Genomic DNA, 72,089 nt, shown 5'->3' on the forward strand with positions numbered 1-72,089 from the left:
GTAATGTATTTGAGTATTTTAGTTGCGCAATAGTACTACGACTGCGGCACTCCACAATTTCCTTAAGCATTGAAAATTTACTGGTACAGCCGTTGGCATAGAAATGTGCGTATTACCTAAACGTGCTTGAGGACCGCCTTACCTATATTCAATTGAATTGGTTTATTTTCCAGAACGATACAAACACAAACTCTGAATGGTCCCCTGGACTAAACATTGCACTAAGCAACATCACGACGGCCAAGGGGCCACCTTACAAGAAAGCAGTCGACGCAGATTATCAACAAATGAAAGAAAACCGCACTCATTAAAGGTCACATTGAAAATATATGGGCAATAAAGCGGGTCTCAAAAGCGTATATATACACGAAACAAACAGTGAGACAAAAAAATCATTAGATGATATGGAAGCACACGGTCAAAGGAAAATTAGCCAGTTTAGAATTAAGGCAAGATACATCAAATAAGGGTGACACGTAAGAGTTCATTTGAGGTTATAGAAATAATTTTTACAATCTTCCTTAGATGGAAAAATTGCTTTGGATATTTGTTTAGAAGTGATGGAACATTATGCTTCAATGACTGAAATCTGCTCTGAGTGCGGAAATAGGGAACTAGCCAGTGTTGGGGGTTTCTAGTGAAGACAACTGTTGTTCGCTGTTGTAATGTTGCAACAGTTTTAAGAAAATTTGCAGATTCAATGGACAAAAAATAACGCCGATTTGAGAGTTGATATTCCGTACTATGCAGAAAACGAATGATCCCATACTTCGGAAATAGGTTTATGTAGAAGTGTTCGTTCCAAAATTTGCCACATACCGCAAGACTTACTTCTGGAGCACATTAATTTTATCCATATTTCTTTTTGTTGTCGAGCTCCAGACAAGACTGCAATAATTTATGTGGGGTGCAAATAACGCTTGGTACAACTAGAGTTTAACTCGTTTGGGAATGAGGTTTCTGCAGCAGGACAGAGTGCCTGCAACAGTAGACTGCTTCTAGTAGACGTGATTAATGTGGTGATCCCAGTTTAGGTGACAATTAAAAGTAACGCCAAGAACCTCATGCTCATCTACTATCGTTATATCTTTATTCTTATATTTGATCTTATTTTGCAGTGTGAAAATTATTTCTTGGCCTAAATAGTAAAACCTGAGTCTTAGTGGGATTGATTACTTGCAATCAGAGTGGGACCGCACCAATAGTGATTCAAGAGTTCGGTTGCACTGCAGAGCTAAATCGTTTGGATCTTCACCCTTAAAAAGAATGCTATTGTCATCAGCATGTATAAACCATTTAGCTGATTAATTAATAAGAACTATATCATTATATATAGAATAAATAATAGCGGGCCTAAAACACTACATTGTGGTACTCCGGTTTGTTTAGAAGAACTGTTCAGAAGAACTCGGGTTTGTAGGGGCAGTAGAGACGACTCAACATTATGTATAGGGACGCAGTGGACTGTCTTTTAGGTATGACATAATTAAATTGAGGGGTCCACCCGTATTTCATACTGTGATAACTTGCCTAGCAAGATATTGTGGTCGAAGGAGTCAATGGCTTTACTGAAGTCAATGAACAGACCAAGAGTAAAAAGACCAGAATCTATGTTTTGAACTACCTGTTCCTTTAGTAGAAGTAAAGTCACTTCTGCCCATCGTTCTTCCTTAAATCCACATTGGGAGTCAGTTACTATGTTGTTTTTCTCAAGAAAGATATTAAATCTTTCAAATATAACTTTTTCAAGCCCTTTTGAGAAAATCGAGAGAATGGATATTGGCCTATAATTATTCACGACATTTATATCACCTCCTCTTTGAACTAGAGTAATTATAACCTTTTTCGGCCACCGCATTGACTCAGTGGTTATGGCGCTCGGCTGCTGGCCCGAAAGACCCGGGTTCGATTCCGGTCGCGGCGGTCGAATTTCGATGGAGGCGAAATTCTAGAGGTCCGTGTACTGTGCGATGTCAGTGCACGCTAAAGAACCCCAGGTGGTCGAAATTTCCGGAGCCCTTCGCTACGGCATCCCTCCTAGCCTGAGTCGCTTTGGGACGTTAAACCCCCATAAACCAGTAAACCATCTAACCTTTTTCATGTCATCAAGGCAAATGCTGGATTCGAGGGCTCAGAGAACATGAAAGGTCGCTTTCCACAGATGACGGGGCGAATTTGCCTAAACATTGCAGGAAGCACAAATGCACTCCACTCTTCAAGAAGGCTTCAATTTTTGGAAGCGGTAAAACTAAGAGTCAACGCGAAATTTTAGAGGCGTACCATATCGTTAAACAAGCAGATGGATGTGTAGGCGACACGACGGTTAGTCTATTAGATAAAGAAGTCAGATTTTTGTACTCATTAACGTAACGTGTCGCACAATGATTGCGGTCCTGATGTTTGTCAGTGATGCTGCAATCTACCTTTTCTTGTAAATCTGTCATGTGTGCGCAAGCGTGGTTTGATACTGAATGGGTATAAATGTGACCGTTTCTGAAATAAATGCAGTCGATAGTCCAGCGTCGTCCTGTGTTCGTGTTCTGCGTCTCCGTCTTTTGCGCTGGTTTTCTTTCTGCAATCATGTACCGACTCGCCCAGCACACCACTCTTCTGAATCGAGGGCTAAATTGAAAATGTGGGCTAAAACAGGAGCAATAAATTCTATTACGAATTTTAATGGCCTCTTCTGAATATTATTTGGATCCAGCGATTTACTATTTTTCATGCTAATCAATGTGTGGTAGATTTCCTCAGTATCCATGGGCTCAAGAAACAAACTGTGAGGGGGACTAAGGGTTACTGTGCTTATCATTGGTGGGCATAAATTAGTGGCCTGGAAAATATTAGCAAAATGCCGGTTGAAAGGAACTGAAAGTTTAACCCCCACCAATCTACGCCATTAAGAAGTATCGTTTTGGGAGGAGCAATCTTCCTTCTTCTGCCAAGAATATCATTTACAATGTTCCATACGGCAGGTGGGTTCCTAGTTATAGTTTCAGTGAAAAGGTTTTTGTGGTATATAATTTTTGCCTCTTTAAGCGCAGCATTTAGTCTGTTTCGCACATTCTTAAATTACCTTAGCTTGTCTTGACATCGCGAACGTAAAAAGGTGTGATAAAGTCTGTTCTTATATTTGATACGTTTAATATGTTCTGAGGTCACCCAGGGTTTCTTACTTTTCCGGGATCGCTTTGCAGTTTTAAGCGGGAAATGTTTATTATAGATTAAAAGGAAAGTTTCAAGAAAGGCTGAATAAGCTTTGTTAGCATCTCTCTGATCGAATACAAATTTACAGTTATGGCAGTAACATCGCGCTGGCCGGTTTGATCCGTGTATCGGCGACACTATTATTGTGATATTTTCTCTGGGCGTTGCTTTCACAGAAAAGTTGAGTTTTCTGCTGTTTTTTTCGTCTATAGCGGAGTGGTGCGTCCCCCCTTCGCGCGGCGTGCCGTATATTCTAAAAAATTAACGCACGCTCGGTGAGCCCTTCATGGACATAAGGCGCTCATAGTCTCAGTGATGCAACTACCAGCTAAAAGGGATTTGATGCATAATGACGAAGCTTCGTTGTGGCAAGATAACCATTCAACACAAACTATGAACGGAACGACGCCTCTTAGGCTAGGCATGGTGACATCACGTTTCACAAGTTGTTGTCATGGCCCGGTAGCTCACTGTGGAACATGCCACCGGAGGAAAATTATACTAATTTGAAGCGCAGTTCCACTTCGTCGACTTTTTCTTTACATTTATTGAGAACCAAGCTTTGGAGAACCGGCCCTGACAAGAGCGTGGCAGTAGCCACAGCGTATACTGTAATTACACCTACCCAATAGCTTTAAGACACAACTCACTTCGGCAACCAGTGCCTGGATGTCCGATGTGGTGACATTGTGGCCAATGGGGCCGCTGAGAGCTTGAAGGCTCCGCCTCAGGAAGATGTCGTTGTCCACCCCCGGAATGTAGACCTCGCGAGGATCGAGCGCTTTAACCACCATCAGAGCATGCTTGGCAGCCGGGTCGATGGTGATTCTGTGGGCCATGCCCAGCGCCATTGCGTACCTGCAGGTCATGTCATCGAGGCTGTTGTTCTGTGACGCTTATAGAAGGCGCTGCACGACCAGCTGCAAAGCCATTATGCTTGCGGCAGTTGATACATTTAAGCAATAGCACTGCTGAATACCCAGCTGACGCGAACTTTATTGACTGCCTGCGTGTGGCGGTCATTGTCGGGCTTCCATTTCCCCCCTTACAATTCATAGCATAGAGAAAATGATTCGCTTTGGATTATATTGCTGCGGTGCGTTGCATTTCTTAATGACAATGCATAGCATAGATTACCGGCAACGACACCTGGAAATTTTTGGCAAGAGCGACAGTGCTCCCGAGAATTAAAGATGACGTCTCAATGGCATAAAATAAAAATGAAAATTCTTCCGAAGGTGTGGGAAATTGAACCCTGGACTTTCGGATCGCGAGGAGAGCACACAAGCCATAGGCCACAACATCGGACTTAGTAAGTGACCGACTAGCCATAGTACATGGTGAACTTAGTGCGTTCCCTTACAACTGTATGCTATTCAGTACGTGTGTCATTAAAAAAGGAAGTGAAGAAATTTATAAATATAAGCATAAAAATGAACAATAATTAAAACGTTTTCGCATTCAAAGCACGAAAGTATTCCCAAGTGCCCTCCGTAATTTCCTGCACCACATGAATGTGGAACAAGGCGGCATATCTAACATCAGCCATTTCATTTCTAAGAAACCTCACTGCCCTTTTCTAGGGGTCCCACTGCTGTGTACGCACCTGCCACTCTAAAGCTTTCGAAGCAAGATATGCGGCTCCACCTCGTAACAGCCTCGCGAACGGTATCGCTTAGAGCTCGGGCTTCGTGAAGCACAAAACTTCCGGTCAAGCGAAGATCATACAGAGGACTTCCCAAACATACTCCTCAATTTTCAGAGTTCTTCCAGCAGGGTTACCGTGAAGATATGCTAGAAGCTCGTACCTAATTCCCAAAGCGGAATCTGGGCTGTTGTCTGCCACTTTTGTCTCGCTATGGCGTTCAGCCGCTCAGGTCAGCGTCTAGGTCGTCGGTTCGATTCAGAACAGGGGACTGCATTTTGATAGAGGAGATATTCAATAACACAGCCTTTGGTGCATGTTACAGACGCCCAGGAGGTCGAAATTATTCCCGTGCCCTCCACTCACGGCTTGCCTAGAAGGCTCGTGGGCATGCACCGATCAATCATTTCACCCACTCGTGCGAGGCCGTTTCCCCACGGCCTTGTTCGGTCTCCGCACTGCTCTGCTCCAAACAGCTCGGCTCCCGACGGCTCTTCAACAGGCATTTGCCCAACGCACGCCGACTGCTCACCGGCGCTCATCGTCCATACACGATGCATCGGTGGCGGCCGCTGCCCAGACGGGCTCCTGTTACGTAGGCGGCCGCGCCGGCGCAGTGTGTGTGCGCCGTGAGTGATCGCGTTACGCATACGATGTGCAATTCGTTGACCTGAGCCTGGTTCCCACGCACACTTGTGCCGCTACCGCGGCGGAGAGAGCCGAGATGTGGCAGCCACTAAGGCAGTGTATTTGCATCGTATTTTATTGCGAAAAGACACATACGCTCACCAACCCCAATCACGAGTCTTGTCAACCGATCTTGCGGTTTAGAGTAGCTGCCTAGGAACAGTGACGCCATGTTACGTTTTCTGTGTGTAATGTATATTGCCACAGTTCCAATCAATCCAGTGGCGCCATACTGCGGCCGAACTGTTTTAGATGGGACTTGCCGTGTCTTGCGCACTCTAGGGGCTAGAGGTTTTTATCTTCTTCCTCGCTCGAGCTCCCTGCTGTCTTGCACGCCCAGCACGTGTGTAATGCATATAAAGAAATGACAACTAAAATAAACATTGCCGCGCCTGAGATTCGAACCCGCAGGGGGGGGGGGGGGGGGGAACAAGTCAGCTTGGCTGTCCAGCGCACCAGTACATTATGCCATCGCCGCAGCCGATGACGCCTCGTGTTAACCTGCAACTCTCTCTCGTGCTGTGCATTGCACATCGTTGACTTTAACAACTTCCATCTATGGCGCTAACAGACTCAGGTCTGCTTAACCTCGATCAGAGCTTAACCTGAGTCTTAACCCACCAAAGCAAAACCACGAGAAAATCAGGCTTAACACATGTTTCGCACGCCTACTCGGTTTCACTACGTTAAAACCCTACCATTTTTCTAAATAACTTCAATATCGTAACCCGCATAAAGTATTTCGTCTGGTTGCTTGGAGCGTCTCTTGTTACACGTTGTCTGCACTCTTCATTGGTGTGTGATGATGTGGCCGAAACCTCCCGCGTTCATTGGCTGATCACTGAGGATTTGATTCAGCTGCGTCTGGGTCCCGTTGACAGTTGAGTGTATCGAAGTTAGGGGCGCCAGGGGGAAGTCATGCGTTCCTGCGTGCGAAATCCTCTGAGCAATTTCCTTAACTTTAATGCGCTAGATGTCCTTCATTTAAGTGCAACCGCATTTTTACATTGAATACAGAAACTGCTGGGGTACAGACGAAGCTATACGCAACGCAGGCGCCATGGCTTTAACATGAAGTTTCCTAAAAAATATTTGATCTACATTAGAAGTGTCACGAATTACAAGCCTCAGCGGCATCAACTTTCAAACTTTCAACCTTTCAGAATTTGTTAAAGATCATGCGAAAAATGCGATGACAAAATTGGCACCTCTAGAGGTGTATACTTGTGGAATTTCTGGGGGGTCATCTAGGTCTAACATTATTGGAGAAAAATTTTGAATATTAGAAAATTGCAAGACCCTGTTATTGAAATCTTGAAAGCATTGGTCTATTCTTCCATTGTTTTGCAAAATCATTCAAAACTTTTCCATCGCTCGCATGAAGCAGTTAAGTCTACCATAGATTAACCAAAGTGGAACGCTTTTGACGAAAACAAAATCATTAATAGCAAAAAAATTCAAGCCTGCCGACTAGAGATCTGCAAATATATTGATTGGTACAGTTAAATCTTACAATATATGAAAACATTGCATCAATAAACTCATTTTCGTTAAAAATACTTCCGTCCAGAATTGTTGAGTATGATATGGCCACACCAACACTGCTTTTTGGGCCCTTAGTTAGACCTCAATTGCACATTTCTAACTAATTCCTCTGTTAAGTTGTTACGTAAGCAGATCAGAGTGTTGACGGTCGCAAAAAATAATACAATTCGCACTGATTAAAGTTGTCATAATCTGTCATGTCATAGTAGTATCTATATCTGTGATAGTATGCTGCATATCGCAGATGGTTCCAAACACACTCTGTTTCCAATAGGAGCATGTCAGAGCCCAGTAAGAACCTGAATTCAGGCCAAACAGAACATATTGACGCTGCTTCCGAAATGTCAAATACTGCTTGCGAGGAATATTGCGTGTATCTCAATGACACCAGGTGCTTTTGTCGCAATTCGTTTAGTGATGCATTTTTTGGACTCAAAAACCATTATTCGCCACAGCATCTGAAATCATGACTCGTTACTTAATAACCAACATGTATCAACTGCTTTGCTATCAACGGCGAAAGTGCTTAATGAAAAAAAAGTGGTGTTAAAAGAAACAACCTCTATTTTTCTTTCTTCCTTCTTTGTCGTGCACATATCGTACTCGCAAACAAACTTCATTTCTTTCGCCACAAGTATCAGCGAGAGCCGCCGCGGTGGCTGAGTGGTTATGGCGCTCGGCTGCTGGCCTGAAAGACGCGGGTTCGATTCCGGCCGTGGCGGTCGAATTTCGATGGAGGCGAAATTCTAGAGGCCCGTGTACTGTGCGATGTCAGTGCACGTTAAAGAACCCCAGGTGGTCGAAATTCCCGAAGCCCTTCACTACGGCGTCTCTCATAGCCTGAGTCGCTTTGGGACGTTAAACCCCCATAAACCATAAACCACAAACAAGTATCAGCGCTGTTACGCGTCCTGTCAGAGCACCGCTAAAAAATGGTTGGCATGACACGAGCAACTGTAATTAACTTCGCCAGTTTGTCATACTTAGCACTGATTTCGCTTGAAATCCGCCCCGGTTGCACAGCGGTTATGGTGCTGCGCTGCTGACCCGAAAGACGCGGGTTCGATCCCAGCCACGGTGGTCGAATTTGTATGGAAGCGAAATGCTAGATACCCGTGTACTGTGCGATGTCAGTGCACGCTAAATAACCCCAGCAAGTCGAAATTAGCCGGAGATCTGCACTACGGCGTACCTTAAAACCGGAATAACTTTATAACGTTAAGCCCCATAAACCATAAGCCAAACCACTGTAATGCCCCAAGTATCACGTCCGACAAGTAATTCTCAATAATCTGATTTCCTGCACGTAAAGTGGTAACAAATCACTAACAGACCCGTCGAATAAAACGAGAGAATCGTCCTCGAAATACGACAAAATGGTTTGTCGTTCCGTCGAAATGACAGGTATTCCTCTGGTATTCCAGTATTTTTCAGAAGTACTGTGGCGTGTTTTGTAGTATTTTTATGTATTTCTATCATTACGACCACGAACAGCGCAGCACTACAAAAAATAGAGACGACAGAAAAATCTGTCGTGTTTTTCAGCTGAGACTGAACCCACCTCTTCATCGCTTTTCTCAAGGCATTTGTCAAAGCAAGATGAAAGTGTCACTTGCCAAAGTTGAACGAGACTTGTTTCTGTGTCACCCGGGGGAAAACCTACTCATACCGCCGAAGCAGCACAAACTTTAAACAGACAAACTGCTACATCAGTTGGTGATAAAATTATTTCGAATTTAACAATCGGCTGAATGCATGCGTCCAACTAAGCTGGCGCTGTTTTGAAAGGTTTTGTTACAGGTTCAGAGATTAGTTTAATTTGGGGACGTAACTGCGTTGAAAATATTCTTCCTTGAAAACCTACGCCTTTTGCATATTTCTGCAACGTCGAAGCGAATACCAACGAAATGCTAGAACGTGAGGAAACGAGAAAACAAGCATTAAAACATTATATGTTGGAACAACTTAATTTCATGCCTTTTTTTTGTATTTTTGAAACAGGGTTAAAACCCAATTTCGTTCCCAAACATACCGAAATTTGTATCTAACTACGGCTTCAGGCCCAGCCCTTTGCATCTCAAGCAACAACTAAGGCTCGATGTCGAAGTTGTTCAAGAGCTGTTCAAAGATATTGCATCTACGATGCCTTGCGTTCAACCTTAAGTTAGGAATGCCGTTAGCAGACGCAATTACTTTTTGTATTGTGCTGCTGCTGCTGCTGTAGCTGACAGGAAGAATGAAAAGGAAAATGCACCGACCTGGCCACTGGCTAACGCTGAGCCACAATCGCTGCCACGTGCTGAAAGTACGAGAGTTGAAAGATAGGATAGAAAGGACGCGCGCTATAGTGTCCCAGGCCGATCCCGGAGGCAGTGCAATACCAGGCCAACCTGTGGCGGGGATGGAGCATGCTTCAAGCACTCCACCATATTTCCAAAAATAAGTTTATTATCTTGGGTCCAAATGAGATCCGTAGCAGATATTAAACCGGCGCGCTCGCATATTACCTGATGTCCATGGTGGCAACTATGCTGACAACACTGAGACTGCCGTTGGCACCGTCAAGGATTCCCCACGAGCGGAGAGCTGCGAACGTTGCGTTCGACACCTCTTCAGGGGTGATGGGGTTGTTGGCCATCCGCTTCATGCATCTCGTGTAGAGCGAGCCCATTAGTATGCTCGCGTTGCTTTTCAGTGTGCCCTGCGAGTAGCAAGGAGCCATTCTGTCCGTGCATACTCCAGACTCTGCCAATCGCTCAAAGCAGTGCTACAGGAGATAGTAAACTTTGCCTATAGGTGCAGCTTCCTAGAGATAACCGGACAGAAACCAAACATTCACATAATCAAAAAGTAACCGGTGGCTGGAAAGGGAGGGCGGTTAGAAAGTGGATTCCAAGCGAATGAATAGAACAGAAAGCAGCACAAAATCAGGACTAACTGAAATTATTTTTGAGAGGCTGTCGTCCTGCTTTGCACGTAGTCAGTCTGATGATGATCACGCTTATGACGTGCAGCTTAATGTCGCACGTATTAGCATTTCATATCCTTCGTTTATAACAAGCCATCAGCGTCAAATATGGCAGTATGTGCTTCAGCTATGGAGACTTAAAAGGCAATGTAGCGCAGAACACAAGGACAAGACGGCGGAGTTGGTTGTACAGACTCAAAATCCCGCGCGACAGACTAAGATAGATAGGACGGGAGTTGAGTTTTCTGGTTATCGTCTATGTCGTGCTAGTGCTTGAGCACGTAAGTTTCTTCCGACATAAGGCTCTTCAAGGGTGGATGTTAGTAATACTTAATTTTTTAATTGGAAATGTAGCCACCCGTAGTGGAACTCTCCTCATTATTCCCATATTGCCGTATGTCTTCATTCAGTTATATAAAGTGCCGCAGACATTCTGAGCACAATCTGTATGATTGACGAAAAACATACGTAAATATAAGGGCAACAGATGTGGAAAGGTTCGAACATATACGAACAGAAAGGTTAGAGCCCATGAAGTTTGCTTCTAAGCTGTACAGTTAAGCTCTTGCAGGATCCGCGGAAGTCGCTTTTTTTTTAGGGGGGGGGGGGAGGCAGAGACCAGAGTCCTCTTTACGTTCAAGAAATTTCGAACATTTCTTTTGATAAAAGGTTTAGGTCATAAGAAAATCCTGAGGGCACCACGCGGAAAGAACGAGGAAACCACACCAAGGACGTAGATAATGCGCACAGATTTGTGGAGTAAGGAAAAGGCGCGACATCAATTTAGGGACAAGGCAGCGATTTAAGGGACGAAATATTTTCGGGATATATTGTTTTAATATCATTTGAAGGTAGTAAGAGTAAAGCGTGGGTATGAGAAAGCAAACTTGAATCAATGGAATCGTAGTGAAGATCAGGAAGAAAAAATGGACACCGACGGGACATACAGTGCGATCGAAAAAGAGCCTGAGGTCCGTAAGGGTGGCAAAGCGCATTCCTAGACAAAAGCGCACCAAACACCGCAATAAGTCAGTGTAATGAAGAGAACTGCTGCGCCAGTTGGTTCGGGCCTCACACTGGGCGAACCAGCGGAGAACAAAAGCCACACAAAGGAAAAATGGTGGATACACATCACTGAAGGAGCAGCATGCTGCTACTTCAGCGTCCTCCAAGTGAGTGTATTGATTGGGGAAATACGTGCGGAAAGGGTGGCTGTCGCTTCCGCATGGTTGGTATGATTGCAGATCAGTGGCAGAGACCTTTTTCGCGCAGCGGACGTAAACAGTCCACAACTGATTATGATGCTGATGGTATATTCCGCATCTTCGTAATTGCATTCGCTCTGTTCACACCGCACGTTTCAAATATTTTCACCGCTTATCTCCAAGCTGCAACGAGTAATGAGCGCTGGCTGGTTTGCCAAATGATAATCTCAATGACGACGCTATGCACGACGGCCGCTACATCTGAATTTCCGCCAAACGCGCAAATATCTGTAGAAGCCCATGATGGGTATGATGGATCCGTGACGGAGAAGTATACTCCGCAGCATGCGTTGTGGGTCAGAGCTTCCGGCTCAAAATCACATGCCCTTGTTAGCCTTCGCTGCAGGGAGTATATATGGGCAGAGAGGTTTTATGGTGCCTGTACGCGAGCTCGCAGCTTTGCAGATCCGTATATATTCGTGGGCCAGACGACACCTACGATGGCCAGGACGCCAACCTGGAGGAAATAGGCTAATACAGCGAGGTTTATAAGATGGCTAGAAGACAAGCGTGCCTGTAAGGTGGGGTTGACGACGGCTTTGATGTACTGGTCCCGTTGCACGTCGCGGCTGGCCATGGCGGCTCGGTCGTAGCAGGCGAAATGGCCGAAGTCGAGGCAAGGGTCCATCGAGAAGTTGCCGTAGGCGGCAAGCTCATGCACCACGGCAGTGGCGCAGTTGGCCTGGTCGCTACGGTTGGACCGGAACGATGGCGTGGGCATGAGTAGCGCGGTCACGAGCCACAAAACCAGCGGCGCGACCAGCACCAGGACGACGGCGAATGTCATTACGGCCGCGCTAGTCAGCGCCGGTGGGTACGGGGCGGACTTGGTTACGTCCGCCATGGCGTTGGTCTACCTCCTCTTCTTCTTGGATTCCTCAGGCACGGCGTGGGATCTCCGAGAGGTGTTGGCTTCTTCATCTTTTAGTTTGTACGCACTTACCGCCGCAATTCACCGGCTGTGCATTTGCCACTCTCGCCGTAGTGGGTATGTGCCATCTTTATTTGAGGTCCACCAACCAACCACTAACCCAGTGGGTACGACCCCGGGAAAAATTGTCCGTCGTCTGTTTGCGTTGTTCTTTGCCTCATACAAATGGCACATATCCTTAAGGGGGAATGGCCATGACCAGGCGGTGACTACCAACTTTGTAGATTGATTGCGGCAGAAACGAGATGGTATCCACAATCTGAGGAGCTCAATTTCCGTGACAGAGATGGTTGAGGGTGATAATGGGGCCTCTATTCGTATTGCCTGTCCGACTAGCACAAGCGCTCTGTCTAGCGGTACTGCTCGCCCTTCGTCGTCTTCTACGTGGTACAAGTCCGAAGGTTCTGACGCGAGCAGAATACTTTCTTTCGTGTCCGCAGCTGGCCTAGCGCAAGCGCTCCGTCTCGCCGCACTTCGGGGGTGAGGGGGGCAGTGCTGTCCCCTTTGCTTTTCAACATTGCCCTATTCGGACTACCGAGTAGGCTGGACAGCATACAGGGTGTCAAACACGCGCTGTATGCTGACGACATTACGCTCTGGACCTCCGGAGGGTGAACTGGGAGCATGCAGGAAAGACTACAATATGCGGCGGATATCGTGCAACAATACGCTTATAGTTGTGGCCTCTGATGCGCACCCAACAATTCGGAGGTACTAATATTTAGGAACAATGGAGACTCTTACCTTGTTATAGTATTTGTGGGGGGAGTGCAAACTCAAGAGGCAACACTTGCGAAAATCTTCGAACTGTTAATAGAGGGCAAGGGCGACAACGTGGAAGTGATTAAGTGACTGCAGGCAACAACTGAGCATGCGGCGAGAATTATTAGTAGGGTATCAAACCACAAGCATAAAAGCATGCACTTAAAGAAAAAGAAACCCTAAAGTTAACTCAGGCTTTTACTGTGAACAGGAGCGCTTACGTACAGCACCACATCTGAAATTGAAGAAAAGGGAATTGAACAAGTTGGACGTAATAATACGCAAAGTAGTATATAAAAGAGCACTTGGTATCCGGGTCAACGCAAAAACATACTACGCATTGAAATTCACAATACCGTGAACGAAGTTACTGAAGACCATTCGATATCGCAGAGGATACGCCTATCAGGAAGCACGACAGGAAGGCACGTATTCGATAGACTTGGGCTCCCATGCATTTGGTATGCGGAGGACCAAGAGTACTTGTAAGACCAACTTATAGAAGCAAGATTGAGCTGCACCCAATTCGAAAAAAAATGTACCCAGAATTTCAAAAGAAAAGAAGAAATACTAGGGCGATTGCCTTCAGGAGAACATGGGACGGATGGAAGAGGCAATTTACGCGGACGTGGCACGACCGGTCAACGTGATGTCAACCATACCACGCACGGATACGCCAGAGAAATTATTTAACGGGGCACCAATTACATGCCAGGGAATTTCCCAAGCAGAGGAAGCGGTGATTGCTTTGGCGATGGTCTCCAGGGAGGTCTCGTGTGTAATTATGGACTCAGGGACTGCACGTCGTACTACACCAAAGGGAGGATTGGAAAACAAGCGCACAGAATAATCAGAACTAAAACAGGTACAGAATATAAATGCACAGTCATATGACCTCCAAGACATTCTGCGGATGTTAGAGACGAAGGCGCTCACGCCGCTGATGGCGCAATTACCCCGAGTCCGCCCATGTTCGTAGCAACATAATTATTCAGAGCCGCTCTTAGGCTATAGGAATTTACTCCAACGTTTGAGATAAAAGAGGAAAGTATACGCCAAACAGCACAAAAATATAAACAAAGAGCAAGGGGTCATTCTGAAGGAACTGCAATCGAATATTCATATAAATTCGGTGAAATTCACCTATATGTTTCCACATTCATGCGATCCGCATTGCGCTTTCTGCAGTGAAGTGACTTATCTATAGCATATGGTATGGTCATGCCTGAAAAACCCAGCTATACCAAGAATCAGTGCCCCAGCAACTGAGGACTGGGAGGCGGCGCTGTCCAGCTCACATTCGGAAGACGAGATTTTGCTGGCGAACCCGGCAAGAGCTGCGGGAAAAACAAATGGGCTCCTGGAATGAGGGCCCACCTAATCATTCTATGCATTAAACGTTTTTCTCTCTCTTTCTCTGCCCGCTCGTCATCATCTCTTACGTGGCAAAAATCCATATTTTCACATTGATTCAAATATAGTAAACATTCTCTGTAGTCTTTTTTTTTTTTGTTCAGGTTAACAAAGCGTTGTGGTGTGCCATTCTCCCAGTTGTTTCCCCTGCTTCAGCGCACCTTTGAAGCTCAGGCACTTAAAAAATAGTATTCATGTTACCCTCACCTAAAAGGAATGCCCACAATAGTGATCAAGTCGTGTGCTTTCGAAGACGTGGCAACAGTGGTCGGTCTGACCAGAGAGGGCCTTGGAATTGGCCTAGTTAGAAGGGTGGGGATGGAGTTATCCTCTATTACCGCTTCACCCTGCCAGACGAAGTAAAGATAAGGGAGTCGCTTTTATGCTTTTCGTTGCTGAAGGATCAATAATTTACTTTTGTTGACAGTAGGTCTTCAAACTTATTTTACTGGCTTTACGCCGTGCTCTATAGCCAGTTCCTCTCTGAAGTACGTACCACGACAGCTCTAGCACTGCTGATAAATACGAGTCGCCTCTTATAGAAAACCGACTTAAACGGTGGGTTCTCTCGAGTGATCATGATTTATCAACTGCCTTCTTGCTGTTTGCTTTCGTAAGCAACATATGCATGACAGCACCTAAAAAACATATTTAATTGCAGTGATAGAGCGGATTACACCAGACGGTACGTCTAGCCGGGTGTGTTTCCATAACCTCGTTATATTTTACTAGAGACCTGTAGGTCGATAACAGTGAGATGAAACCTTGAACCAGAACAAAAAAAAAGGATTCTTTTTCCACCCTATTCTCCTTGTATCAGAAATTTCCTTGAGTGTCTGAACCAACAATCCATGTCCTGTGGAGAGTTCTGCAGTTATGTTCAGGGTAAGTGAGTGGATTCTAGTTCAGGCTGTGCTTTATTGCAATACTTGCACGAAAAGGAAAAGCATAATGTTTAGTTTTTTGTTCGTCGTTCATAGTCTGTCCTTCTTCCTTTCTTCATATTAGCGCCGCGACAACTCTGCAGAGAATACTGCCCAAGCTGAATACTTCAGTATGTTGTGCGCATAAATCCACGAATGATACGCATAACACGAGATTGAAAATGAGCCTATTCTGTGAACCTTTCGTGTAGTTTACTCAAAGAGCAGAGGTTCCCATAAACATATTCACAAGGAGTCTACAAAAGAGCGCCAGATTGCCTTTGTTTGCCAACGACGGACACTGCTGGGTCTCCTATGCAGCAAGACGCGCAACCCGGATATGCTTCAAACAGGTCGAGGAATCGAAATCGGCAGGAGATGTTTGGATAGCCTACACGACCATTAAAAAATTATGCAACTTGAAAAGACCCGGATTCTCTTTTTTTTAGAATTTTGTCAGATTTTGGCTTTCCTGCTTGAGTTAATACAAGCGAAGTGTTCAATTCGACTTCGAACTTATCCGCAGGCTTTATTTTCTTTATACAGAAAAGAGAACTTCACTGTAACCAAACGTTTGGGCCCTGTAGTATTTCTACTACCACTCCCAGTCTGTTTCCTTAATGGTGGTACCTGGTCCACCGAAGAAGTCAGCTACTAAAAGGTGAGAACACAGCCACCGAAAAAGAAGGCAAAGGGAAGGCTGAAGACTAGCTCTTTATTCTGCTTGACCATGTCGACTCTACATTGAAACTCAGACTGCCGCTCAAAGTACTACCCAAAGAAGCCGTGGCCGTAGCCGTATCCACCGTATCCTCCATAACCACCGTAACCACCATATCCACCATATCCTCCGTATCCGCCGTAACCGCCGTAGCCCCCGTAGCCTCCATAGCCACCGTATCCTCCATAGCCGCCGTAGCCGTGACCGTAGCCTCCATAGCCTCCGTAGCCACCGTATCCTCCGTAGCCGCCGTATCCGCCGTATCCATAATGCGCCCTCTGGTTATCGTAGTGGTGCGTGATGGCGTGGCTGTAGCCCCCGTGACCATAACCGTGACCGTACCCGTGGTAGCCAGCATTGGCGGCGGCCAAGACTGTCAGGACGACCAGGATGCAGAACTGCAGGCAAGGCGACACAGATAGTCATCCCGCGCCTGGGACCCGCTTGATAACGTCAAGCGAAAGTAATTCCTAGCAGAGCAAAACACGCCTTGGTCGTTGTACACAAGATACTAAATTTCCAGGTAAGGTCCTGTATCTTAACCTTGGAAAGATCGTATAGCTTTTGTGACATCGGAATACCACAACAAGCCAGCATACTCCAGGCCAGCAATCATCAGTTGACATAAGAACCACAACAAGCCAGCATACTCCAGGCCAGCAATCATCAGTTGACATAGGAACCACAACAAGCCAGCATACTCCAGGCCAGCAATCATCAGTTGACATAGGAAGCGAAGAGCTACCTTTAAGGCGTCAAGAAACATAACTTTAGATAATTCTGCAACCGAGCGATTGCAGCCTACCACCAGAGAGTTTTTGATTTCTGAACAATAAAAGTACCTCAGAGCTTCGTTTTTTGAGGCGCTCCAAATGGCTCCGAAAATCACGGTATCTCTGTATACACAACAACCCGTAGCCAGACTGTCAGTTTTGTGTTGGTTAGAAACAAGTGCAAATTGCTTCAAAATGCTGTTCATGAAGCCGTAGCTGTAGTGCGTGATAAAATATGCCAATTATTTTACCGTCATTTATTAGTATCGAAACATTAGGTGTGGCACTTTGTTAGAGAAGATGAAAAGCAGTGTATTTTTGAATGACTTTTTTTTTTAAAAAAAAAAAAAAGTCATTCAAAAATACACTGCTTTTCATCTTCTCTAACAAAGTGCCACACCTAATGTTTCGATACTAATAAAGCTAGCAGATCTCGGTACGCTTTAAAATGTAGAACAAAAACACCGGCTGCAAGTATCTTGCCACTCAGGTAACTTCGGTAGATTGAGACCATATACACCTAGAACAACTCAAGTAGAGACATAGTTTTACATTTCAGCCCCTCTGGCACAAACGACGCGAGTAGAAAGAACGACATCAATGCGACTAAACGCAGACTGTCTAACACAAGAAACGTTGCTTTAGACGTTACTGGCGCTAACCTCTAAAAAGTTGATCAAACACCCCCCGCATACTATCTAGCGTTCTTAGATTCGTCTCCTGCCAGCACAATTCAGCTCGAATCATATGAATGGAAACCTACTGAAAGTTTCCATATGACGAGTTCCTAGTTCAATACGCTTCAATAAAAAATTATGGAGTCAATATAGAGCATATATAGTGGGTATGAACTATGAAGCTGACATGGAAACCTACGGACTCCTAATGACGTCATGTACACTGTATGGAAATCGTATAGAAATTATATGGGATGCTTATATACTCCGTACAGACAAGGTATGGATTTCCACATATATTTCCATATCTTATGGGCTCAGTATTCCAATAATTTCATAAAAGTGGCTCATGTGGAACGTTTCAGTAGGGAACGGCTGACCCATTACACTGTACTAGAAACTGTTGCCTAGAAATGTGCAGGCGTATTTTCCTCTGGAGACACGACGAATCCGACATTATTCCTATCTCCAGCCAACAACACTTGCATACTAAACGCGAAATCAATGGTTGTTCGCAACACTGGAGTAGAAGACACTTCTCCGCAGATGTTTAGGTTTTAATCCAGCGTCGATATCCAAGCAGGCGTAGATCCGAGTGGCAATACTCACAAAAGTCTTCATGGCGAACTGCTGCCGAGTTGCTCAATGTGTGGAACTGTCCTTCTGAAGCTAGCCACTGCGTTTTATATACCGTCGTCCCTAAGCGAGTGATTTCAGCGAGAATGAAAGGTCACCGTGGGGAGTGCGGTTGGATGTTGAAAGAATGCGGTCGCTTACCAGTTTTTCGAGAATCAAAGGACCACGCGTCGCTGGGGTGGCCGACACGGTTCGGTTGATATACGTCTGGCGTACCACAGTCTCAATAAAACGAACACAAAAGAACCAAATTCGGGTCAGCGGCTGCCGGATTTCGATTAATGTGTTCGGCTCTCACGTTCATTTTGTGCGAAGGCGTAAATGTCTGAAACTGTCGCTTCTTTATTGCCAGAGTGCGTAAGTCAAAATTCTCATGTTTCAGTGTCAGGTAATGTTGCCCCCTCCGAGAGCGCCTTCCCATGAACGCCCGCAGACGGACACCTAGCTTGGGCAGCAAAAAATCGCACCCACGTTTCGACAAACCTGCACAGTATATGGATGGCCATATTTTATGTGCGTCGCATACCCAGCCGGGCTCATGCATAATATTTCACCAATGCTTAAACGGATAAAGTTGGCAGAATAAGAGGGCAGAGTACGTAGTAGTCGAAGAAAAGCATGGTCGCTGTAGAATCGGCGAGATTCCGTGGAGGTCAAATGCTGTACGGAGCATGTACGGAACTAGCCTACTGAAAGATTTCTTTCAGTAGACTAGTCCTGCGTTAACAAGGAGACCTCCATTCTCTTGTTTTCGTTGAAAGCTGCACCACATATTTCACTAGGCAACCGAAAGAGATGACAATAAAAGTTATTAAAAGGGCACCAAGTCGGATTCGAATGCACACCCGTGTGAAGAATTAATTTGCTGAAATCAGATCTTACACCACCGCGGGGGTGAAGTTGTAACTCTTTTAACAGGTCACTGCGCTTTGACACGTCAGACACCGGTTTACGGAGCTAAACCCCGGCTAATATTTAGTATTAAAATTGTGACTCAACCGCTCATCGCAAACCGTTGCGGATGATGTCATACTATCTCTCGTTCCATATAGCATAAGCCTCTAAGTCAGGCTGTAGGCTAACTCGCGACAGGTATTCGAACCGCGGTCGTCTCGTTTTCTTTAGGGGGGAGGGGGAAGGTGTTATGGCTCTTTCTTTGTTGCCCTCTGTAGGGGTAATTCGAACCGAGTGTCCGAGTAAATTGCTCGCACCTGTGTAGAATGCGCGTTCAGAGGCGCACCTTCGTCTCATTTCTCAATGCGCAACCTGCGTCGTGGCGAACGCTCACGATTACACACTAATGCTTTCGCCTTCACAACACATAAGCGGTCTTAATTAAGTGCCCTCTGAATATTTCTCGTATCGGGACTAGTAATACCGTAGCATATAAAAAAATTGGGAGACGCTTAAGCTCCGCCTTAAGAGTGAAAAGCGACAGCGTTCCCTCGTGGTCGATCACCCGTTGATTTAGATGGGACATCAGCATTCAGGGAAGGCTTAGACTCAGAATAACTGGGATAGATGGATGGAAGGTAGGAGAATCCCCTTTGAAACGGCGCAGTGGTTGTTGCCACTATGCTCAGTTTTTTTTCTTTATTTTTGTTTACTCTGCTGTACGTTGTTAACACAATTCGCCATTTCCTTTAAAGAAACGTCTTCCTGCACTTTAAAACTTATGTCACCTCTCTGCTTTTTTACCACCAATCCTCCAATCGCTTTTTGCTAATTTCCACCGCAGATTTATTTACATGACTATTGTTATCTCTAAACCCAAAAGCCTCAGGAAGAGTGACTGTGCCTGCATCGACATCGGGATGGATACCATCGCATTTTAGGATGAGGTGTTCTATTGTTTCTACAGATTTACCACACACAGCACATGTGTCATCTTCTGCGTTAATTTTTTTTCTGTAGCTGTGCGTTCTAAGACACCCTGACCTAGCTTCAAAGAGTAGGGCACTGCCTCTTGAGTTATCATAAAAACCTTTCCTTCCTGATCTGCCTTTTCCAGCATCGATATAGTTCTACACTATGCTTCTTTTTTATTGAATCTATCCAATTTTTACCTTCGACGTTTTTAACCTGTCGTTTAATGCTCTTTCTTTCTCCTTCCTCGTCTCTGGCAAACTTACTGGCCAGCTTTCTAGTTCGTTTCCGCCACTGTGTGTCAACGCTCTTTCTGTACAGGTATTTAAATACCTCAGCTGCCCACCGGTTATCATCAAATTTCCTCAGGCGTTCTTCGTATAATACTTTACTCTGAGCTTCTCGTGCTTCGAACGTTGCCCAGCCCATATCCCCCTGTACTGCCTCGTTTGTGGTTTTCCCGTGGGCACCTAGTGCTAATCTTCCGACAGTTCACTGATTTACTTCTAATCGCGACTGAACTTCAGCCCTTAAGCATAGAACCGCATTCCCGAAAGTAAGCCCCGGTACCATTATTCCTTTCAAAATGCCTCTGAGGACTTCAAACCTGTCGTACCCCCACAATGCCCTATGTTTCATTATCCAGGCATCTCTTCGCCCTTTTGCTATGAGAGACTTTTCGTGCTTTTCCGTGTACATATGCCCGTTGTTTACTCATACCCCGAGATATTTGTATTCGGCCACTCGGGGTATTTCATGGCCTTGTATTGTAAGCTCCTGATCAGTTGTGCCGCTGAAAACCATCACACCTGACTTGGTTGCGCTAAAACTGAAACCTAGACTGTCTCCTTCGTCTCCACAGCAATTCACCAAAGTTTGCAAATCTTCCTGGCTATCTGCTAACAGTACAATATCGTCCGCATACATTAAACCCGGTAGTCGTTGCTCAACAACCTTTCCGCCTAATGTGTATGACAGATCATAACCTAGATTGCTGCCTCAGAAGACACGCGCGCGCGCACCTTCTGCCGGGCCAGCGGCTTGCATGACGAAGGGGGGTTTCAGTGGGCCCCACACGATGGCGCTACGACTGCATGCCAAACACGGAGGAAATTTACCGGAAACGCATAGTACTCGCTAAATTCCGACATCAGTAATTTACATGCTCATAATTTCTTATCTACACCTCAGCACAAATCCTGAAGATACGTTTCTAAGAAACCCGTGAATTCACCACAGGCGCCTTTATTCATGTCCAAAATTCGATCCGTTCACGAAAAAAAATTCTTTCTTCTATTAATTGTCGCCTCTGTGATGTCCCTGAAACCACCGAACACCGCTTTATTGACTACAAAGACGTGACATTATATTGGGATATTCTACAAAGGACACTGAAGAAACATTTTGTTTTGAATTCTCGCCGTGTGCGTCACCTAAGGCCACCCAACATGACCACAAGCTCTTTCACATGATTTTCCTGCTCAGACTTCACAGCCTTTGGAAAACGCGCATGTTGGACCCGAATGCTGAGCCCCTCAGCACACATTTTGGCCAGATGCTGCACCAGCTGAAAGACTTATGTTGACAGTGACTATTAACCGGACTGGTTCCCGTTATTGATGTCTTGTCTTTTCTTGCCACCGTTTTCGCGAAGTTGAATTAAGACGTGTGTTTTAGTTGTTTCGTGTTGTGTTTTCATTTAACTTGATTGGCTTCTGCCTGATTCCTCTGTAAAAATGTATATAGCACTCTCCTACATATAAATGCGTGTAATAAATACCATGCTGGAAAAAAGCCGTTCTGGCGGCTTTCTTTTTCAGCATTGTATGTATTCCACGCTGTATTACACATTGTATTTATTACACATTTATTTATTACACATTATTTATATGTAGGAGAGTGCTACATCCGTTTTGGTGGGGTTCTGAACGGCGGAGTGTTGAAATGCTTCTAGCTGGAAACAGCGCATCGGCTGCTGGCCGAGGTCTCCCGACACCTGAAGTTGCAACGGACTCGTAAAAACCGGTGCTCCCTCGACTACCTACAGGTAATGTTGTCCCCAACACCGTCTTTCTGCATGCTGACCTCAAGGGTCGCCCATACCGTGCTTCCGACTTCCCAGATGCGCTCGCGCTGATTGTGGACCTCCGTGAGATTCTGTTTATTGGCCAGTACCAAATGAGCCACGTTTGAATGGTTACATGCAAAAGCAGTTCCTCAAAACAGAAGCTTATTGACAAAGCAGAGTTCCACGTCAAAGGTCTAAAATGTACGTGTGTGACCCGGACACCAATAACGTGACGCTTAAGTTTCTTTGCCTCCCACGCTATATGGAGCATAGCGCCCGTCCTGTGTTTCGTGTTTCTTCTTCTCGTCCTCGTTCCGTTGCGTTGTGTCAATCTGTGTCGTAGAAAATGGAGCAGCGGAGGACTGTGGAAGCTTTGGAGCCTTTTGGAACTGTACACACTATCAAGCGTTAGAAGTGGCGGTGCCTCGGGATGGAGCACATGGAAACAGCGAACCATGAAATCTCGCTTACGCTTAAGGACGTGGTGTCAGGAAGTAAAATTCTGCACACGCTCAATGTTTTCGGGGTACAAGCTTTAGTTGTGATCCCAGGCAGGACTCCGCTGTGTCTTCATTGTAACCGTGTGGGCCATGTACGGCGTCAGTGTCGTACGCCTCGGTGCACCCAGTGCCGACGCTTTGAGCACACAGTCGGCAACTGTGTTATGAGTTATGCTGACAGGTTACGCCAGGGCAACTAGACACATCGGGATGAAGTGGTGTCAGAACACATTATGGATGTGTCGGATGTTGTGGAAGCGTCGGATGAAGTTAGTCATAAGGTCCCAACAGCAGATGGACCAAAGGCGTCTGCACCGAATAACAGCAAGGGTCCGCCTGCAAGTACGGACCAACAAAATCCCCATCTCCAGACCCACAGCCATCCAACCCGGTTCTGCCCGAGTCTGCTACTTTGTGTCCTGTGCTTGCTGCTCAGGAGCCACCTGTCACCCAGGGATCACGAGAGCAGAACACCCCTTCTGTATAATCAGTGGAAGCGCTTCAGCCAGTGAATATGCGACATGCCTTCTGCGCCGGCGATGCCCCTTCGTCGCCGGAGTGCAGCAATGTGTCGCCATAAGTGTCAGCTTCTAGAATGTTCGGTGCCCCGTCGGCTGCCAGCGTGGTTGCGAACGGTGTGGTCCACTCGGCTTCATGGACCGAAGACTTGGCTGTCTCAGAAGAGGCGATAGACAGCAGCGCACCTTTGAAACGTCCTGCAGATGATGAGGTATGTGTCGATGGCGATGAGCAGAAGGCACCTGCAGGGTGTGGTGGCATTGGGAAGGGCTACCTCAAAACGAAGGGCGATGTCTGCCCTACAGGCCGCCGATTTGCAGGCCGGCCGCCCCAGTACAGGGGATGGCCTTTAATAAGACAAGCACCAATAATGGCAGGCGTCGCAACATTTCAGGTCGCTACCCTTAACATTAGGGGCTTGTGTAACCGTCGAAGGCAACATCAGTTACGCAATCTTTTCAACAAATGGGGGGCTAGTGTGGCAGCCATCCAGGAAACCAAGCTGTCCTCTGATGAGGAGACTGAAGCTGCTGTCGAACTTCTTTTGTCAAAATTCGATGTTATCGTTAGTCACTCGAGAGGCTTATCAGGTGGGTGCATGCATTTCGGGCCAACACACTGGGGATTACTGTCGTGTCGCATTGCACAGGTGGTGACGGGCGACTTATCTGCAGTGACCTCGCAATTTCGGGTCTACAGCGGCGAATTGTTTGTTTTTATGCCCCTGTAAAGCAGCGTGATAGAAAGGTATTTTTCCTGTCACTATCGACCATTTGTCCACGGATTGTAAAAATATGCTATTGGGTGATTTCAGTTGTCTTTGTAGGGATGAAGACCGAGCAGTGTTAAGTAAGCATTATGACCATAGCGCTGCTTTATTTACTGATTTGGCATGCGAATACAACCTGGTGGATGTTTGGCAAGATAAGAGACATAACACTCATTTCATTCATTTTAAGTGCTCCTCTAGTGATCGGCTCGACAAGATTAATGTCTCAGCAGACTTGTTATCCAGCGTTTTTCGTTACTGGGTGCGGCCCATATTCTTCAGTGATCACTGCATGGTGTCTTTTTATACAGGGAGGTACAATCGGCGCATACGCCATCCTCGATGGGAACTATGGAAGCTGAATAGCTGCCTGCTCTCAGATGAAGTGTTCAAACCTACTGTATCTGATTGCTTGAAGGACACATGGTCACGCGTTGATCTCCCGGTTTTGCAAAAATGGGACTTATTTAAACAAGGAACAAAAAATATTGCTATGGAAGCCTCAGCAAGAATCCCATATTTGAAGAGACATCACCTTCGAGAGCTCGGCCGTACTTTGGATAAGCTACAAGAGTTGGGATTAGTTCAAGTGCCTATGTAGAAGATATCACTCCTGTAAAAGCAGAGCTTCAGCAGTTTGAAATCGAAAAATAAAAAGGGGCCTTGATAATATCTAGGACCCGTAGGTTACTAGATCAGCAACCATCTCGTCGAGCTCTAAGTGATGAATGGCAGACTGCTCTTGCTTAAGAAACATTGGAAATTCAGTACGGTGGATGCAAATAGAGCATTGGTCCTGGTATTATTGAGGCTTTCTTTGAGTATTATCGGAAGCAGTTTGGGGGTTGTGCGGGCACAAATGTGAGATCAGACTACAGTCGCTTATTCGAAGCCTTGCCCCGACTTGACGATGAGCAGCGTGCTGCACCGGAGGGGCCTATCACTTTGGACGAAATTAAATCTGCCATTTCTGATCTGACGGCTAAGAAATCTCCTAGGCCACATGGCATTACTAGGGAGTTCTATAAAACATTTTCCACTTTCATAGCGCCTGTGTTGATGCAGGTTTTCCTAGCTTCTTACGATGTTGGTTTCTGCCACCCCACTTTCTATTCTGGGCATACTATATTAATTCCAAAAACCACAGATACAAATAGGTTGAAAACACTTAATGGATATCGCTAAATTTCCCTCTGTAATGAATATTACAAACTTTTTAAGTTTTTGCAAAGGTTATTTGCAATCGTCTGCAACTAGTTGTCGCTCACTTGATAGGCACGCATCAGTTCTGCGGTATCAGAAGCCACAGCATCCAAACCCATATTCATATTGCGCGTACAGTAGTGAATACAGTCACAGATGATACCGGACAAGTATCTCTAATTCAGATTGGCTTTGCCAAGGCCTTTGATAAAGTTCATCTCGGTTTCTTGTTTGAGGTCTTAGAGCATGCAAATATTTGAGATGTTTTGCTTAGGCGCATAAGACTGTGTTATAAAGAGTCATATACAAGGCTAATTGTTAACCAAGAACTAACCAAACCTATTCCATTGAAATTATCTGTTTCCAAGACTGTCCACAATCACCTTTGTTCTTTGCCCTAAATCTTGAACCCCTTTTCCTCAGTATTATTAACTGCGCAACTATCCGTGGTTTCTCAATGGCGCAATGTGAAATTTAGATCTTAGCCTATGCAGATGATGTCGCCCTCTTTTGTTCTGACAAAAACAGTGTGTTTGGGGCATTGCATTCGACTGAACAGTTTTGTGAGGTATCAGGCGCAGCTCTTAATCTAGATAAATCTAAGGGGTTTTGGTTGGGCCATTGGGGTACAACGCCAAGTGATTATGGTGGAATAAGCTGAGACTGCGGGACCCTTGACTCTCTAGGGGTTCCTATTCACCAAATTCGCAACAGTGGCGCCTATTGGGATTTTCAGATAGTCTCCATGAGGCGGCAAACCTAGGCTTGGATGGGTAGTAAACTGTCAGTGTTTGCTCGGGCTCAAGTCTGCAACATTTTTTTATTTGCAAAACTTGCCTATGTACTGCAGGTTCTCCAGTGTGCGAGGAAGAAAGTGCAGGTGATGCACAGAATATTTGCTACATTCGTGTCGCGTTCTAACGTATGCGTCGCGATAGCCTATTTATTTCTCAAGAGTCTGGTGGAATTCGGCATTCGTCCTCATGGTTCAGCCCCGCCGCGGTGGCTCAGTGGTTAGGGCGCTCGACTACTGATCCGGAGTTCCCGGGTTCGAACCCGACCGCGGCGGCTGCGTTTTTATGGAGGAAAAACGCTAAGGCGCCCGTGTGCTGTGCGATGTCAGTGCACGTTAAAGATCCCCAGGTGGTCGAAATTATTCCGGAGCCCTCCACTACGGCACCGCTTCCTTCCTTTCTTCTTTCACTCCCTCCTTTACCCTTAACTTACGGTGCGGTTCAGGTGTCCAACGATATATGAGACAGATACTGCGCCATTTCCTTTCCCCCCAAAACCAATTATTATTATTACTCACGGTTCAGTGGTGATTAAGCGCTGCATGACTACCGTCCGTGGCATCCACGTAGCTGGCGTCGAGGTGGAGTTCGAAGTGCTCAGGCTGGCGTCGCTGGCGGCGTCGTAAGAGCTCTCGGTCCAAGTGCCCTTGGAGGTGATGCTGGTAATGTTGGCGTGGTGGGCACCACCCGGATAAGTGGTAACAGCGCTGGAGGCACCCTTGGTCGTAGCAGGTGATGGCATCAGACGTGCCCCCCCCCCCTCCCGTGGCACGCTATCCCTCGATGTTTTATAACCTTGGCGTTGGTACACGTCATCCTTGTCGTCGTCGTCGTCGTCTTCGTCTTTTCTTCTCCACCAAACATGTCTTCCCACCTCACCGAATCCTTCTTCATCTTCTTTATTCTTGGGTTAATGCACGTCATGCTTATCGTCATCCTCGTCGTCTTCTCCAAACTTTTTAGTTCATACTTCTATTCCAAACTTCCTATCACATGCGACACAAACCACCTTTTTAGTAGCTGTGATTATTAGACGTCTCAGTGCTCATTTGCTTTCCTATTCGCACCAACTGGACACAGTCGTGAGGGGCCTTTATGGGGATTCCTTAAGGAAGTTGCTGACACCTTCAATTTCCTCATTGTGCGCTTTTCTTTAGACTACCTGTATAGCCTCTCCAGAAGGCAGATGACTCAGACACTGACAGAGTATTTGTTCCTTGTATCATTGTGTCGGCAACGTTTTCTCGAGTTCCTTGACACCAGTGTTTTAAAACGTGTTAGGCGAACGTGCATTTCTTTCTGCTGCAAAAACATTCTTCTTTAAACTGCACACGTCTACGCTGCCCGGAAGACATGGCTGCATGCTAACGAGATGCTTGTGCCATGGCCGGTGAACTGCCACCAGTGCAGTACATCAGAGACAATTGACCATTGTTTTATTCTGTGCGTTGATGCTGTGTTCGTCTGGGATATATTACAACGGACAATTAAGAAGGGCATTGACATCACACCCTACAGTATCTGTTTTTTGCCAGTGGAGAAAAAGTGTGTTGTGCGATATGATCTATTTATGTTGCTGGGACTATTTAGTCTCTGGAAGAGCCACATGATGGACCGCCATGCCGAATCACCACGGTCGTAGAAATGTTTGTTTTGTAAACAATGTGGTTTAGTGCGGGGAGCATATGCTGCCCTTCAAGAGACGCCTAGTTGGCTCCCCTATCTGGATGCATGAGTGTGCCATGTTTTGGAAGGAGGGGTCATGCAGGGGTATGGTAGCCTGTTGTCTTTTGGCGTAAGCTTGCTTAGACTTTTCTTTTAGGCACTATTTGCATGGAATAAAGAAAAAATGTTGTTGTGGTGGAGCGGAAGCGCCCGTTTCTCGAACGCCAAAGGCCCTGGTTTGGTTACCCGGCCTATACCCCGGTTTTTTTTTTATTCATTGTGTGTGCGTGCCCTCTGACTTTTATGCCGCCCCGAATGTTGAAATTGTTTCTTTAATGACAGGAAACGGCGGTGCAGTGACTGTCTTACATATCTCGGTGGACACGCGATCCGTGCCATAAAGGAAGGAATAAAGGGTGGAGTGAAACAAGGAAACAAGAAAGAGGTGCCGTAGTGATCGTGGTGGTGAAAAGCATTTATTTAGCTATATATACAGAGAGGTGCTCGAGTAGAGGCCCCTAGTTGGTCTCGCCCCTTACAATACAAGGCGGAGTCCCTCATTTCGGGACGCCGTTGGTCCTGACCGCTGCGCAGGTCCTCCGAACCAGGGCCTGTTGGGCCGATAGTTCCTGGCAGCCGAGCATAGTGACCTCCCAGTCCTCTCGGGTAGGGGAAGGAGTGATTGATGGGGGGGGGGGGGAGAAGTATTTTGCCTGCATGCCCAAACCATGTGAAAGGTGTCGGCCACCTCCCCACAGAATGAGCAGCGACCGTCAAAAGAAAACCAAATTGCTTGAGAACCGCGGGGCTACAGCAGGGTGTTTGGAAAGAGCCTAAGGAGACTTCGTTCACCAGCTGTACCCAGTCCCTTCATAGCAACCGTGTAGCGCCGGTGTTCGGGACGATATTGCTCAGTAATATCTTTAAAAGAAGGAATACACCTGTGATGAGGGTTAACGTCCTCCCAAGGCACGCCTGGCGAAGGTAAGTGAGTGCGCGGGCAGCCTCATGGGCGCCTTCGTTGCCTGGCATGCCTTTCGCACAGGTCACGGGCGCGCCATCCAACCAAGCCAAGCCACCAAGCCTTTTGCATTTCGTCTCCATCGAAACGCAGTCGCCGCGGTCGGGTTCCTACGCGCGATGCGGACAACTACAGCTACTATGACGCCGATTGCTTTTCGACCGAACGAGCAGTATACGCTATAGAGTTACACTCCTGTCACAAGGGCATTTCGAAGGCCCTCGAGCCGATAGCCTATCGACTCAAATGTGATCGCGCGCTGCTACACGGGCAGTTTCAAAGGCCATCGACTCAATTGTCTATCGAGTCAACGGAGCAGCGGGGAACTCCATTCAGATTTTGAGAGCCTTCGAGCGCTGCGCAAGGTTGCTAGGGTTGCCTGGAGCGGCGCCAAGAGCACTTTCGTACACGACACATTCACGGTACAAAAACATGAACAAACGTTCTTCACCTAAACTTTAATACAAGCAGTCTATACAATAATTTTAAAATTGTATCAGACTGGTTTTAAGCGCATTAGGCGAATTAATTTTCCGGTGCGGTCTTTGCGTTGCTTGCGTACTTAGTGTTGACAACATGGTGGCGCACTGCCCATCCGCTTCAAGCGATAACAGTTTCGTCGCTAGTCCCTCAAAGCAATCTCGCGTTCTAAACTGTTGTATTCGCCTTCGATATGCCCCTTCTTACTGTCGCATAAATTTTCAAGAGACAAATATCGTTTGTTTTTTAGACATCAAGGCGATTTCCCAGGTGTTAAAGCCTGACGAAGCAGCGCTCCGGCGCCGTTGGACTGGCTTGGTTTTGACTCGCCTTTTATTAGAGTGGCTACAGCCACAGAGTTTCTTACTATTATAGTAAGAAACTATGACTACAGCAGTGCCTGAATCTGTCAGTAGATGGCGCTAGGAGCAACGCGCGGCGTCCGTCGCGTACGTGCAATTAAATGGTTTTGAACGACATGTGCGTATGCGTGTATTTCAGCATTTAGTATATATCTATCATATTTTTGTTATTTGTGCAACATCCAAAGTAGCCATTGGGGCGCCACACAAGCCTGGCGTAAGACATGAGTACCCTTTCAATGGCCATTGAGATTTGCCGTGTAGCAGCAACACAACCCCTTCGAGTTCTATGTCGATTGAGAATTTCGAAGGCCCTCGACTTGATGGCCATTGAAACTGGCCGTGTGACAGGAGTATTAGACAGGCTGTCCCATTTGGTTTTTCGCTTATCTGCGTTCGCCCCGCCAAGCGAACGCCAATAATACGCAACGCAGATACTAATGGCATTAATGTTTCTAGGGGCGGGTTACCCTCGAATCCCCAGAGTTTGTGTCTCTGACTGGCGAACACTCTGTGCATGCAATTAGAAAAAACGGGGTCGTATTCTCCGTCATGGATGAGAAAGTTGGAAGTTTGTTTTCTGAGTAGAAGAAATGGCGCCGTAATTGTCTCACGTCCGTGGACACCGAAACCACGCCGTAAGGGAAGAGAGGAAGGTAGGTCTGAAAGAAGGGAGAAAAAGGTGCCTTACTGGAGGTCTCCGAAATATAATTGGCCAGCCCAGGATCTTTAAGGCACGCCCACATCACACAGCACACGGGCACATTTTGCGTTTTGCCTCCGTCGAAACGCGGCCGCCGCGGTCAGGTTCGAACCCGGGTACTCCGGCTCAGTATACGAGCGCCTTATCCACTAAGCCACCGCGGCGGGTAAGGATGGGACAGTCTAGAAAATTCTGAAAGCAATTACGTCTGCTTACGTGATTGTGATTTTACAGGAAAGGAAAGGCGCAGTAATTGTCTCACATATCAGTGAACACCTCAACCACGCCCAGAGGGAAGGGAGTAAGTTTGTAGTGAAAGCGAAAAGATAAAGATGTCTGCTTACGTGGCCCCTGCCGCAGTGGCTCAGTGCTTGGGGCGCTCGGCTACTGATCTGGAGTTCCCGGGTTTGAACCCGACAGCGGCGGCTGCGTTTTTATGGAGGAAAAACGCTAAGGCGCCCGTGTGCTTTGGTGGTGGTGGAAACTTTATTAGACATAGGAGAGTTTAGGACGCGTTGGTCCTTGGGCCGCCGCACAGCCCCACTGCACTCAAACGTTCATGTTCTGGAGGCTCATGATACTGGCAGCCCGGCCTGTGGCGATGGCTTGCTTGGCCGGGTCCTCGGAGCGCAGTAGGGTCTCCCAAGCATCCCAAGTGGTAAGGTGTTCCAGGCCCCGCGGGGTAGGATCCGCCGGGCAGAGGAAAAGGACATGATCGAGAGTGGCTTTGGGGTGGTGGCAGAGGGTACAGGCGGGGTTTGTGTGGACTTGGTGATAGCGCGAGTGTATATAGGGGGAGGGTAAGGTGCGTGTTTGGAGCGGCCTCCATAGTGTCTGGTGATAATTGTCTAGGGAGGGATGGGGTGGGGGTACAGCCGACGCTCGGCTTTGCAGGTCTGTGTCAGTTCAGTGAATAAATGCATGCGCTCCCTTTAGAACCAGATCGGAGGCCGCCGGTGCCCGGTTGAGGGAACCTCAAGCTAAAGCGTTGGCAGCCTCGTTTCCGGGATTCCCGGAGTGGGCAGGCACCCATATGAGCTCAATGTTGCGGGGCGGGTGTGCGGCGAGGGTGTTCAGTATGCCAAATGCAGGGACGTGAGAGAGAGAGAGAAAAAAAAACTTTATTGGCGCCAAAAATTCTCGATTCAACGGGACCCGGGTGTCTTCATGTTGAAGTTCCGAGTCTTCCAGGGGTGGTGCCCTTATTCCAGGGCCCCACTGAGTCTTGCTACCTCATACGCATGCTGGACCAGTCCTTTTTGGACCGCCAGCACGCTGCTGGTGAGCAGGCTCTCCCACTGTTCCGCATTGGGCTCTTTTAGTTTATGTAATGAATAAGAATGAATAATTGTTTTTACACTCCCATGTAATATGGTATAAAGTGGGGGTGGCTCCACACCACTTGCATGTGTCCGCGTACTGGTTCGGAAACAATTTGTGAAGTATGTGTAAGTTATGAAAGCTTCCTGTTTGCAGTCTACGCCAACCGACTGCCTCATATTGCGTTAATAGCTGGTGTTGTGGAGGATACGCTATCCTCTGTCCTCTGTAGTGATTTAGGATTTCCGCGTACGATGGTTCCACCGTTGTGGTGGGCTCACAGTTGATGTATCTGCTCGGTTGCTAAGCTCGCGAGCTAGATCGTCGGCCCTCTGATTCCCGGTCACCCCGGTGTGCCCCGGCACCCAGAAAATTTTGTGCTGAATTTCTTTGTTCGGGGGTCCCGCCTGGAGCATGATGCGTAGCGCTCCCTTGCTGGTCCTACCATTAGTGTAGTGCCTGCATGCTTCTTTGGAGTCAGTGATTATTGTGAGCGATTTATTTCTGCGGTATCCTTCTACAGCTAGCGCAACAGCAGCTTCTTCCCCCTCGGATAATCTGCAGCCGCTCTGTGATGAACTGGTGACTAGGTCCCCTTGATGGTTCACCACCACCGATACTACTCTGTGTTCCTTCGTGTTTCTGTTCCATCGATGCAAAACCGCATCTGTGTATACTACATTTCTTTTTTCAGCTAAGTGCTTTTCTGCATACTCTGCTCTCGCAGCCCTTCTTTCTGCGTGCAGATTAAGGTCCATGTTGCGAGGGATTGGGCACACCCTGAGTGATTGGCGAATGTTATCAGGTATGCCCGCAACCCTATCTTCCACTTCTTCCCAGCCTTCGGAGGAGCGCTCGGCCGGTGGTTGACTGCTGGAGCCTGTACATTTGGGCCCCTATTTGAGCTTCCTTTAGCTCGTCAAACGTATTGTGGACTCCCAACCTGAGGAGCTTCTAGTTTGACGTATTTCTTGGTAGATTTAGGGCCGTCTTGAAAGCCTTCCTGATTAAAGTGTCTGCTTGTTCTTTTTCGTGCTGTGTCATCTTGTGGTAGGGGAGTGAGTATCTTATGCGGCTGACCACCAGGCTCTTGACTAAGTTGATCATGTCACTCTCCTTCATGTCAAATCTTCTCTGTGATACTCTGGTGATCATTCTGCTGACATTGATTGTTGGAGAAGGCTTAGGGTGTGGCTGCACTTCCCGCTGCTTTGGATCCACATTCCCAACACTCTGATCATGAAGCGTTCCGGGAGGACCTCCCCTTCAATTTTTATGTTGTATATTTCTTTGGATGGTCTCTACCCCACTCGTAGAATTACCGACTTCTCGTTGGAGCATGCCAGTCCTCTCTGACGTAGTTCTGCACGCATGTGGCTGCCTGCTGCAGGAGATCTTGTTTTTGCCCTGGGGAGCACTGGCTGATCCAGATCGTTATATCAGCGGCGTACATAGCGTGCTGTATTCCCTCTATCTGGCTCAGCTTTCTGCCTAGCCCAATCATGGCTATGTTGAAGGGGACCGGCGAGAGCACTGAATCTTGCGGGGTGCCTTTGTTTGGTGTTTCGAAGACCTTTCTGCGTAGGTCCCCCAGTCCAGCCGTAGCTGTGCGGTTTGACAGGAAAGCCCTTACGTAGTCGTGTACTCTTCTTCCGCAGTTGGTGGTGGTTAGCCCTTCCATGATGGCGTCATGGCTGACGTTATCGAACGCGCCCTTGATGTCCAGTGCCATGATGATGTTCTTTCCTGTTTTTGGGGCGGCTTCTGCGACTTCCTCCTTGATCTGTAACAGGATGTCCTGCGTCGATAGATTTGTTCTGAAGCCGAACATACTGTGCGGGTACAGATCTTCATCTTCCAGGTATTGTTGTATTCTCCTTGTGATGACTCTCTCAAAAAGCTTTCCTAGGCACGACGTAAGCGAGATAGGGTGCAAATTGTTTATCTCCAACTTCTTGCCTGGCTTGGGAATCATCACAACTTCTGCATGCTTCCAATCCCGTGGCAGTGTGCCTTCTGTCCACAGTGTATTGAGGTAGTCTGTGAGTTGCATCACCGCTTCATCGCTGAGGTTGCGAATTAGCGAGTTTCTGATTTTATCGGCTCCTGCTGCTGTGTTTCTGGTAACCGCCCTGATGGCCGCATAATCCTCTTCATTGGTTATCGGCCTGTCGAGGTGCGGGTTTTTCTCCCCTTGATATTCTTCTTGGTATCCTTGCGGCTTGTCTGTGCCATAGCACTTCTTGACCGCCTCCAGGATCTCTTCATCTGACTCTTTGCTGTTATTGACCAGCCGCTGGATTGCTTTCCCACTTTCTGCTTTGGTCTTTGTTGGATCCATGAGCGCTTTGAGTATCCTCCACGTTCTGGCCGTGCGAAGGGTGCCGTTCAGAGAGCTGCTAAACTGCTCCCACCTCTGTCTCGCCAGGTGTGCCGCATACTCCTCTGCCTTCTTTGTGACCTCTGCGATATTGAGTCGTGGTGGTGGTGAAAAACATTTATAAGCAATTAAATTTTTACAGAAAGGTGATTGGGGTAGGACCCTATTGGCCCTTTCCCCTCACAGTACTAGGTGGAGCTCCTATTCCGGGGCCCCATTGGCAAGCAACGCCGCCCGCGTCCGTTGAACCAAGGCCTTTTGGCTCTTCAGGTCTTGACAGCCGAGCAGGGCCGCCTCCCAGTCCTCTCTGGTGAGTTTGGGGTTGGGGGGATAGATGGGTTAGATTGACACGCCCAAACCATGTGGAATGTGTCAGACACCTCCCCAAAGAACTGGCACGTGCCATCAAAGGATGTATTGAAGTGTTTAAGCACCGCCGGGCACAGTACAGTGTTAGTGAGAATTTTGATGAGGAGGCGCTCGTCAGCGCGATCCAGACCCTTACAAGAGGCCGGGTAGCGCCGGTGCTCCTCCTTGTAGTAATCGGTGATTTGTTTGAATGTAATGGCCAGATTGTCTGATTGGGAGTACCCTTCCAAGGACAGGGAGATAGCCCGGGGAGAGAGTGCGTGGGCGGCCTGATCGGCCTGTTCGTTTCCCTGGAGGCCCTGGTGACCGGGGGCCCAAATCAGGTTGCGTGGAGTTGGATCTTCAGATCGACAGCTATATTCCAGTATGCGCCAGGCAAGCAGGGGAGCCCAGCCCAACTCGTAGTTCCTACAGGCCCCTCGCGAGTCGGTGATGATGTGTTTTGACTTGGGATTCGTGAGAGCCAGAGCAATGGCAATCTCCTCCGCGTGTGTTGCGCTGTAGGCTTTGAAAGTGAGCCCGTTAACTGTGTTTGTGTTGTGTACGACTGCGGCCGTGTACCACCCCCCGTGGTGTGGGCCGGCAACGTCTACGTAATACACATGTTCTTGGTTACCATAGTATCGCGCCAACGCTTCCGCGCGCGCCTGGCGACGACCGTTATGGTCTTCACTGGACATGTTGCGGGGAAGGGGTCGGACCCGGAGGGCGCGTCTCCAGAGTTCTGGCACTCTCTCCCTTTCCTCAATGTGGTAGTCGTGTTTGATGTGTAGCCGGTCCAAGAGGCGGCGACCGGACGTGGTCTGTGCAAGACGCGTGTATTGGTTGCATAAGTGGGCCTCTCGAAGCTCCCGAAATATGTTCACGCCCAAGGCCAGAAGCCTCTGGTTGGACGTGGTGATCGGAAGATCGAGAGCCCGCTTGATGACTTTCCGCAGGATGACCTCCAGTTGGTCATCATCATGTTTGCGCAGGTGCAAGTAGGGAGTTGAGTAGAGGATTCTACTCGTTACGAAAGCATGGGCAAGCCGCAGTGCATCCTTGCTTCGTAATCCGCCCCGCTTGTTTGAGACCCGGCGGACCATTCGGCCCACCTGGTCTCCCACCGTGCGAAGTTTGGCTATGGTGGTGTCGACTCTGCGTTGGTGGTGTATGAAGAGGCCAAGGACGCGGATCTCCTTGGCCTCCCGGATCGGTCCCGAGGGGAGACTGATGCGAAGCGGAGTTGTGTCCCGGGGGGAGGGACGTAAGTGCACAAATTCTGATTTAGCTGGGGCGCACTGGAGTCCGCAGTAGGCCGCGTAGTCGTCGACTAGGGTCGCTGCTGCTTGCAGGCAGGACTCCATGTGGCCCAGGTTGCCTTGCGTGGCCCAGATTGTAATGTCATCCGCATAAAGAGCGTGATGTATCCCGGGCAGAGAAGACAATTTGGAGGGAAGGCGAAGCATTGCCAGATTGAAGAGCAGGGGAGACAGGACAGCGCCTTGAGGTGTTCCCCTCGAGCCGATGGTGTATGGCCCGTGTTCCGCATCTTGTATGCGTATATAGGCTTGATGGTCTGTAAGAAATTGACTTATGTAATGGAATGTTTTGTGGCCACAGTTGGTGTTACTGAGGTGGTCCAGGATTACTGCATGTTTGACGTTGTCGAATGCGCCTTTAAGATCCAAGGCCAGGACCACCTTGTCGTTGTGGGGACATTCGACAGGATCTAAAATGTCGTGGTGGAGCTGTAGAAGTATATCCTGTGCTGACTTGTGAGGACGAAAACCGAACATGGTGTCCGCGAAAATGTGCTGTGTTTCGAGATAATCGGAGAGTCTGTCGCGCACCATCGTCTCCATCAGCTTGCCGACACAAGACGTCAGAGAGATGGGGCGAAGGTTCTCCACATCGATAGGTTTGCCGGCCTTCGGAATGAAGGTCATGAGAGCCGATTTCCAATCGAGAGGGAGAGGAGTCTCTCCGTCCCAAATGCTATTGATGTATTTGAGGAGCGCGGCGTAGGCTGCGTCGGGAAGGTTGGCCAAAAGCTTGACCGTAACCTTGTCGCGCCCAGGTGCAGTGCCCCGCTTCATCTTGCTTAAGGCCGCCCGGAGGTCGTGGAGCTGGAACGGCTTGTCCAGCTCCGTGTTCTCTTCGCCTGCATACGAGTACGCCGCCTGCCGGGGGTTCTTAGTGGTGCAAAGGTATCAATCCCTGAGCGTGTGCGCTAGCTGTGTTGTCGTTCCTGTAAAGTTGTGCGATGCCCTATGTAAGTGGCGTTGGGTTTCCGTGCGTGTTTGTATTGGATCGATGAGAGCGCGGAATAGGCGCCACGTGTTGCGGTCAGACATCTGGCGCGCAGCCGCGTTGCACCGGTTCACCCAGTTAGTGTCGGCTAGCTGAGTAGCATATTCCGCTGCTTGTTGTGTGAGTTCGAGGATGCGTTTCTTTAGGCGTCTGTTATGTTTCTGTTTCTTCCATCGTTTGGTGAGGCTGCGGCGGGCCTCCCAAAGGTGGAGCAAGTGGTTGTCCACGTCCGTTTGTGTTTCTGTGAGCTGTATCTGCTTCTCGTGTTGCGTGAGTGTAGACGTGAGCGATTTGGACCATGCGTCGTATCCCGACTGGAGGGGATCTACGATAGGTAGAGATGTGCGGAAAGTCGTCCAGTCCGGTACACGAGCTTGTGTTAGTGGGCGTTTCAGGGGACGCATGTAAATGGTGGTGTTGATTATACAGTGATCACTACCCAGAGTGTCCTCTGTATTCAGCCAGTCGGCATGGCGTATGTTGCATGTAAATGTGAGGTCCGGGCAAGTATCTCGTTGAATCGAATTGCCGACACGTGTTGGGTTGGCGGGATCAGTGTGTAAAGTAAGTCCAAGTGTGGAAAGAAGTTCCGCAAGCTTCCGCCCACGTCTGTCCTCCCGGGGGTACCCCCATAGCCTGCTCGGGGCGTTGAAGTCGCGGACGATCAGAAGGGGATCCCTTCCCGCCACCTGCATTGCTTGGGTGAAAATTTCATTGAACGTGACGTTCTTAAGTTTAGGTGGGCAGTAAATGTTCAGAATGTGGTGTACAGGTGGGTCAGACCGCTTTAGGGGCAGCACGGACACCATCGTGTATGGGAAAGGCGGTGTTGTGGAGAGCGTGACTTCCTGCGCAGTATACTGCTTGTGAACAAGTATACATGTCTGCGGGTTGTGTTGAAATGTAGTGTAGTTTGTGAGTTTGGCACCGGCGCGGGGTTCCTGAAGGGCAACCACGGCGACGAGAAACTCAAAGGTCTCAAGATAGATGCGGAGATGAGTCCGCTTCGTGCGGTTCTTGAGACCTCGGCAGTTCCACTGCGTTATTGTAAGCGGCTGAGTTGCTCTTGCTCGCGACTTAGGGTTGGGGGGCATGGTCGGAGGCAGAGGGTGGGGTTACGTTGTTAAGACTCCCCAGTCCGCTAGTGCCCGGCGCAGACTTGGAGGAGTCTTCCGAGAAGTCAAATTCATCGGGAATAACTCTGTTGAATTTGGAGGGGCGGTTATCGTCCCTGATGGGCCCTACGCGTTTAAGGACGCGCGGATTGTCTTTTATCCATTTTTGGATAATGTGAGTTACGGCTTGGGTCACCTGTGCGATGACACTCTCCACCTGACGCGCAATGGTATCGTGGATAATTTGGGGGAGGTCAGCCAATTGTGTTTCAATTGCGGTCACCCGGCTCTCCAGGGCCGCGGCGCGACTCTCCACATTAGTAGGAATCTCCCTGTCTGTGATATTTTCTTCCTCGTCGCTCGACGCGGGCGGAGTAGGGAATTTGGCTTTGAGCGAGTTAAGCTCGCTGGCTAGTTTTTCGTTTTGAGCTCGCAAGAGGGCGAGCTCGCGCTTGAGTTCTTGCGTCTCGGCGGTGCTGGTGGGGGAGGAGGGAGGAGGGGAAGAAGAGGAGGCGACCCTCGCCCAGCTGCCTACCTTGGGTTGGTTGCAGGCGGCGCCGCCAGGTGAAGCGCTGAGAGCTGGGAACTCCGCTGCTCCGGGTGGTGGCGTTACCGTTGCTGTCTTGCCTGGGGGAGGCATCACGCCACGTCGTGGCGTCTTCTGGTTGTTTTGCTGCCGCCCTCCCCGTGTAGCGCCGGAATTGGCTCCCTTGGATGGCGTCCTGGGCCCTGGCTGCGGCAGCTTGATGAATTTGGCGGTGCATTCGTGGGAGCTGGTGAGGTGCGGGCCCCCGCAGCTTAAGCACATAGGATTGCAGACGTGGGGGGCCATCCCCTCAGTACCAAGCCCCACGTTTTGACCACAAAGGCCGCATCTTTCCTTGACCGGGGTGGGACAGTTGTCCACCCGGTGCCCCAGTGTGCCGCAACGGTAGCACGCTGGCACCGTTTTTTTATATTCCTTGACGGGAGTCAGTTCTGCATTATAATCGACGTAACGCGGAACGCTGCGTCCCTCGAAAGTCAACACAGCTACATTCGATTTTCCCAGCTTGCGCACATGGACTAAATCACCACCGCGCCACTGCACACTATGTTTCAAGGATTCGCTGATTTCAAGGTTATGCACAGAAATCACACCACGACACACATCACCGGTGAGCTTGAGGTGTCCGTGAAGCGGGAGCGATCCTTTGCTGGTTGTAATTTGGATGTCCGTCAGAACCTTTTGAGCTACCTCGGGGTTCTGCGTGCCGCAGACGATAATGTTTTGCTCCCAATTGGGAGAAATTGTAATCGCATTCATATGCTGTCTGCCGATGAGTTCCGAAATGGCAGCGCCGAGCTCACCTTGCTGGAATGCTGTCTTGAGGGCGACCGTACTGCGTGGCCGCAGCACGATCACGTAATCGTCAGGGTTCATCCTGACCGTCGGCTTCGGCGTCCACTTGGAGACTGGTGAAAATGACTTTTGTGGACATTTAGAAGACGGAGCGCGAGCGTCTCCCGTTGCTGATTTGTCGAGAGGAGTCTTAGGCGTTGCAGCTCCTCGTGCGTTTTGCCGGCGGCGGCGCCGGCTTTCAACGACTTGAAAAAGGGCAGCTTGCTGCGCCGAAATGGTGGATGGGCCATCCTCTGGTTGGCTTGCAGGGACAGACGACCACTACAGAGTCGTGGGGTCGTATCCGCGTTGTTCAGGCAGAGCCATGTTGAGCGGTTGACCGGCGGGCGTCTCCGTAGCCAGCGGCGGGGGAGCCGAAGCCGTTAGGCTTAGCTCGACCGCTACGTGGTGATGCGGAGGGTTGCTCGAAATGGCCGAAAATTGGGCATACCTGGGTCAGATCGGTGTCTCCAGGATCCTGCTGACTTCACAGATGCAGTCGGACAGGTTTGATAGGTGTTACATCAGTTTGCCGCGGTTCCAGTCGAAAATCGACGGAGCCGATGTGCCACGCGTCCGATCGCTGCGTCTGCTGTCGCGTCTCCCATATATATTGAGTCGTAGCTTCCTGTTAAGCTTTTGTCTTTTCCATCTCTTTGTGAGCCCTCGCCTTGCTTCCCATAGCCTAAGCAGCCTCGGATCCACTTCCGGTGTGACTTCCGTTCTGTCTATCTCTTGCGTTTTTTGTTCCTGCAACTCTTTCAGCTGCTTGCTCCATTCCTCTATTGAGGTGATTGCGCCTTGCATCTGCCCACAATCGCCCCGGAAAGCGTCCCAGTCTGTTACGTGGGCGTTTCCAATCTTTCTTTTAGTATTATCTGCTTCAAGGGTGACCTTGATTACTTAGTGGTCAGTTCCCAGGTTCTCCAGGGACGTGAACTCTACCGCGGATGAAATTTAGTTTGGTAGTTTTAGAGTCCGATAGTATATACGGGACCTCCGTGCGCGTGATGGCTGGGGCAACAGCGGCCTCTTCAGCCTCCTCAGAAGTGGCAGTGGGGGATAAGTGAAGGGTGGCAATCAGTTATAGGGAGGGGTTCGCGATGGCTACAACCGCGTCCTCGCCTGTTCATGCTGCATCCACCCACACGGCATCCGGTTCCATGACAGTGTTTGTGGAGCGCCCGTGCGCGAGCTCTGCGGCGAGGTTCGTGATAGGTGGTGTGCATGTTTTTGGGCTGAGGTTTAATAAGTAGTTCACGGTGAATGTGGTGGGGGACGTGAAGCTGTGTGGGATCCGTGGCTAGTATCCTGATACCGAGGGTGTGTAGGATGTGTCTTCCGGCGGTGGTTCTCGCGAGACGTATGTATTGTGTCTGTCGGTGTGTCTCGATAAGCTCACCTATATTGTTGTGTAGGCCTAGCTGGAGGAGTGTTTCGGATGTGGTATTTAGGGGAAGGTGTAGTGCTGTCTGAAATGCTGTTCGGATCATGGCATCCAGGGTGAAGATTTCTGTGCCCTGGAGTACAGATTGGAAAGCGTGAAGAGAAAGCGGCTAAGGATGAAGGCCTGAATGAGACGTCATAGGTCATGCTCTTTCATGCCCTGGTGGTGCCCAGAAACTCTACGGATTAGGTGGAATATCGACACAGCAGTCTGCTTAATTTCTGGATGGTGAGAGTGTTTTTCCTGTTGTTCTGGATGTGAAGGCCCAGTGCCCGGAGAGTGTACCTCCGGGAGGTATCGGGTTTTCCAGTGTCAAGGTTATGGGGGCTGTGGCGCAGTTACGGGTTGTGGGGCGGAGTATGTGGAGCTCCGACTTCTGCGGAGAGCGTGAGACTCCGATACTCCGCGCATGTGTTTGGGTGAGGGTAGCTGCCGACTGCAGAGTATTCTCTATGTCTCCATCACTGCCATGGGTGGTCCATAGAGTGATGTCATCAGCACAGAGTGTATGCCGAAGGTGAGGGCTGGTTTGTAGTTTGTGGGCAATGGGGATGCGACACTGAAGAGAAACGGGGAGAGGACATCCCCGGGGGGTGCCAACTCCACTAAGGGTGTATGAGCGGGATGAGTGGGGACCGAAGGAAATTTCGGCCGTCCGGTTAGTAAGGAATGCTTGAATATAGGTGTATATGCGCTCACCTATGTTCAAGGGGGAGAGCGCCGCCATGATCGCTTGATGGTCTAGGCGATCAAAGGCCTTGGAGAGATCCAAGGCGAGGACAGCCTTTGTGTGGCCCGGTATCAGGTTTGCTGTGCGATGTCAGTGCACGTTAAAGATCCCCAGGTGGTCGAAATTATTCTAGAGCCTTCCACTACGGCACCTCTTTCTTCCTTTCTTCTTTCATTCGCTCCTTTATTCCTCCCTTATGGCACGGTTCAGGTGTCCACCGATATATGAGACAAATACTACACCTTTCGTTTCCCCAAAAACCAATTACTATTATTATTAATATTATGCTTACCTGGGGAATGAGAAAACGAGTATTTTGAGGAAAGAGGTTGTTGAGGAAAAAAAGGCACAGTAGGCGTCACATCTGACAAATCGATTCACCCCTCCAGTGCCTCAATAATAACAGTATTTGGTTTTGGGGGAGAGAAAATGGCGCAGTATCTGTCTCATATATCTGCGGATACCTGAGCCGCTCCGTAAGGGAATGGATAAAGGAGGGACTGAAAGAAGAAATGAAGAAAGAGGTGCCGTAATGGAGGGCTCGGGAATAATTTCGACCGCCTGGGGATCTTTAACGTGCACTGACATCGCACAGCACACGGGCGCCTTAGCGTTTCGCCCCATCAAAGAACGCAATTGAAGGTGAATATGTCATCGGTCCGAACCCCTGTCGCAAGCTAGCCTCATTAAATTATATACACAGAGAAATCCTATGGCACTACCTGAAACGCGTGCGACCAACGGTTGCTAAAAAATTTTGATGCGAATGTATTTGGGAATAATAAAAATAATAATTGGTTTTTGGGGAAAGAAATGGCGCAGTATCATCCTCACATAACGTTAGACACCTGAACCGCGCCGTAGGGTAAGGGAGAAATGAGGGAGTGAAAGAAGAAAGGAAGAAAGAGAAAAAGGTAGGTGGCAGCGCTGTCACCACATTGTGGACAGCGAGTGATGCCAAAGCTGGGTTTTGATCTACGCCTTCATCAGTCAGTCAGTCAACTTTATTTAGCCAAAGGTAGCCTGCTTCCCCGTGGGCCTCTGTCTATGCCGAGGGCCCGGGGGTTGGGCTCCGGGGACGGTGCCGTTGGTCGGTCACAGCCTCGGCTGCCAGGCTGACGAGATTTTGGCGACAACGATGTAATGACGTCACATTAGATCGTTGTCGTGTTACTTGACAGTGGCATACACAGATGCGGCGAGCGGCAAACTGGGAGTAGCAGTAGCCTAGGTAGTAGATGGCCAAGGTAAAGCAATCTCGGCAGCAACAATACGCAGCCGCAATCCAGAGGTAGCTGAAGAAGTAGCAATAGCGCTTGCTTGCGTATACGCACCAAGGCAAGTTACATAATAAGCGAAAGCAAAACAGCCATACAATTACGGAAGGGGCAGAGTAGCACCAGAAGCGGTGCGAATACTAGTTGCAAGGAAAACTGATAGGAAAATTAGCCTCATATGGGCACCAGCTCACACGTCAGTTCCAGGCAACGAGGCGGCGCACCTCTTAGCCCGAGATCTCTACCTCCGGGCAAGAGCAGAGCCGCCCGATTGCAAGGAGCTTGACGAGAGACTACAGACATACACGGAGATAATAGAAAACTACAGATTACAGCGAAGAACTGTCCCTCCACCGGACAAAGAGCTCGGAAACAGAGAGGCAACAACTTGGCGCAGATTACAAGCAGGAAACTACATAAATCCGGTATGGGCATCACACGTCCTGAAAGACGAAGACATAGACGATAAATGTAAGGAATGCGGGGAGAGGGGGACCATCGACCACATAATCTGGCAATGCACACACTCCCAACGGGTAAATGAAGGAATAAATAGTAGGGAAGCCTGGGAGACCCTTCTGCAAAGCGCGGACCCCGCCATGCAGAGGAAAGCCATCCATCTGGCGGTAGAGGCCGCGAAGAGCCAGCATCTCTTTGCCTGCATCTAGTCGCGGAGGCCCCGGCCCCTGCCCCTAGGCCGGCGCGCCAGGGGTACGGAGTAGGGGGTCTCCATTTCTGATGGAAATAAAAGTTTTTGGTATGGAATGGAATTATCGTGTTACTTGTCACGTGACCTGGGTGACGTCACACTACACCTTTTTCACGTGATTGAGTATAGCATCATAATTATACGAGAATAATTATACTAAATAGTCTTGGCGCAACCTAGTTACATTTTAAATGTTAATTATATATGTAATTAGCTATAAAGAATGATGCTAAATCATCTCATCACGTTACCTGTCGGCTCGTGTAGCGCCGACATGTACTGCAGTTTCTTGCGGGCATCACCTTGAGATTGAGCGGTAGCTTACAGATTGAGCCATCTAATGGTTTCGCATTATTAACGGAGAATGAAACTCGCCTTCAGCTTCCGAAGGAAACACGCATACTGTTGTTATTCGAGGCCGCGAGCTGAAAAAAATCACCGCGAACGCCACTGCTAAGGACAAAAGCAATTGTACTAGGTTTTCATCCTAAACTCGCGAAAAAAAATGCCGTAGCTTCTCAAAAAGAAAGCGCACTCTAGTGCAGCACATTTCCGTTCGTTAAGCATATGAAAGTTATGTAAACTATTTAAACTAGCCTTGAAAATTGCGCATATTTTGCTGCAAAAGAAATCTGCTCTGCAGGACCGTGGTTATTGAAAATTGGAAGGCGCGGTGTCTCTCTTTTCAGTAGACACCTAAACCGCGTCGTAGGGAGGCAAGAAGGCGGAATGAAAAGAGAAAGAGGTGCCGTAGTAGAGGCTTGACGTCCCGTCTGTTCTCCGTCAGGTAGCTACACGCAGTGACCGAACGCTCCGCGAGTTCTACCTTGAACGATTAATAACTGGGCGCCCCACACCAGTTGTAACCAACACAGTGCTGTGCGCGTGTGTGATTTAATTCCTCTAAAATGAACTAATCACGCGCACAACCTGGACACATTTCTTAATGTGTGAATAGTTTGTACATATTACTTCTCCCCCTATCCTCTCTTCCTGTCCCCTCACCTCTTTGGTTTCATTTCTCCATTCTGCCTGCTATCCTTTATTTCTGCTGCCCCAGCTCAGGTGCTTCAGTATCGATGGCAGATGCCGGGGCTAGCAAAAATATTTTCCTTCCTTTTTACTATTATTTTTAATAAACCCACTACCTCCACCTGCCGTAGTAGAGGCCTCTGGAGTAATTTCGACCGCATGAGAATCTAGAATGTGCACTTTCATTGCACGCAGCAGCCTTTAGAGCGTTTGGAGCATCCGAGTTATGCTCATTCCACGGATGGAATCTAAGATAGTAGCCTCCGAGGCAACGACATTGTATCCCACTGGTTGCCATAGTAACCGAGGTGGTCACATAATGAGAGGTAACAGGCGGTCAACGTCATGCCCGAGTATCACAATTGCCAACTTGTCGTTGCGACTGAAGAAGAATGGAAGGTGCACGGGCCTGCCCACTGGCTCAAGTTCAGCCGCAATCGCTTCCACGTGAAGACAGTGGGAGAGTTGAGATAGAAGAAAGATTGAAAAGAAAGTACACGCGTCGGAACAACCGCGTCATTTGAAGCGACGATGACGACGGTTTAGCAGCAGGTACCGGCGGTCACAAGGAGCCCGGGCAACTGACCGATGTCGATCCGGTATATATGTCCGTCTGGCAGGCGTCAAAGTCAGACCATTTAGTTCCGAAATTCGTGGAAAATTTGTGGGCCAACCGGTTGCCCCACAATGTTCCGGACGTGTCACACAATTCAGCGAATTACAATAAAAACTTACTAGTTAAATTAGAGCCTAGCTCGCGGCAGGTGTTCGAACCGGCGACCTAGGTACCCCAATTCCGCGTCTTTACGAATATTCATATGAACATTGCGGCTCAACCTTTTGTCGCAGTGTGTTCGGGATGGTGGCATACGATTTCGGATTTCGTCCAGCATAAATTTACTAAATTATTATAGTTCGTGGCAGGGATTCGAACCAGCGACCTATGTTAGGTGTGGTAACGCTCGATAATCGATCGCTGCCTCAGCTTCAGCGCAGTTTTTGAGTTCAACCACTGAGGCACCGTGGCGGGTCCAGTGAACGTTAAAAAACCAAGTTACGGCACCTTTTTCTATCTTGCTTCTTCCACTCTGTCTTTTAGTCGTTCCCTGGCCGCATCGGTGACCGACTGGTTGATCTTCCACCTCACATGCAGGAGGTAAGGGGTTTGATTCCCAGTGCCACCGGGTACAAGCTTGGGATACAATGGGTACAAGCTTCCCCTGGCCTGTTTCTCGGCTTAAAAGGTGAAATGCTTGGGAAATGGGTCTTTGACACCCCCTTCCCCTTGCGCAAACGAAAATACCTTGTGCCATGGCGGTTTTGGCAGCATATTGCCTTCCACCATAAAAATTTTGACCACTGACTTCGCACAGCGCACGGGCGCCGTAACGTTTCGCCTCCATCGAAACGCGGCCGCCGCGGTCGCCGAGCGCCCGAGCGCCCGAGCGCCCTAACCACTGAGACACCGTGGGCAGCGGGTGCTCAAAGATCCCCAGGTGGTAGAAATTATTCTCAAAGATACCCAGGTGGTCAAAATTATTCCGGAGCCCTCCACTATGACCCCCTTTATTCCATTCTTCTTTCACTCCCTCCTTTACCCTTCCCCTACGGCTCTGTTCGGGTGTCCATCAATATATGTGAAAAAGTTATTGCGCCATTTGCTTTCTCACAAACTGTTTTTTTTATTTTTACTGCAATTTTTACTACATCGCACTGAATACGGGTGCCTTAGTGTTTTGACTCCATAAAAACGCCGACCGCGGCGGCCATGGGTTTTTATGGAGGCAAAACGCTAAGGCGCCCGTGTGCTGTGCAATGTCAGTGCACGTTAAAGATCCCAGGTGGTCGAAATTATTGCGGAGCCGTCCACTAAGGCACTTTTCTCTTCCTTTCTTTTTTCACTCCCTCATTTATCCCTTCCCTTACGGCGACGTTCAGGTGTCCAACGATATATGAGACTGATACTGCGCCATTTTCTTTCCCAAAAACTAATTATTATTATTACTGAAATTCTCCCCTTTCCCTCTTGGTAATCGAGGAACACCTCAAGGGTCTGCACTATCCCCTTTTATTTTTAACTAACACGAATTCCGGGTCTCTCACATTCTTAATACACAGACGACATTACCCTATGGGCCACCACAGGCAATGTTGAAGTATGGAAGAAACTCTTCAGGCAGGAGCGAACGTGGTGGCGGAATGCGCGGCCTCCATAGGCCTCGCTTGCTCTTCAGCCAAGTCCGAACTCCGGTTACTCCACCCCAACCCACGTAAAAAGGATAACACATCCAAGGTCATCACTGTAGGTGGGCAGCCGGTGTCAGTAGTGCACAAGCTTCGCGTACTGAGCATGTTCCTGCAATACAACGGGCTTAATACGGAGACTATCTTCAAACTTACTGCCACCACGCACGAGATCATTCCATTTCTCAAACGCATAGCCAATAAACGCCCCGGCATATGCGAACAGGAGGCTGTGAAGGCTGGTGCAGGCATTCGTGATAAGCCGGATGCTATACTACCTGCCCTACCTCTACCTCACCAAAACGAGGACAGAAAAGGTAGATGGAGGGATCCCTCCACCCGCCGCGGTGGCTCAGTGGTTAGGGCGCTCGACTACTGATCCGGAGTTCCCGGGTTCGAACCCGACCGCGGCGGCTGCGTTTTTATGGAGGAAAAACGCTAAGGCGCCCGTGTGCTGTGCGATGTCAGTGCACGTCAAAGATCCCCAGGTGGTCGAAATTATTCCGGAGCCCTCCACTACGGCACCTAATTCTTCTTTTCTTCTTTCACTCCCTCTCTTATCCCTTCCCTTACGGCGCGGTTCAGGTGTCCAACGATATATGAGACAGATACTGCGCCATTTCCATTCCCCAAAAACCCAATTATTAATTATCCCTCCACTACGGTACCCCTTCCTTCCTTTCTTCTCTCAGTTCCTCCTTTATCACTTCCCGTACGGCGCGGTTCAGGTGTCCAACAATATATGAGACGGATACTGCGCCATTTCCTTTCCACCAAAACCAAATATTAATATATATAAAAGGTAGATGGCTCCACTAGGGTACCTCTTTCTTCCTTTCTTTCTTCTTTCACTGCCTTCTTCATCCCTTCTCTTACGGCGCGGTTCGAGGTGTCTGTAATGCCTTCGGGCCTCGAAAGTATTCGAAATAAATAAATAAATAAAAAATAAGTGAGATAGTTACTGCATTTCCTTTCCTCAAAAACCAATTTTCAAAAGGTAGATGCACAAATCAGACCTATGGGGTCTATAAGACGGCCTTAAGACGGGATTTTGCACAATATTTCGTGCATCGCAGTGCTAAACCGCAAGCCATTTTTTAAGTAGTGCCTATTTTCCTCCTACAGTGCTCGCAGCGCCGCTAGTGCAATATAGCGGTGGCACAAAACGTCATATAGCCAATTCCACAGCATTTCGTCAAACCACATGTTGAAACATTTCTCTCATCAGTTAAGTCAGACAGAGAAAGAGATAAACGGTTTAAAGCTGCACTAAAGAGGAATCACATAACTCGTCCTTTTACCTCAGTACCTCTATCTAGACGTTCCGGGCATTGTTAAAAACTTCGAATTATTATGATTTGCGACTGATTGTCCTAATTAAATAGAATTAAACGTCCGGCTGCCGTTTTTCTTATCCGAACGGGCTAGGTTGGCGGAGTCAACCAACGCGTAGAGTGCCTTCAGCCAGTCAAGTGGCTGCTTCGCTTTCACTTTTATTTGTTTGTTTTTATCTTTCTGTGAATAAACAGTTTCAGTCACACACAATATAGCCTCAAATTAGGCCCACGGAAATAAAAATACCCGTGGACTCTTTGATTTACGTATCACTCCGCCGATGGCAGAGCGGCAAACCGCCGCGGGGCTGGCTAACGTGTTGGTTGACTCCTCCTAACTACCACGTTGGGTTAAAAAAAATGCAGGAGCCGGGAAGTTTAATAAGATTTAATTAGGGCAATCGGCCACACAGGACAATAATTCGAAGTTTCTAAGAATGCCAGGAATATGTAGATAGAGTTCCCGCGGTAAAAAAGACGAGTTCAGATTCCTCTTCAGTGCACCTTTGAGGTGAAAGCCTAGCCCCATTTCGAGAAAAGCCGGCGGAATCTGTGTGGTTACGGAGATGCTGCAGAAAATCCCAGCAACGGCCAGAAAAAATAGGATGACATCATCAAGTGGCCGTATGAAGCACACAGCCTGCCGAGCACCGCCATTTCAGAGAATCGTATACATGTCGTTGGTGTATATATGCTCCCCATTTGCCCGCCTCAAAGCTGCGCCAATTTTCCCGACACCAATTTTACCAAAGAGTCACGCAGCTGTCTGTCATACAATATTTCTTCTGGTGTTATACGATTTTTGGTGCATATAGCTTACATGTACTTCTCAAGTAGGAGGCTACCTTGCAAAAGGGATTGGACCCTACATATTCGCAACGAGGCGGCAAACGATCTAGCTCGTGGGGCTAACAAACCGAGCGGATCCTTGCCCGTACCTCACCCCTCTACCATCAAACTATAGGGAACGGCTGGAGATGCTTAGATTAGATCGTAGAATATATCCCCCTCCCCATATTAAACTCACCACAGAAGAAGCCACATTTTGGAGGCGGATACAAATGAATACCTTCCCTAACCTGTACTTGTACAGCTTCATTCACCTTTCCAAATACCGCCGCTTCTGTCCATGGTGGGGCGATAAGCCTACGCTGTTTCACATTTCCTGGAATTGTCCCCAAAAACCACCTCATCTAAAAACATTACCGACATCATACGAGCAGTGGGAGGCAGCCCTGACCAGCAATGGTCTGGAGGACCAGTGTCGCATCATCAGACTGGTCCAGGCATCCGCCCAAGCCACCGGAGTCCTGAACTGAGGAGTCCGCCTACTTGACTCGTAGAACACTTCAATGAAATAATAAATGTTTTATCTCTCTCTCTCTCTCGCCCTTGAAATGTGGGCCATCTAAGACTACCCCTTCTCTTAAGAGGCGGCTAAAGTGGGTACTGAGATGTGAGACATTTACTGACCTAGACAGACCACGTTTCTGGAAACGCCACCCATCATACTCTGCCAGCCCAGTCCTCCCAAGAAGTTCCGAGATACCAGGAACTCCGGGCCTTGAGCTACGAAGTAAGCGGCCTCGTAAGCCCCCTCTCATCCTTACTCCCTCAACCCGGGCCCTCTCAGTAACCGGACATCCTTCAACACAGCCTCTTCGAGTACCGCCCCCCCCCCCCCACCCTGCAAAAAAAAAAACGCGCGAACGGCACACCTTCTCCCACATCCCTAGAAATCGACAACAGATTTGCAGCAATCGTGGCCAACTTTTAGCATCAACTGAAATAGCTAGACGCCAACCTTGAGGTTAGATTCGTCCACCTTGCCTCTACCCTCACCGAAAACTTCAGCAGCGCCATGTATGCTATGCTCATCAAGATGCTAGGGCTCATGAAACATAGCCTTACCCATGCCTTCGGCCAACGTCACACTTCCTCCACTCCCCAAACACTATTTCATCAAACCCTCACCACCTTTCCCGAACAACACACCAAAATACACCAATCTTACTGCAGCCCTCCTCAACTCCCCCCCCCCCCCCCCCTTCACGATAGCGAGGCGGAACACTATTCCCTCCCCATCTTAACTTGCAACTGCTGTGGGTTCCGGGCAAAACGTCCACCTCTGTAACTTCTCCTTTCCACCTTCACCCCACGCCCCACATATTTCTTGTCCAAGACAATGCACACCGCGGGCAACCTTCCCCTGCTACACATCGACACATTCAGACACCGGCACACAAAGGGCGTCCACACTCATTCACAGTATCCTCAGCTACAACACTCACCAAACTCAGCGACAAAAACTGGCCCTGCATGATCACAAAACCTATACATCACACACTATAATCTATATCGCAAACATATACCACCGCACGTGTCAGCTGACGGCCTCGTAGTATCAGTTCTGAGTTATATCTGCACAACCTAGCACGAAAACATCCCCTGCTAATCGGTCGCGACTTCAACAGTCAGCATACAGTTGGGGATGGGGGGTCCAAGCACTTCGCAGGCCACCAGTTTTGGAGATTTCGCTTCAATCGCCACCGGTGTCACCAGAGGTTGGGGCGGAGGGGCTCTTGACGGGACCCGCAGGTCCCGTCTCCAAATGACGTTGTCGGACTCCGTAAAGAGGGAAACTGCACAGTAAGGTTTATTTACATTTTTACAAGCATGTGAATCACAAGTGAGGATCTCCCCGTATGGAGGATCTTAAGGGAGGATGATCTTAAGGGAGGATCATAATAGAGGGTGATTTTCACTGCACTCACTATCGAGTTTTATCCCGTACTTCGTCCCTAGATTCCCCAGGTTGTGGGCGCCCTCGCCGGGGTGGGAGTGGCTTGAAACATTCACTCACGCGCACAAACTAACACCACCGCACATAGGGACACGCCCCCGTCACATGTCGAGCCTGGGAGAGAGGAGGATGCCCTCTGGTTCACGTCGCCTGCTGGAGGCGATGTTATCTGGCCAGCGGAAAGTTCCCAAGTGCTACCGACTCCTCTTCTTTACATGTCAGCTGACGCGCCGGGCTAGATCTCCAGGTTGGGTCGAGAAGCCGAAAGGGGTCGTTTCGTCCTTTGAGATGCTTGCGAAGATCGCGCACGATGACCGTTAGCCCGCGACCGTGCTCGGCATGCTGTCCGTCTCCCACCGGATACGAGGCCCCATTGTCCCCCCCCCATAGCCAGGACCACTGGGGAAGATAACTGCCGCTCGTTCGTTGTGGCATCGTGTTTTAGGTCTCCGCCCGCTCCCCGGTTCCCAAAATCCAACCTGGCGACTCTCTTCGTTGTCCCTCGTGGAAAGCATGGGAGCGATCACTATTGCGGGGCTCGGAGCTATCCCGTAAAAGCATAAATGTTGGCTGCCAGAAGGCGACTTTCTGTCGCCGTCGTTCATATAGACGGGCTGTCGCCGTCCGTAAAAATACTGAATGGGATGCACAACCACGACACATACAGGTTGCAGGCTATGGCTCCTCCTGCAGAACCTCCGACTCACTCTCCACAACACGTTTCAGACGCCCACGAGGATCGACAAGATTGTCAGCATGGGCACTAGTGCGGAGTTGACGTTGAGCCGCTAGCTCCGCGGTGCTGCCTGGAACAGAACACAACATGCATTGGGCAGTGATCACTACATTGAACAAATTAGTCCCCCACAAAGGACCCTGTCAGGCCTATACAACACAGACTAGTTATCTTGGATGAACTTTGCGCACGGCGACTGCACTATCCCCATTGAATCTGACTGTGCGCACCTACAACTACATTCAGGCAATGCCCACTGACAGCGCACCTGAAATACACTTCGGATCTCGCTTGCCTATGCTACTCGCTTCGTAGTATCAGCGCCCCTCAAGGGACCGTCCTCTCCCCTTTCCTCGTTAACATCACCCTAATCCCCGTCCCCCGAGAAATGGCAACAATGCCCGAACTCAAGCAAACTCTCTTTGCCCATATCATGCTGAGTACAGCCGATGGCAGTGATGGCGGAATAGAAAATATCTTACAGGAAACAGCCACCCTCACCCAAAGCTGCGCACGGAGCATGGGACTGTTGTTCCCTAGAGTAGTCCGTACTGCTCCTCATCCGAGCGGCCAAAAAACCCTTGCTCAGCAATCATCATTTAAATGATGGGAGATCCGGTACAGTGGTTGACGCCCTCCGCGTATTGGGTGTACAATCAAGAGCGATGGCAGAACTATCACCGCCCTCAAGATACCCTAGCAGGTTACAACACGATATTGCACCTCATCCACAGTTTATATCCGCCACAGCGGCATGAAGGAGCGCGCCCTCCGTCCCGTCATCCATAACATCGTTATCAGCCGTGTGCTATACCATACCTCCAAGTATCCAAACACGACATAAACGGCCTTAGATGCTTTGATCCGCTAGGCATTCAAGCTCTCACTTCATCTTCTCCTCAACAACACCATAGACAGAATACCAGGCTTGGGCCTCAACAACACGATCGGGGAAGTCGTGGAGGCCCACCGACAAGTCCAATACATGAGACTCACACAAACCTTCACAGCCAGGCCCTGGACTCCCTCGGAATCAGAATACCGGTCACAGACACCACCCACCTGCCCATCCCTCGACCCTTCACTATCATCAAGCCGCTCATCAGGCCGCTCTGAAGGAATATACCACCCACCTGCCCATCCCTCGACCCTTCACTATCATCAAGCCGCCTCATCAGGCCGCTCTGAAGGAATATGCACCCGTCACACCATTAGTAGTGTCGCATAGCCCGTGTAAAGGTACTCCAATGATAGTACGACTCCTAGCCGTAAGCTATGTGGGTGGAAGCTGCCTGCACGGGTGGCGAAGCAACCGTAGCCATGGTGGACTCCACTTCATCCTCCCTCCTCACACTACCTCTCCCCTCAGGCACATGCCCATTGTCTGCAGAGGAAGCCGCCATTGCAATTGCCATCACCCGCATGGAAGCCCACTACGTTTTAACAGGCTCTAAAACTGTAATTTTAAATCTTGTGCAGGGCCGAGACCATGTCCCTCCTTTTGGCATACTGGGATCTCCTGATACACCCTTACCCCGCCAAGTGGAGTGGATATGGGTGCCTCCGCACTTCAAGAATCCTGGAAACGAAGCCACCAGCCTTTTAGCCCGAGGACCGAAACTTTTATCCGGAAACCGGGCAGCCGAGGCTACCCGGTCTCAGGTAGCTTATCCGAAACCGGGTAGCCGAGGCTACCCGGTCTCAGGTAGCCTCGGATAGGCGATTCATGAAAGAGCGCATGCGCTCATTCAGCTAGGTGACGCAGACCGAGAGAGCCTCGCGCCAGCTCTACACCTCTCCCAACCCCTCCTAAGATGGCAAACATGCAACGCTGGCGCAGACTACAGGCACACACCCTCCCCTCCTCCTTACCCTACCCCACTGTGATCCCACCTGCCCTACTCCTGCCAGCACCCTATGCCCAGAACCCTTCACTTCTTTCCTCCACATTCTCTTTTTCTGCCATACGAATAATCCACTGTGGAGCCTTGATTACCTCAAGACCTGCAAGGAGTGGGAGACTGCGCTGTGCTAGGAGGGCTCGGCACGCAGAACATCGCCACTGACTGTGGCGCCAGTGTTATAAACCTTAGGAACATAAACACGGGTTCAGTGTGCTCGTGTGGGGATCCAGGGGCGTGCCCGAGTTCCTTCGTGATAAGGGTTTTTTCATTCTACCCATCATTTTCTTGCCTCAGAGAGCAATTATCCTATTAAAATTGTGATTCAACCAATGGTTGCACTGACTGACTGATGTTTCTGAGAGGAAGAAGAAAAAAGAAAGAGCACGGGCCTGCCTACTGGCTCAAGCCGAGCCACGCTCGCTGCCGCGTGCTGAAAGTAGGAGGGGTAAAGAATAGGAGAGCAAAGAGTGAAAGAAAAGACGCGCCGTGCTAATAGTCCCCAGGCCGATCCCGGAGGCAGTGAAATACCGGGCCGACCCGTGCCAGAGTGCTGCAAGCCAAGCACTGCGCCATATTCTAAAAATAAGTTTAATATCTTAGGTCCAAGCACCCGCTGCAGATATTAAATTAGGTACCAGGTATCAGATATTAGGTTGCACAGCTTTCAGTGTGGTCTCATACGCCTGTGTGTGTCAATTTAAAGGCATCGTTTTTTATCTTTTAGAAAACAAAAGAAGGCCAACTTTCTTGGTCCCTCTGGAGTCAAATAGGTGGCATCCATCCTGGTACACTGCCTCAATGTTCTGCTTAAGAGCGTTAGCTACTGGAGCTTTCAAGTGTTTACATCGATATGCTCAGCGACACGGGAGAAGACCGAATCTAAACATTGATGTTTCCTTTCCGCAAAAATTTCTTCTAAAACACAAGCAGAGCCATCTACATCGTGCATTCAGCACTACTATGGCGATTTTCATCCACCTTCCCTATATCACGTAATATTCTCCGCATATTTATAAATTTTAAAGACGTGTGCATTACAACACGACGAATCGTTTGACACCATCCCGAACCTTCTGCGACAAACGGTTCGGCAAGGCCGTCTGAAGGTCCCAGGAATGCGCAGTTTGGGGGCGCAAAGGTAGTCGGTGCGAATTTCACACATATTTTGGGCTTCATCTCGATTATTATTATTACGTTCAGGAGCATATCAAGTCATTTGACACAACATCGAACATTCTGCGTCAGATCGGTGGCCCCCAAATTTTATGAAAATGGTGGTCCCGAGTAGCCGCCCTCTTTTATGGTTGCTATACTGGCGCATAAATCGGATTTAAAGTATAGGCATAGTCCTTCAATGCTTTTATGTTGAGGCGCTACACGCGCACTGTTGTCACGTGATATAGTGAAGTCACGTAGTAACTGTTATGGTCAACTTGATCTTCATTGCAGAAAGATGCGTACATGAAACAGATTCTGGCTCCAATCCACGCTGTGAAGGTGGTTGGACAGCGAAGCTGTAAAACACCTAATTAGCCATTCCGACATCACATGAAAATTCACACACGTGGCTCTAAAAAGAGTGAAACCAGAGACTAGTGAAATATATTACCCCTTTATTACTTCACAACAGCGTTCACGACTGCTTTATGATCAGAGTGATATACGATTTCTATGCTTTTGGGTACCTTTCCACTCGAAGTAGCTTACACATTTGTAATATTTACCGGAAAACACATGCGTGGAGAAGCAACATTCGAACCCGACCGCGGCGGCTGTGTTTTTATGGAGGAAAAACGCTAAGGCGCCCGTGTGCTGTGCGATGTCAGTGCACGTTAAAGATCCCCAGGTGGTCGAAATTATTCCGGAGCCCTCCACTACGGCACCTCTTCTTCCTTTCTTCTTTCACTCCCTCCTTTATCCTTCCTTGACGGCGCTGTTCAGGTGTCCAACGATATATGAGACAGATACTGCGCCATTTCCTTTCCCCCAAAACCAATTATTAATTATTATTAAGCAACATGCTCGGCATTGTTTGCATGCGCCGTTATATATTATGCGGTTTGCACTTGATACGAGGGCTTGGAATCACACCAACCCCTTTCTAAGCAGGTGCAAACCTAATGTTTACCAGAATGCGTAGTTGTAATGCCGGCACCGCGCGTCGGAAATATTCCTCGCCTTACGGCGCGGTGTGGTGTCTACCGAGTTATTTGAGACAGGCGTCATTTCATTTCCTTTCCTTGATTAAATTAAATTGGTTGTTGGGGAAAGGAAATCGCGCAGTATCTGTCTCACTTCTCGCGGCATCTACTTGCACCGCAAAGGAAGGGATAAAGGAGGGACCGGAGAACGAAGAAAGAGGTACCATAGTGGAGGTCTTCCGAATCATTTCCACCACCTGGGGATCTAACGCCAAGTCGCTAGTGTGCTGTGCGATGTCAGTGCACGTTAAAGATCATAATAATAATTATAATAATAATATTATTATTAATTATAATAATAATAATTTGGTTTGGGGGAAAGGAAATGGCGAAGTATCTGTCTCATATATCGTTGGACACCTGAACCGCACCGTAAGAGAGATGATAAAGGAAGGAGTAAAAGAAAGGAAGAGGTGCCATAGTGGAGGGCTCCGGAATAATCTCGACCACCTGGGGATCTTTAACGTGCACTGACATCACACAGCACACGGGCGACTTAGCGTTTTTCCTCCATAAAAACGCAGCCGCCGCGGTTGGGTTCGAACCCGGGAACTCCGGATCTGTAGTCGAGCGCCCCAACCACTGAGCCACCGCGGCGGGTCGTTAGAGGTCCCCAGGTGGTCGAGATTATTCCGGAGCCCTGCACTACGGCACCTTTTTCTTCCTTTCTTCTTTCACTTCCTCCTTTAACCCTTCTTTTACGGCGCAGTTAAGGTGTCCAACGATATATGAGACATACTGCGCCATTTCCTTTCCCCAAAAACCAATTATTATTATTATTATTATTATTATTACCAGCACCAAGACCTTTGGGTTGTTCCTGGGCACCGAAAAAATAAAGCAACACAATTTAATTGAAAACTGTTGTGGTAATGTTCTTGACATTTGTTTATCTAATTTTGAAAATGTTCGAGTCTCGTCATCTGACATCTCACTTACTCGCTGTGACAAATTTCATCCTCCAATTCTAATAACGGCTTCGGTTTCTGTCCCACCTTCTGCTAATTCAAATCGTGCGGGGAATTCCCCCCGTTTCGCTTACGCACTTGGCGACTATGTTGGTCTCTTCGGTTTCTTCTCTTCTGTCGACTGGTCTGTTTTAAGCGAAATCAGCGATGTTGACGAACAAGTCAGTCGCTTCACTGAAATAGTTCTCAATGGTATGCGCCAGTACATACCTATGCACACTCCTACTCGCAGCAAGTTTCCGTTCTGGTTTTCCAAAGAACTTAGAACAGCGCTGAAACTTAAGGAGCGGGCCCACCATAAAGCGAAACGCCCTGGGCTGGATACATGGGCAGATGAATTTCGCCGCTTGCGTTCCCTTTGCAAACGCCTGTACAAGCGGGATCATGAGTCCTACCTTGATTATTTAGAGAATAGTGCCTCTAATCGTCCTACTGAATTCTGGCGATACGTTCGCAAGCGTTCGAATAAATCTGATAGTCATATTCACTTAGTTGACTCTCATGGGAATGAAATTCGGAATGTCGCTGACGGCTTTGCTCAACACTTTTCCTCCGTGTACAAATCTCCACTTTTCGACTCCGTGTGCCTTCCAGCTGGCGCACATAATTCCGTTCTTCTCGACGAGACGTTAGTAAGTGAGAGTCTTAAGTGTTTGAAACCATCTTTATCCCCTGGACCTGATGGCATTCCAGCCGCATAATAAAAGCCTTCAATAGTACCTTCGTCCCTGTTTTAACCACGATATTTAATAACTGTTTGAAAAATTCTGCCTTTCCCCGCGTGTGGAAAACGGCGCGTGTTTTCCCTGTCTTCAAATCAGAAAACAAATCTGATGTTTCGAACTACCGCCCCATTTCTCTTCTTTGTGCAACCTCTAAGCTTTTTGAATTAGCTTTGCACAAAGTACTTTCCTTCCACCTCAAAAATGTAATCATTCATAATCAGCATGGTTTCATAAAAGGTCGTTCTACTACAACTAACCTTGTGACTTTTATGACGTATACATCAGCTGAAGTCCTTCAGAGGAGTCAGGTAGACGCTGTGTACTGTGATTTGAGCAAAGCTTTCGACGTTGTTACTCACTCATTACTTCTTCAAAAGCTTCTGCTGTTTGAGATCGACGTTTCAATTGTAGCCCTCCTACGCAACTATCTTCTTGATCGGTCCTGCTTTGTCAGTGTAAATGGACAGTCCTCATTTGTTTACACTCCAACCAGCGGAGTTCCTCAGGGCTCGGTATTAGGCCCGCTTCTGTTCTCTGTTTTTATCAATGACGTTTCCTCCGTGGTCAAAAACTCCTCATTTCTCCTTTATGCGGACGATATAAAAATGTTCAAGGCAATACATACTCTTCACGATTGCTTGTCATTGCAATCTGACATATCCGCCTTCTCTGATTGGTGCTTGAAGAATGGGCTCACTCTCAATTCATCTAAAACCAAGGTTGTCTCATTTACGCGTAAAACGCACAGTCTTCTCTACTCTTATTCTGTGAATGGTAGGCCGCTGCCCAGGGTTGATGAAATTTAATGACCTCGGCGTACTTTTCGACCGTAGCCTCAGCTTCTCCTCTCATACAAAACGCATTGCTCTACGGGCTATGCGTACACTCGGCTTCATCTGCAGGCTTTCGAGAGAGTTTCGATCCCCACTTCCTTTCTTAAAGCTCTACCTCTCCATATGCTTGCCGCTTTTGGAATATGCGTCTGTTGTTTGGAACGGCACTTGCCAGTCGAACTGTGAAAAAATCGACAGAGTTCAGCTAAAGTTTTTACGCTTATTTCAACATCGGTTTTCTTGCAAAACTTCCAGCTCTCGTCCCAGACGGAGTAACTCACTGCAGCTTCCTTCTCTTAGCTGCCGTCGCGTGAGGGCAGATATAATTTTCTTGTATAAACTTCTTCATGGTCACATTCTATGCCCTCAGCTCCTAGCGCGTATCCTTTTGCGTGTACCGCGAAAGAGCATAAGGGAATTCAGACCATTCCAAGTTTCTGCGCTCCTGCACTCCCTCTCCCCTCTGGACAGAATGCAAAAGTTGTTTAATTCTCTTTGTCCTCACCTTGATATATTCGAAAATTCTCTCCCTTCCTTTATATTGGATGTCCGTGACGTTCCACTCTGAGCACTCTTTTTCTCATACATAACTTCCCCTTTCATGCATTTTGTCTTTACTACACTTGTGCGTTTGCACCGGTATTATATTGTTTTTCTCTCCTTAATTGTTCATCACGTGTACTTGTTTTCATTAATAATATTTCTTTAATACTGTATACTCACGCCTGATTGTCTGTAACGCGTTCACTAATTACGTTTCTTATTGTGTATGATTGCATTTCTAGCTTGTATTTCAGAGGTTTCATATTCGTTCATATTAGTATTGGCTTTATTCTTGTTTGTATTTTGCTATGTGCTGTACTTGGCTGTTATCGGTCGTTCATTCTCTTTGTTTATTGTTTCTTTAGTTATTTATATGTCTGTTGCCTGTTCTAGCTGTTTTCATTTACCGCTGTTCTCGCTGTTTTCTTGTTTTCGCTTTTTTGCTTCATGCTTGCTGTCACGCCTAGTTTATATGTCTTTTTTTTTCTATCGCCTTGACTGCTGCATTACCTCCCCTGAGTGTCTCCTTTGTAGTGAAATAAATTTACATTTTGTGCGTGTGAATGGTGTACCAGCACCAAGACCTTTGGGTTGTTCCTGGGCACCGAAAAATAAAGATTGATTGTTTGATTGTTTGATTATTATTTTTTATTATTATTATTATTATTATTATTATTATTATTATTATTATTATTATTATTATTATTATTATTATTATTAATATTATTATTATTATTATTATCATTATACGTGATATTCGCAATAATCTAAAGAAATGGTACTTAGAATAATTAAACTGTAAACTGTATAGTTCAATTTTTATGCACAGCAAAACTTTTCGGTTTCCACCTATTTTGTGTTTGATGTGATATTACTTACTGTCTGTTTTGTACCTTTAGTGTCTCCTTTTTAAAAAAAAATATATAGTCAATTTTGCGGTCGAGTTTGGCTGTCGACTGTCAGGCTTCGCGTGACAAGCCACAATGATGGCTTAGGCGAACCTGGTTTCTGCTATTGTATCGAGTTTTGTTGAATAAAATTATTATTATTATTATTATTATTATTATTATTATTATTATTATTATTATTATTATTATTATTATTATTATTATTATTATTATTATTATTATTATTATTATTATTATTATTATTATCTTTTTACGTAGCACACGGACGCCTTTGCGTTTAGCCTACATCGAACTCTGCCGCCGAAGTCGAGTTCGAACCAGGGGTTTTCTTAAAACCAATTTTTATTTTCCTTGCCTTGCGGCGCGGTTCAGGCGTCCAACAAAATGTTTCCGTCCCTTAAATTGTCCAACGGGCAAGGCGTCGCGCTGAACCCACGCTGAAACGCTGCAACAAGCTGTCGCATCCCGCTCTTAAAGACGAAGCTTCAAAGTTCTCTAATTTTTTAAATTTTTTTCCCAATTTTCAATTACTTTTTGGCAGTTTTGCTGGCGCCGTTATGCATTATGCGGTTTGCACTTGACACGAGGACTTCGAACGAGGTCCACCCTTTTCGAAGCAGCTTTGGCTTCCTAGTTTGCGGGTTTCGGATCTAGGGGTTCTCACGCTCTCACGTATGTAGTGAGAGCTCCTTGTTACCTGGGGTATCTGTTGCTAAGCCTCCGTCGTCGCTTCAGATGACGCGGGGTTTGCGACGCGTGTCCATTCTTTCAATATTTCCTCTCGTATCTCTCTCAACTCTCCTACAGTCTGCACGTGGCAGCGATTGGGGCTCAGCTTGAACCAGTGGGCTGGCCCGTGTACTTTCCTTTTCATCCCTGCAGTCGCAACAACGAGAATGTGAACTGGAACGCGTCGGACGGTGTTCCCATTGTTCACACGCGGCCTATCCTCCATCATGTGGTTTTGATGCTTGTTTCGAGTTTTTTTTTTCTTATTAAGGCGAAACCCTTTCATGGCTGATACTCGTGGCCACGACCCTGTCCGTCCGTTACGCTCTTAACTCGATGAGAAAAATTTTTTGTGCGCAATGCGATTCGAACCATCGTCCTTCCGTGTTGCAGCCGAGCGTGCTAACGACTACGAAACTTCCTGCCAACGCATATGCAGTTTTTGTCTAGGACGCTGGAGAGTGTTTGCGGAAAGGCGTTTAATCAGACGGATGCCTCCCAAACGCCCTCCAGTGTCTTCAGCATTTAAGGTTCACAAAAAATGGTGTACTTAACATCTTAACAACACATCAGTGACACAAGCAGAAACACCGCGCTAAAGACTCTTCGCACCGCACCTTAGGTCACAAAGCGCCCCTGAATTTTTAGAAAACGAGTACTGAGCCATATTCTGTATGCCTGATGTCAAGGGACATATGATTGGAAACGTGGCTCTACAAAGAGTTGAACCAGAGGCAAGTGAACTGTACTTTTACTACCCTTTATATATTTGGTCCTTTTCGTATTTGTTTTTTTTAATTGCATAGTTTCCTATACTTGTACCCGCCGTGGTGGTTAGGGCGCTCGGCTACTGATCCGGAGTTCCCAGGTTCGAACCCGACCGCGGCGTCTGCGTTTTTATGGAGGCAAACTCTAAGGCGCCCGTGTGCGGTGCGATGACAGTACACGTTAGACCCCCAGGTGGTCTAAATTATTCTGGAGACCTGCACTACGGCACCTCTTTCTTCTTTCACTCCTTCCTTTATCCCTTCCCTTACGGCGCGGTTCAGGGGTCCACCGAGATATGTGGGACAGATACTGCGCCATTTCCTCCCCCCCACAAAAAAAAATTATTATTATTCTATATTGGTATTTGTTTTTTATTACGACTGATTTATGATCAGTGTGATATAAGATTTCTACTCTGTTGGGTACACTTCCACTCTGAGTAGCATTCAATTTTAAGCCTGGCGTTTTGATGCGAAATGCTTCACTCCGCTAGTCAACACCGCGCTTCGCGCGAGCCGGCATATGTCGGAGCACGAGTGACGTCACGCACGGCGCAGGTGGCCGCCGCCGACTCCGTCGCCCTTTCGCTCTCTCTCGCTCCCAAGTCACTCCGAGCCACAGGTGTTTCACCGCTGCGCAGCGCCGCACCTTTCCTCAAAATGCAACTTTCAGTTTTCAGTTCTCTCTTTCTTCTTTCCCTCCCCCTTTATTCCTTTCTTTACGGCACGGTTCGGGTATCCACCGAGATATGTGAGACGATTACTGTGCCATTTCCTTTCCTCAAAAACCAAACAAAACAAGTTAGCCGACAGCGTTCAAAGAGTTCATTGTCGTTGACAACTTTGCAAACGCCGTTCATTTTCCCGAAAGTAAAAGCGCACAACCGGCTCCGTGGGTCAGTGGAGACCTCACACTCGCTTTCATGTACATGGCGTTGGTTTGAAAAGCCTACTTTGATTGCGTTCCGAGCACTGGATAGGCGGCGCGCCCTCCCTGCCACCCTGGGAGGTGGCATGCAGTTAATGGTTGATCGCGAGAGATTCATCACCAAATGAACGCTGCGGCCTATGTATTGCTACAGTGCCGCATACCAGTCGCAACGCTGATTCATTCATTCCACATCTCTCTCTCACCACGAATGAAAGCACGAATGAGGCGTCCACATATCCAGGGAGCCAGTTATGTGCCCTTCCTTTGCTCAATGCCAACGCCAACGAACACAGTAACGCCGATATCTTTCGCTTTGTATATACTGGATTAGATGAGCTAATCTACATTAATTTTTTGCATACGATAACGATTACACCGAGACGGAAATTCCTTGTACGGTAGACGTATAAGCTTCTCTGTAAAACGTAAATAGTAACTGTTAACGCTCCTAAAAAGTTCGACTGTAGCAGAGTACGGCGTCGAGTGAACAGAACGGAAAGGAGGCAAGCTATGAACTGGGCCGAACATACCTCTGAACACGCATACATATCGCATATTGACATTAACTTCTATGCCGAATTTGGAGACACCAAGGGACTGGTATGGGCAGTGCTGGCTGAAAGCAAAAAATGTGACCCAACACCGCCGCCCACGACACTAGCAAATGCACTAGGTTGAATTTTTAAAATTCCTAAATATTCTTCTGGTCTCGAAGTAAAAAGACAGTGCTGCCGTCGGAAGTTATTTGACTTCGTCAGTGGTGCAAGTTTTTAATGAATGGCACATAAACATTTAAAGCGGTACTTAAAAAATATCCGCTTGCGGGGAGAGATAATGAATAGACTAGATGATGAATAGGAGAGCACTACGGCTGCGGCTGCTTCATAACCTAGGCAGGCAGCGTCCACCCAGACGGCGTCCGGCTCGGAGCCGTACACTTAGTGGAGTGCCTTCGCATGGGCTCTGTGGTGCTGCTCATGGTGGGTGGTGGTGGTAGTGGTTTTATTAAAAATAATAGTAAAAAAGAAGGAAAAGATTTTTGCTAGCCCCGGCATCTGCCATCGATACTGAAGCACCTGAGCTGGGGCAGCGGAAATAAAGGACAGCAGGCAGAATGGAGAAATGAAATGAAAGAGGTGAGGGGGTTCATATTTCTCGGCAGCGGATTGATGAGCAGCTCTCGGTGAAAGGGTGAGCAATGTGGAGGAGGGCTGGGTCGTTGGTCGGTATTCTGATTCCGAAGAAGTCCACGATATACCAGCCTGTGGAGGGTTGTGTGAGCCTGATGTATAGGGCCTTTCGGTGGGCCTCCAAGAGTTCCCCGATAGTGTTGTGGAGACCCAAGTCTAGTAATCTGTCTAATGTCTTGCGGATCAAGGCATCCAAATCTTACTGCACAATGATGGCACCAATAAGTGACTTTCATAAGACCAATTTTCAATTTTTAAGAAGAATCTCGTCCTGTCGGTCACTGACAATGTTCACATTTAGAGAAGCGCAGTAAAAAACGCCTTTAACAATATGGGAAGGCTCCACCGATACAACCACCAATAGAGCCACTTCTAACCAGTATCGGTGTCGTATTTTACAATCCAGCGCTCGAGTTGGAAAAATTTAAGGAAAATTTTATATCAACTCTTAGGCAAATCCAAAAGTGACCTGTCAGTTTTATATCAGCAGCACTTTAACTACAATACGTTTAAAATTTGCGATTCGAATAAATATCCGGCCTGAGACACAGCCAGTAATTGTGACCCTTCTTATTCTACAGCTTGCAATTCGTAACAGGTGCGGCAAGTCAAATTCCATAGATAATGCGCTGGTTCTAATATACAAAGAGGATAATAAAGAAGAAAGGAAATTGAAAAAATTACAGGATTGCACTTGTCTGCTTACGAGCACACATGCGAAAGCCTTTCCCTGTCCTGTTCTTTTCTCTTCATTTTTCATTTTCTTTCATCTCTGTATTTTTTATGTTTTCGTTTTCTTTTTCTCATTGATTTCTTTTTCATTTTTTTATTTTTCATTTTTTCATATTCGTGCTGTTTTAAATTTTCATTTATTTATCTTTATGCTTTGTTTATATTAACTTTTTGTTTTCATATTTTTATATCTAGATCTTATTTCATTGCCTATGTGTTGCTTAAGAACTGTTGCTTAATCAAAGTTTACATTTATGCTTGATTCACCACACAAATGATTGACAGTTCGTGCGGACAACTTCCATCCACAAATTTCCGTCTACAGCTTCCGTCCGTCCACTCCACTCATGAGCCAAGAAAGGCTTGCGCCCTAAAAGTGGTTTTCTTAGGAAAGGAATTGCAGCACTAATTTTCTCACATCTCGGTGGACACCCGAACAGCGCCGTAAAGGAATGAAGAAATGTGGAAATGAAAGAGGAAAGACAGAAAGAGGTGAGACTGGCTGCGCCCCCGGCTCTTGGAGGGCCACTACAGCACGAGGACGGGGGAACGTTGTTATGAACAGCCGGAGGTCGACCCTCTTAGTGCGAGCGTTGAATCGTCGGCAGTTCTGCTGCTAAATTTGAATTGTAGCTGAGTTGTTGCCGCGGTGGCTCAGTGGTTAGGGCGCTCGACTACTGATCCGGAGTACCCGGGTTCGAACCCGGCCGCGGCGGCTGCGTTTTTATGGAGGAAAAACGATAAGGCGCCCGTGTGCTGTGCGATGTCAGTGCACGTTCAAGATCCCCAGGTGGTCGAAATTATTCCGGAGCCCTCCACTACGGCACCTCTTTCTTCCTTTCTTTAACTCCCTCCTTTATCCCTTCCCTCACGCCGCGGTTCAGGTGTCCAACGATATATGAGACAGATACTGCGCCATTTCCTTTCCCCAAAAACCAATTATTATTATTATTATTATTATTATTATTATTATTATTATTATTATTATAGACGAATTGTTGCGTGAGTACCTGCGCGGTTTAGGAGTGCCCGCCATGATTATCACTAGAATTCTCGCTTACAATGAAGGGGCCCGCCTCTGAGCCAGGTGCATCAATTACAGAGAATTCCGTCAGGCTGGGCAGGTTGAGGGCGGATTACTCTTCCTCATGTGCGACTTGGGATGTACCGGTCATAAAATTGTGGCTCCCTATAATATTGAGTGGGCCGGAGCGTCTGGTAGCTCTAGTAGGCTTGGTCATGTAATCATCATCATCACCCTTACTACACCCACTGCAGGGCAAAGACCTCTCTCATGTCTCTCCAATTAACCCTGTATTTTTCCAGCGTCATCCACCCTTTGCGGCTATAAAGCCGCAATGGGTGTGCGACTATAAAGCTCGGAACATTGTCTAGAGCCGCCTTGATGGCGGATGTGATCGGAATTTCTAAGACGAGGAATGCGGAGTTCATCTAGAACCTCGAGTGCTCTAACCTACGCCTCAAGTGCAGACTGCGTGGTTGCAGCCTGCGCGTTCGCCAGTGTGTTGCTATCAATCTCCTCCACCGCTATCAATTTTGGCGCGTCTCAGACAGGGCAAGGCGCTTGTGTAGGTTTGCGATTTCCTGTCCCCTCACCTCTTTCACTTCATTTCTCCATTCTGCCGGCTATCCTTTATTTCCGCTGCCCAAGCTCAGGTGCTTCAGTATCGATGGCAGATGCCAGAGCTAGCAAAAATCTTTTCCTTCCTTTTTACCATTATTTTAATAAAAAAAACGCTACCAACACCACCAGACAGCGAGCCCAGAGCAAGCCCGGTGGTCCATCTACCGGCAAACCGGAGATGCTTCGGACAGCACAACCGCTACCCCGAGCCGACGTGAAGAACGAACGTGTGCTCCCCCACCAAGTTCTTCGCGGACATGTGTGCAAGCCGTGATACAGGGATCCCAAGTGAGCAGCAAAGGAAGGGCAGCCCCTCCTCACCTCCCCCCTCCCTTTCCAAACCGTCTACAAAAACGGCCGTGCAATCTGAAATTTCCGGCCGGTGGAGATAGTCTGCACAGCCGGCTCCTCTAAGCGCAGCAGGATATCTCGTCCTCCCATGTCTTGAGGTAGGCTGCACTGGGTCCCACGGTAGAGGGTTCGCCGGGCAGAGAAAGAGGACGTGGATGGAAGAGGCGAAGAGTTCTGGGCATACGGCGTAGACAGGAGGTATGACAGTGGGATAGGGAAAGAGGTGAGGGGATAATGTGAGTCTGTATTCCGCGCCAGGGCGTTGCGTGTTTGTTATGGAGGGTCTGGTGTGGCGGGGGTAGAGTTGGCGGGAGACTCTGTAGGCCTGCATCAGCTCGCTAATCAATGCATGCAGTCCTTCGTGAATCCTCGATACAAGGCCAGCTGAGACCGGTTTAAAGAGCCTCTGGCAAAGAGTTTGGCGGCCTCGTTTCCGGGATTCTCGGAGTGCGCAGGCACACATATCAGCTCAACATGGTGCGGCGGGGGTGCATCGGGCAAGCACAGTATATCAAAAACAGGGGCATCGACTCGGCCTCGCGCAAAATTTAAAAATGGCAGTTTTACAGATACTGCGCGATTTCCTTTCCCCCAAAACCAATTATATATATATATATATATATATATATATATATATATATATATATATATATATATATATATATATATATATATATATATATATATATATATATATATATATATATATATATATATATATATATATATATATTAGAGTGCCCGGGCTCGAACCCGACCGCAACGCCCGTGTTTCGATGGAGGCCGCGGTGGCTCAGTGGTTAGGGCGCTCGGCTACTGATCCGGAGTTCCCGGGTTAGAGCCCGACCACGGCGACTGCGTTTTTATTGAGGAAAAACGCTAAAGGCGCCCGTGTGCTGTGCGATGTCAGTGCACGTTAAAGGTCCTCAGGTGGTCGAAGTTATATCGGAGCCCTCTACTACAGCACCTCTTTTTCATTTCTTCTTTCACTCCCTCCTTTATTCCTTCCCTTACGGCGCGGTTGAGGTGTACAACGATATATGAGACAGACACTGCGCTATTTCCTTTCCCAAAAAAACAACTATTATTATTGTTATCTTTAACGTGCACTGACATCGCACAGCACACGGGCGCCTTAGCGTTTTGTCTCCATAAAAACGCAGCCGCCGCGATGGAGTTTGAACCCGGGAACTCCGGGTCAGTAGCCGAGCTCCTAACCACTGAGTCACCGCGGCCGGTTAGGAAAGTATAAAAAAATTGTTTTGAGGATAATTTAAGGCAATTTCTAGGCACGATTAAAGGACACTCGAAGGACAAGTTAAGGCAGTGTTTATGCAATAGACAAACTAATTCGAAACAAAATGCTTTCGCACGTCGTACTCGCTTTAACAGCGCGTTAAAACTGTAAACTTTTACATCCAAGTTATCGTACGTTGTTATATGTGCTCAAGCTGAATTTGGGCGTCAATAACTGGAGAGAATATGCAAGCTCCGCCTTAATGATATGACGCAATAGCGCAATACGTTCACTAGAATGTGTGCAGAGCCGCCGCGGTGGCTGAGTGGCTACGGCGCTCGGCTGCTGGCCCGAAAGACGCGGGTTTGATCGCGGCCGCGGCGGTCGAATTTTGATGGAGGCGAAATTCTAGAGGCCCGTGTGCTGCGCGATGTCAGTGCGCGTTAAAGAACCCCAGGTGGTCTAAATTTCCGGAGCCCTTCACTACGGCGTCTCTCATAGCCTGAGTCGCTTTGGGACATTAAACCCTCGTAAACCAAACCAGAATATGTGCAGAGAGCCGCTATATACAATAATAGATTCTTGGGAGTCCTCATACTCCTGCTGGCGGACTGGTGCAGCGGTTGAGCCATCGAATGAGAAGTGAGCCACTTACTGTGCCCTTTCCTTTCCTCTAAACCACTTTTTGCTCCGACAGGTACAGTGGTGGTGTAGTGTTTATTCAAAAATAAAAAAAAATAAATATAAAAATCAAAAGGAAGGAAGATTTTTGCTAGCCCCGGCATCTGCCGCATCTGCCATCATTACGGAGGCACCGGAGCTGGAACAGCGGAAATAAAGGATTGCAGGAAGAATGAATGAAATAAAAGAGGTGAGGGGACAGTAATAAAGCATAGGGGGTGAGGTAACATACACAAATACACTATTTGCACAATAATACGTATATACAGGTTGCACGCGAATTAAATACAAAAAAGAAGGGAAAGTACACGCGCACAACACAATGTACGTACACAGCGGCTGGAGTGGAGCGTCCAGCGGTTGGTCATCCAAGGTAGAACACGCGGACCGTTCGGTCACGGCGCGGCATTACCTGGCGGAGAACACGCGAGACATCTCAAGCCCATGTGTTCGAGGAATGCACAAGAGGCTAACCAAGGCTCACTGACGGTGCGCGCACTGCACTGCAGCCACAATAGCGTCATTAGGCACCGATATGTGAGACAGATACTTTGCCATTTCCTTTCTGCAAAAACCAATTTAACCTTACTGCCGCGGTTCACGGTCTCCACAGCAGGCGTCGCATGGATAACCCCTACCGTTCCGCTGAGCGCATCAAAGCGCACCGATGCGATAAAGGAGGGACTGAGAGAAGAAAGCAAGAAAGAGCTGCCGTAGTGGAGGGCTCCGGAGCAATTTCGACCACCTGGGGATCTTTAACGTGCACTGACATCGCACAGCGCACGGGTGCCTTAGCGTTTCGCCTCCATCGAAACGCAGCCGCCGCGGTCGGGTTCGAACCTGGGTACTCCGGATCCTGGAGCGCAAGGATTGACCTTGCGTATCTGAGAAAAGGCAACCAGTCTAAATACTGTGTAAGCAGCATTTAAACAACTGCGTGTTACTTTATCGATCATCGGGCAGTGTTTATCCCTGTCAAAACAAGTGAATAAATAAATAAATAATGTCTCACCGAATACTTCTTCAATGCTTAACATTTTAGTCACAACATCAAAGTCGACAACATGCGTACCCAGCGGGGAACTACAGCTCTCGCTACGTATATCCTGGCATGGCTGAGCTAAGCCACTGCCAAATTTTTATTCCTGGCTTGTTTATGCTCCTTCTTCTTTCTCTCCCATTCTCATTATGCGTAATGACAAACATCTCGAATAAAAAAAACGCCAGGCTAAAATTTGAATGCAAACAGCATAAAAATTGGTTTTTGGTTTTTGGGCAGAGGAAATGGCACAGTATCTGTCTCACATATCGGCGGACACCGGAAAAACGCCGTAAGGGAAGGGATAAAGGAGGAAGTGAAAGCAGAAAAGAAGAGGTGCCATAGTGGAGTGCTCTGAAATAATTTTGACCATCAGGGGCCGTATTACGCAACTGTCACAAATTCTCTTAAAAGTTCTTGACAATGATGTCAAAATTACGAAACGATGAGACGTCACCGCTTGATGCAACGAGGATTCAGCCAATTACAGCAGGGCGGTGCCCCGAGAGCATATTATTTTTTTTACGGTGAGGGACCGTCTGCTAAATTTTTGTAAAAAGAAATAAGCAGCGATCAGAATAACTATTATTTTATTTTGCCTAAACATAGTGTTTAAATCTGGAAAATATTAAGCAAAATAAAAAGTGTTCGAAGTTGTGCTATTAAATTGGCTTCTGGGGTCACTGCGGCATCGCCGGCAACGAAGAAGCTGACGACCTCGCGACCGCTGCACACCAACTACCTGCCAGCGATCTGCCCCTTGCGCTGGAGGACGTGCGTGCGGCCATCCACGACCATCTCCGAAAGCAGCACCCCGACCCACGCATCGCGGGAGGTGAGCGCATCGACAGTGTCACCGGCTGTCGCGCACTTACACGATCGCAACGTGCAATGATCCTCCGCGCGCGCATTGGCTGCGTGTGGCCCGGGGAACGACGGGTGCGTCACGGAATCGCGACGAGTGATGTGTGTGAAGGATGCGGTGCAGTGGAAACACTAGAACATCTGCTCCTTCGCTGTTCCGCGTTCGCCGATGCTCGTCCCGATATGCCCGCGGCCTATAGGGCGCAGGGCATACTACCAGACTCCATCAAGACGCTATTGTGGCCGCAGGGCAGTGCGCGCACTCGTGAGCGAACTTTGGTGAGCCTCTGTGCATTCCTCGAACACACGGGCTTGACGTCCCGTCTGTTCTCCGTCAGGTAGTTACACGCAGTGACCGAACGCTCCGCGAGTTCTACCTTGAACGATTAATAACTGGACGCCCCACTCCAGTTGTAACCTACACAGTGCTGTGCGCGTGTGTGATTTAATTCCTCTAAAATGAACTAATCACGCGCCCAACCTGGACACATTACTTATTGTGTAAATAGTTTGTACATATTACTTCTCCCCCTATCCTCTATTCCTGTCCCCTCACCTCTTTCATTTCATTTCTCCATTCTGCCTGCTGTCCTTTATTTCCGCTGCCCCAGCTCAGGTGCTTCAGTATCGATGGCAGATGCCGGGGCTAGCAAAAATCTTTTCCTTCCTTTTTACTATTATTTTTAATAAAACCACTACCACCACCACCTACCTTTTGCGGCCGCGGGGATGGGCAGACGGCGGTAAAATATTAAGCCGCTTTGCACGAAAGCCGCCAATTGCACGCCGTGTTATTGTTTGTTACACCGTGTCTGAAATCAAGGTACTGTGCGGTTGACCTGAGTAGGCAGAAAAATGTTAACGAATGCAGTGAAGGCTACGTGCCTACCGAGCGAACTTGCAAGAAAAGCTTCGCCCGAAATCGACGAAGACAACTTGTTGAAGTCTGTGTTGTTCGGCTCTTTCGATCGATGACAAAAATGCCAAAAGATGAAGTTGCAGTTTGTGATGTGTTGTTGTCTGTTTCTTTTTCCTTGGGAAACAAAAGACGACCACGAAGTGCGATTTTCTGGGAAAAATAATGTGCTTTGCCAGCATAAGTGTGTTTTATTTATGTGGCACAGAGGTGACCGCAGGAATCCCTCCCTTCTGCGCGCTAAGTTAGCATATTGCCTCCAACACCTGCTGCCCGCATTTCCTTACCATCGGTTGTGCGATACCGACGTATGTAACCAACGGAAGCTTCAAAGCCGCGGGTAGCAAAGAACCGCAGTGCACACAGCACATGCCGCCGCACCGACAGCGCGCTCGCAAGCAAATTTCCTCCCAGTTCATCGGAGTTCGTCACACAGCCACTTCACAGTCTGCTTCTTCAGTCGAAAAAGGCGCCGAAACAGCTTGTCCAGCAAGTCAAACATAATGATGCGCCCTTCTTCGCCGTTGCTCGCGGTGGCGCAGCCGGCTCAGTCGTATCGCCACGTGCACCGCCGCCATTTTCTGTCAAAAACGCAACGGTCAAATTGACCGCCTCGAGACTGTCACAAAAAACTGTCAATTAGCGCCTGCATAATTAGGTGTGCAGCGTACGTCACCCTTTCTGCCACATCCGTGACGTAACCTGCAGTCACCCAGGACACACAAAAAAGCAAAATGGCTGCTTATTTGCGTCAGCTGCAGGTTACGTCACGGATGTGGCAGAAAGGGTGACGTACGTTGGACACGTAATTGTGCAGGCGCTAATTGACAGGTTTTTTTGATGACCGACCAATAGGAGCGAGGCTAATTGACACGTTTTTGACAAGTTTTTGACAACTTTGCTAATTGACAGTTGCGCATTCAGGCCTCTGGGGATCTTTAATATGCACTGACATCGCACAGCACACTGGCGCCTTTACGTTTTGCCTCCATCAAAACACTGCCGCGGTAGGGTTCGAACCCGGCAACTCCGGATCAGTAGCCGAGCGCCCTGACTACTGAGCCAAAGCGGCGGGTGCAAACAGCATACCTCATTTGAAATCAGGCATACAGTAGACAGCTCAAGTACATTCGCTTGTCCCTGGTTTCACTCTTTGTATAGCCACGTTCGTGAGCTTTCAAGTGACTTGCAGTCGGTAATTGGGAGTCTTTTTACAGCTTCGCTGCCCAACCACCTTCACAGCGTAGATTGGAGCCACATTTTTTAACGGGACAGCGTTAAGGAGCTCGTGTCGCAGAACAGCCGGTGTCGTCGGTGTTATTTGGCCGTGAGCGAAAAATGGCACATCTCGGTGGACACCTTAACCGCGCCGTAAGGGAAGGATTTTCCTTCCCTTACGGCGCGGTATGGGTGCCCAGCGAGAATTGTGAGACAGGCGTCATTTCCTTTCCTTTCCTTAAAACCAATTTTCATTTCAATTTCCTTCCCTTACGACCCACCCGCCGCGGTGGCTCAGTGGTTAGGGCGCTCGACTACTGATCCGGAGTTCCCGGGTTCGATCCCGACCGCGGCGGCTGCGTTTTTATGGAGGAAAAACGCTAAGGCCCCCGTGTGCTGTGCGATGTCAGTGCACGTTAAAGATCCCCAGGTGGT

At 48.0% G+C, this 72,089-nt stretch overlaps 1 protein-coding gene and 2 non-coding genes across 3 annotated transcripts; 1 reads left to right on the forward strand and 2 right to left on the reverse strand.

Moving 5' to 3' along the window:
- Nucleotides 1-9,431: 9,431 nt before the first annotated feature.
- On the reverse strand, nt 9,432-9,614 carry LOC144105804 (U2 spliceosomal RNA). The gene has a single exon (XR_013308902.1). It is a non-coding gene; the product is annotated as a U2 spliceosomal RNA (small nuclear RNA).
- A 5,825-nt stretch (nt 9,615-15,439) lies between these two features.
- On the reverse strand, nt 15,440-18,159 carry LOC144105275 (uncharacterized). Its single transcript, XM_077638418.1, has 2 exons — nt 18,127-18,159; nt 15,440-16,465 (listed from the first exon to the last, which is right to left on the reverse strand). The coding sequence occupies exons 1-2, from the start codon at nt 18,136-18,138 to the stop codon at nt 16,118-16,120; spliced, it is 360 nt and encodes a 119-aa protein (XP_077494544.1). The 5' UTR covers nt 18,139-18,159; the 3' UTR covers nt 15,440-16,117.
- Nucleotides 18,160-64,346: 46,187 nt separating this feature from the next.
- Nucleotides 64,347-64,418, forward strand: TRNAS-ACU (transfer RNA serine (anticodon ACU)). Its single transcript has one exon. It is a non-coding gene; the product is annotated as a tRNA-Ser (tRNA).
- The last annotated feature ends 7,671 nt before the right edge of the window (nt 64,419-72,089 follow it).

Source organism: Amblyomma americanum, chromosome 9 (genome assembly GCF_052857255.1).
Source record: "Amblyomma americanum isolate KBUSLIRL-KWMA chromosome 9, ASM5285725v1, whole genome shotgun sequence".
Classification (NCBI taxonomy): Eukaryota; Metazoa; Arthropoda; class Arachnida; order Ixodida; family Ixodidae; genus Amblyomma; species Amblyomma americanum.